Source organism: Phacochoerus africanus, chromosome X (assembly GCF_016906955.1).
Source record: "Phacochoerus africanus isolate WHEZ1 chromosome X, ROS_Pafr_v1, whole genome shotgun sequence".
Lineage (NCBI taxonomy): Eukaryota > Metazoa > Chordata > Mammalia > Artiodactyla > Suidae > Phacochoerus > Phacochoerus africanus.
Genome location: NC_062560.1, coordinates 33,941,667 through 34,013,755, shown reverse-complemented (window position 1 = coordinate 34,013,755; position 72,089 = coordinate 33,941,667). Strand labels below are relative to the sequence as shown.

At 40.8% G+C, this 72,089-nt stretch overlaps 1 protein-coding gene and 1 pseudogene across 1 annotated transcript; both read right to left on the bottom strand.

The window, feature by feature from the left end:
- Nucleotides 1–23,322: 23,322 nt before the first annotated feature.
- On the bottom strand, nt 23,323–24,462 carry LOC125117994 (melanoma-associated antigen B16-like; annotated as a pseudogene).
- A 25,625-nt stretch (nt 24,463–50,087) lies between these two features.
- On the bottom strand, nt 50,088–51,103 carry LOC125117993 (melanoma-associated antigen B16-like). Its single transcript, XM_047764174.1, has one exon. It carries the CDS (start codon nt 51,087–51,089, stop codon nt 50,088–50,090), a length of 1,002 nt encoding a protein of 333 aa, XP_047620130.1. The 5' UTR covers nt 51,090–51,103.
- Nucleotides 51,104–72,089: the final 20,986 nt, after the last annotated feature.

Below are 72,089 nucleotides of genomic sequence, written 5' to 3'. Positions count from 1 at the left end.
GCCAGAATATACAATGGAGAAAGGACAGCTTCTTCAATAAGTGGTTCTGGGAGAACTGGACAGCCACATGGAAAAGAAGGAAATTAGAACACTCCCTAACACCATACACAAAAATACACTCAAAATGGACGAAAGACCTAGATATAAGACCAGACACTATACAACTCTTAGAGGAAAACACAGGCCAAACACTCTCCCACATAAACAACAGCAACATCTTCTCAGATCCACCTCTTAGAGTAATGACAGCAAAAGCAAAAATAAACAAATGGGACCTAATCAAACGTCAAAGTTTCTGCACAGCAAAGGAAACCCTAAACAACACGAAAAGACAACCCACAGAATGGGAGAAAATCTTTGCAAGTGAATCAACTGACAGGGGATTAATCTCCAAAATTTATACACACCTTCTGTATCTTAATATCAAGAAAACAAACAACCCCATCAAAAAATGGGCAGGAGGTCTAAACAGACAATTCTCCAAAGAAGACATACAGATGGCCAAAAAACACATGAAAAGATGTTCAATATCCCTCCTTATTAGAGAATTGCCAATCAAAACCACAGTGAGGTACCACCTTACACCAGCCAGAATGGCCATCATCCAAAGTCTACAAACAGTAAGTGCTGGAGAGGGTGTGGAGAAAAAGGAACCCTAGTGCACTGTTGATGGGATTGGACATTGGTGCAAGCACTGTGGAAAACAGGATGGCGAGTCCTCAGAAAACTAAAAACAGAACTACCATTTGATCCAGCAATCCCACTCCTGGGCATCTATCCAGAGAAAACCATGACTTGAAAAGACACACGTACTCCAGTGTTCACTGTAGCGCTATTTGCGATAGCCAAGACATGGAAACAACCTAAATGTCCACTGACAGAGGAGTGGATCAAGAAGAGGTGGTACATATAGACAATGGAATATTACTCAGCCATTAAAAGGAATGAAATACCAGCATTTTTAGCAACTTGGTTGGACCTAGAAATATCATGCTAAGTGAAGTCAGCCATAAAATGAGACACCAACATCAAATGCTTTCACTGACATGTGGAATCTGAGAAAAGGACAGACTGAACTTCTTTGCAGAACAGATGCTGACTCATAGACATTGAAAATCTTATGGTCTCTCGAGGAGACTGTTTGGGGGTGGGGGGATATGCCTGGGCTGTGGGATGGAAATCCTGTGAAATTGGATTGTGATGATCATTATACAACTACAGATAAAATAAATTCATTTGAGTAAAAAAAAAATTTTAGTCAACAGAATCCAACAACATATCAATAAGATCATATACCATGACCAGGTAGGGTTCATCCCAGGTTCACAAGGATTGTTTAACACATGCAAATCTGTTGAAGACCAGCTCTGGCGGCCAGGGCATGTACACTTTCCCAAAGAAGATGGACAGACGTCGGCTTTTGCATTGGAGACAGCCTCTTTGTCCCTTCTTTCAGGGTGATGGACTGCTCAAACTTTATTGGCAACAGTGGTTGATTTTATAGACAGTTTTTCACTACAGATTACATTACAGCATTAAAAGTACATTGGTTAACTATTACATGGTATAGCAGCTATGCATCCTGTTTTAAGATTGCTATCTTAACTAAGCATAGTGAGTACTCTGAAGAGGCCATGAAACACAAGAATTTAGCATTTACAAACTTTGTAGACTGGTGCTTATCTTCAAAGCGTTATGGCAGGGAGACAGTGTAAGTAAATATAAACCAACTTAATTAAACTAGCTATCACTAAAAAGCTTTTAAAATCAAAGACAAAACTCACAGCTAGGTTTTTTGGATAAAATATGGCTAACTTCTATGGACCTCATTAAAACCCTAACTCTAAAGTTTACTATATAACTAGTTAATAGATAAACACTATGTTTTAACTAAGTTGGATTAAAATAGGGGAAAGTCTTTCAGGATGAAATTCTTATTATATTATTGTTGTAACTTTGTTAAATCACAAATCACCACAGGAAAATAATAATGGGAAATAAGAATAATAAGTAAATAATCAGGAAAGACTGCGGAAAACTGCATAACAAATAAAACAGCAGGAAAGACTAGGTCACCCAAGAAACAATCCATGTTCTCCAGCGCAAACATGAAAATTGTTTCCCCGGGAAAGCTCCAATTCTTCCCCATCAACATCAAAGTGAGAGCTGTGTAACCTGAGGCCTGCCCTCGGCTTGTACCATGCAAGCAGGCTTTCATCCTGACCAGAGGCCCACCTTCAGCATGCACCTTTCAGGTGAGCTTTTTTTCCTGACCAAAAGCCCACCTTCAGCTTGTACTGTTCAGGTGAGCTCCCTTTCTTGGTTAAGAACCTGCCTTCAGGTTTTTCTGCCATCAGGCAAGGTCCTTTTTTTGAGTCCCTGCATTTTCTCGGCTCCCTGCAGAAATCAGTCAACATCATACACCACATTAACAAAAGAAAAGTCAAAAACCATATGATCATCTCAATAGATGCAGAAAAAGCATTTGATGAAGTCCAACATCCATTCATGATCAAGACTCTCTCCAAAGTGGGTATAGAGGGAACATTCCTGAACATAATCAAAGCCAATTATGACAAACCCACAGCAAATATTATACTCAATGGAGAAAAACTGAAAGCCTTCTCACTCAAATCTGGAAGAAGACAGGGATGCCCACTCTCACCACTGCTCTTCAACATACTTTTGGAAGTCCTAGCCATAGCGATTAGACAAACAAAAGAAATAAAAGGCATCCATATAGGAAGAGAAGAGATCAAACTGTCACTATATACAGATGACATGATACTATACATAGAAAACCCTAAGGACTCAACCGCAAAACTACTTGAACTGATTAATAAATTCAGCAAAGTAGCAGGATATAAGATTAACATTCAGAGTATCAGTCGCATTTCTGTATACCAGCAATGAAATATTAGAAAAAGAATACAAAAATACAATACCTTTTAAAATTGCACCTCACAAAATCAAATACCTCGGAATACACCTGACCAAGGAGGTAAAGGACTTATAAGCCACGAACTAGAAAACTTTAATCAAAAATATTAAAGAAGATGTAAAGAAATGGAAAGATATTCCATGTTACTGGATTGGAAAAATCAATATTGTAAAAATGGCCATACTACCCAAAGCAATCTACAGATTCAATGCAATCCCTATCAAATTACCCAGGACATTTTTCACACAAGTAGAACAAACAATCCAAACATTTATATGGAACCACAAAAGACCCAGAATCGCCAAAGCAATCCTGAGAAACAACAAACAAGCAGGAGGCATAACTCTCCCAGACTTCAGGCAATATTACAGAGCCAAAGTCATCAAAACAGTGTGGTACTGGTATCAAAACAGACACAGAGACCAATGGAACAGAATAGAGAACCCAGAAATAAACCCTGACACCTAGGGTCAATTCATCTTTGACAAGGGAGGCAAGAACATAAATTGGGAAAAAGACAGTCTTTTCAGCAAGCATTGCTGGGAAACCTGGACAGCTGCACACAAAGCAATGAAACTAGAACACACCCTCACACCATGCACAAAAACAAACTCAAAATGGCTTAAAGACTTAAGTGTAAGACAAGACACCATCAAACTCCTGGAAGAGAACATAGGCAAAACACTCTCAGATATCAACCTCATGAATATTTTCTCAGGTCAGTCGCCAAAAGCAACAGAAATAAGAGCAAACATAAACCAAAGGGACCTAATCAAACTGAAAAGCTTTTGCACAGCAAAGGAAACCAAAAAGAAAACAAAAAGACAACTTACAGAAGGGGAGAAAATAGTTTCAAATGATGCAACGGACTCTAGAATATAAAAGCAACTTATACAACTAAACAGCATATAAGCCAACAACCCAGTGGAAAAATGGGCAGAAGCCCTGAATAGACTGTTCCCCAGTGAAGATATACAAATGGCCAACAAACACATGAAGAAATGCTCAACATCGCTGATGATAAGAGAAATGCAAATCAAAACTACCATGTGATATCACCTCACACCAGTCAGAATGGCCATCATTAATAAATCCACAAATAACAAGTGCTAGAGGGGCTGTGGAGAAAAGGGAACCCTCCTGCACTGGTGGTGGGAATGTAAACTGGTACAGCCACTATGGAGAACAGTTTGGAGATACCTTAGAAATCTATACATAGAACTTCCATATGATCCCGCAATCCCACTCTTGGGCATCTATCTGGACAAAACTCTACTTAAAAGAGACACATGCACCCTCATGTTCATTGTAGCACTATTCACAATAGCCAGGACATGGAAACAACATAAATGTCCATCAACAGAGGATTGGATTAGGAAGATGTGGTACATATACACAATGGAATACTACTTGGCCATGAAAAAGAATGACACAATACCATTTGTAGCAAAATGGGTGGAACCAGAGTCTCTCATACTGAGTGAAATAAGCCAGAAAGAGAAAGACAAATGCCATATGATTTCACTTATTACTGGAATCTAATGTACAGCAGAAAATGAACATTTCCACAGAAAAGAAAATCATGGACCTGGAGAATAGACTTGTGGCCGCCCGGAGGGAGAGAGAGGGAGTGGGAGGGATTGGGAGCTTAGGGTTATCGGATACAACTTGGCATGGATTTACAATGAGATCCTGCTGAGTAGCATTGAGAACTATGTCTAGATACTTATATTGTAAAGAACGAAGGGTGGAAAGAAAAATGTATACATGTAAGTGTATCTTGGCCCACGTGCTGTACAGCGGAAAAATAAATAAAATAAAATAAAATAAAATAAAATAAAATAAAAGAAGCAGAAAACATGGTGTATGGGATATAATTTTCCTGGATGTTTTTTTAGGGCTGCACCCATGACCTATGGATGTTCCCAGGCTAGGGGTCAAATTGGAGCTGTAGCTGCCAGCTTACACCACAGTCATAGCAACACTAGATTCGAGCTGCATCTGTGACCTACACCACAGTTCACAGCAATGCTGGATCCTTAACCCACTGAGCAAGGTCAGGGATTGAACTTGCATCCTCATGGATACTAGTTGTGTTTGTAACCACTGAGCCACAATGGGAACTTCCTCTCTTGGATAGATATTGAAATCACAGAGAATGACGGTGAGATGGGGGTAAAGAGGAATACTATGCTCAATGTGCCAGAACCTTTAAAATTAGAGAAATTTATAACAAAAGTCACTAAACAATAGAGTTAAGGAAAGATAAAGGGTAGAAATATCAATGGCTACAACTTGGATTGAGTCATTTGTAATCTTTACTAAAAGTGAAGATTCTTATGATGATACTCAAGACTTTGGTAGAAGGATTTATTTGCAATTTTTTTCCAACAATAACCTAGAGGAGAGTGGCCAAGATGGTGGAGTAAAAAGACACTGAGCTCACCTCCTCTAATGAGAATACCAACATCACAACTATCCGCCAAACAACCGTTGATAAAAAATAGAACCTACCAGAAAAGATCTTCTACAGCTAAAGACATAAAGAAGGAACCACAAGGAGACCAGTAGGAGAGGTAGACTCATTATATAATCAAAACTCATACCCCCCAGGTGGGTGATTCAGACTGGAAAATAATTATATTGCAGAAGTTCTCCCACAGGAGCAATAGTACTAAGTCCCACATGAGATACCCCAGCCCAGGAGCCTGGCACCAGGAAGATGAGCCCCCAGAATATTTGACTTTCAAGGCCAGTGGGGATTAATTATAGGAGTCCCAGAGAATTGAGGAAAACAGACACTTCACTCTTAAAGGATGCACACAAATTCCCATGCACACTAGGACACAGGGCAAAACAAGTAATTTGATAGGAGCCTGAGCCAGACCTACCTGCTGGTGTTGGAGAGTCTCTGGAGAGATGGCAGGCAAGCGGTGGCTGTGCCTCACCCTGGGGACATAGACACTGGTGGCAGACATATTGGGGAACACTGTTGATGGCTCACATCTTGGCTTACTAGCTCTAAGACCTAGCCCCCAAAGCCTACAGGCAACAGTGCTGGGAAGCCTCAGGGCAAACAACTAACTCAGTGGGGATACAGCCACATCCATCAGCAGACAGGCTACCAAAAGAGTAAAGTACTCACAGCTATCTCTGGGCATACCCCTAGATTTAGTTCAGCCAACCAGAGGGGCAAAACCCACTCCATCCTCCAGTGGAAAGGCACCAGCCCATCCCACCTGGAAGCCAGAACAAGCCTCTAAACCAGCCTCATCAACCAGGGGGCAGAGAGGAGAAACAATCAAACTACAATTCTTCAAGGCAGGCCAAACCCTGCCCTGGGACCAGCTGGGCCTGTCATGGCCCACTAGCAGTCCAAGACAACCTTTGGGACACCCTGGATACCATACCCAACTGTTTTATGAAACAATACCTCTGTCCACTGTCAAAAATCTGAAATGAGCCCTGGAATTCCTGGGATCTGCAGTCAGACTCTAGCAATCAGTTCTGCCTGCCACTAACCCCAGGATTTGGATTCACTTGCAAGTGGGTAGCAACAGCCCTAGACACTGACTCCACCCACTGGGAAGCCAGCACTAGCCTTGAGGGTCCCTTGGATTTTGCAACCAGCCACCTCATGCTCAGGCCTGAATAACCAGTAGCCAGTAGCATCCACACAAGGTAGGGCCAGGCAACAAATCAGGCTAGGGGCCTACCATACCACCCACATACTTAGCCTGCCAAAACAGAAGGGCCCACATGGCCCTCTTAGAGTGAACACCTAGAGCATATAGCTTGGGTGATGAGAGAGGAGTGCACTACTGGACACATAGGATACATCCTACAGAGGTCCACTTCTCCAAGGGAGAGAAATATAACTAACCTACCACACAAAAATGCAAATAACAACTTAGACAAAATGATGTAGCAGAAGAATACATTCCAGATGGAGAACAAGATAGAACCACGAAGAACTAAGTGAAGTGGAGATAGGCAATCTACTCGAACAAGTGTTCAGAGTAATAATCATAAAAATGATCAAAGAACTCAGGAGAGGAATGGATCCACAGAAAGAGAAGTTAGAAGTTTTTAACAAAGAGTTAGGAAAGATAAACAACCAACCAGATGAAGAATACAATAAACAAAATGAAAAACAGACTAGAAGGATCAATAGTAGACTAAATGATACGGAATGATTTATCAGTGAGCTGCAAGACAGAGTAGTGGAAATCACTGCTGCTGAGCAGAAAAAAGAAAAAGGAATGAAAAGAAATGAGGAAAGAATAATAGACCTCTGGGACAACATCAAGGGCACTAATATTTGCTTTATAGGGGTCCCAGAGGGAAAAGAGAGAGAGAAAGAGGGCCTAAGAAAATATTTGAAGAGGTTAAAGCCAAAAACTTCCCTAATTTGGTAAAGGAAATACTCACTCACATCCAGGAAGTGCAGAGGGTCCCATACAGGAATAACTCAAAGAGGAACACGCTAAGATATATTGTTATCAAAAGGACAAAAATTAACTATAAAGAGGAAAGAGTAAAATTAGCAAGAGAAAAGCAACAAATAATGTTCTAAGGAATTCCCATAAGGCTATGAGCTCATTTTTCAGCACAAATTCTACAGGCCAGAAGGCAGTGGCACAATATGTTTAAAGTGATGAAAGGGAAAAATCTACGACCAAGAGTATTCTACCCGGCAAGGCTCTCATTCAGATTTGATGGAGAAATAAAGGTTTACAAACAATCAAAAGCTAAAATAATTCAGTAACAGCAAACCAGCTCTAAAACAAGTTTTAAAGGAACCAGGTGAAAAAGAAAAGGCCACAATTAGAACAAGAACCTTATGAAATGGGAAAGCTCACTGATAAAGGTAAACATACAGAAAAGGTATGAAATCATCCACAAACAAAGCCAGTAAGAAAGTTAAAAAACAAAGGTAGTAAAATCATCTGTGTCCACACTAAGCAGTTAAGGGATACACAAAACAATTAGATGTAAAATATGATATCAAAAACAGTAATCATGAGGGAAGAGAGGAAAGCATAAATGCAGGTTATTTAAAGTGCATTTGCAATTCAGAGATCAGCAACTTAGAACAATCATGGATACACACATAGACTGCTATACAAAAATATCAAGGTAAGTACAAACCAAAAAAGCTATAATAGGTAAACACAAAAAAAGTAAAAGGAATCCTAACACAACACCAAAGATAGCCATCAAATTATAAGAGAAAAAAAGAAGAGGTTCGGGGAAATCCTGCAAAAACAAATACAAAATAGTTGATAAAATGTCAATAACAACATACATATCAATAATTATCTTAAATGTAAACAAACTAAATGCTCCAACCAAAAGACATACACTGGCTTAATGATAAAGTTGCATGATCAAAAATTAATATGCAGAAGTTTATATGGAATCACAAAAGACTCTGAATAGCCAAGACAATCTTGAGAAAGAAGAATGGAGTTGGAGGAATCATGCTCCCTGACTTCAGACTATACTACAAATCAACAGTCACCAAAACAGTATGGGACTGACACAAAAACAGACACAGAGATCAACTGAAAAGGAAAGCCCACACATAAACCCACATACTTATGGTCAGTTAATCTACAACAAAGGAAGCAAAAATATACAATGGAGAAAAGACAGTCTTTTCAATAAGCTATCTGGGAAAAGCTACATGTAAAAGAATAAAATTAGAACATTTTCTAATACTATATGAAAAATAAACTCAAAATGGATTACAAACCTAAATCTAAGACCAGATACTATAAAACTCCTAGAGGAAAACATGGACAGGACACTCTTTGACATAAATCACAGCAGTATTTTTTGGATCCATCTCCTAGAGTAATGGAAACAAAAGCAAAAATAAACAAGAAGAACCTAATTATACTTAAAAACTTTTGCACAGCAAAGAAAACCTAAATGAAATGGAAAGATAGCCTATAGAATGGGAGAAAATATTTGCAAATGATGCAACTTAACAGGGATTAATTTCTAAAATGTATAAACAGCTCATATATCTCAGTATTAAAAAAATACAACCCAGGAGTTCCCATCGTGGCACAGTGGTCAACAAATCTGACTAGAAACCATGAGGTTGCAGGTTCAATCCCTGGCCTTGCTCAGTAGGTTAAGGATCCGGTGTTGCCATGAGCTGTGGTGTAGGTCGCAGACGCGGCTCGGATTCCACGTTGCTGTGGCTCTGGCATAGGCTGGTGGCTACAGCTCCGATTGGACCCCTAGCCTGGGAACCTCCATATGCCGTAGGAGTGGCCCAAGAAATGGCAAAAAGGCAAAAAAAAAAATACAACACAATAAAAAATGGGCAGAAGATCTAAATAGGTATTTCCCCAAGGAAGACATACAGATGGCCAAAAGGCACATGAAAATTGCTCAACATTGCTACTTATTAGGAAAAAGCAAATCAGAACCACGATATGGTTTCACCTCACACTAGTGATAATGGCCATCATCAAAATGTCTATCTACAAATAATAAATGCTGGAGAGGGTGTGGAGAAAAGGTAACCTTCCTACACTGCTGGTGAGAATGTGAACTAGTGTAGCCATTATGGAGAACAATATGGATGTTCCTTAAAAATCTAAAAATAGTTACCATATGATCTAGCAATCCCACTCCTGGTCATACATATAGAGAAAACTCTAATTTGAAAAGAGACATGTACTCCAATGTTTATAGCAGCACTAGTCATAATAGCCAAGACATGGAAGCAACCTAAATGTCCACTGACACTTGAATGGATAAAGAAGATATGGCAGACACACACATACACACACACAAATGGAATATTAGCCACAAAGAAGAATGAAATAATGCCATTTGCAGCAACATGAATAGACCTAGAGATTATCATACTAAAGACAAGTAAGCCAAAGACATATATCATATAATATCCCTTATATGTAGACTATGAAAAATGATTCAAATGAATGTATTTATAAAACAGAAATTGCCTCAGAGACACAGAAAACAAACTTAAGGATATCAAAGAAGGAAGGGAGGAGAGGGATAAATTTGGAATTTGGGATTAACAGATACTTACTACTATATATATAATAGGTAAAAAGTAAGGACATACCCCATAGCACATGGGACTATATTCAATATCTTATAATGATCTATAATACAAGAAAAATCTTAAAAAGAATTACATATATCTGAATGACTTTGCAGTATACCTGAAACAGTTTAGCTCAACCACACTTCAATGTAAAAAAATAAAAATTAAAACACAAAACCAATAATCTAGGTAATTCTGATGTAGGGTAGATTGTTCTCAGAACATACAAAATGAATCTCTAGAAGAAGGGGAATTATATACTGGGTAGTGAAAAGGATGATTCTACTTTCCAATTGTCTTGTCTTAATTCATCTGTATTCAGGAGAAGTATGGGGGAAATGGTGGTTTTGGCAGAGACCTGGACTTCAGTATAGTTTTTAAAAAATTGTTTCCTGGATTTCAAAAAGATATGTTTCCAATAAACATCAATTGTAGTAATTCAGACTATTACCCTGAAAGTTTTTATTTACTTCTTTGTTTATGTTTCTCACTTTCTCTGCAATGAGGACAGTAACATCCTTGGTGGTGGTAAGGGTGAACTGTCCATTGTGAAATTGTTGTCTTAGGCTCAAAACATTAAAGCTCACTTCACCCTCTTCCCCAACTGCTGATTTGTGCTGAGAATTTTTCATGTCCCAATTTGATCCCCGGATACACTGGGTGTAGTTTACCTCAGTACTTACGTCTTCTTTTGTAAGACATATCATTTTTATCCAATCAAATTTCTAAGCTATATTGTTCAAGTCTGTGTATCTCAAGGGTACAGATAGTTTTTAACATTATAGACAGTAAGTATAGGATGTAGAGAAAATGTATTTTATTTCTGTAGAGTTGGAGCTTTATGACAAAATTTTGCTGATGTTTGCAATCCTGGAATAAAAGTAAGCCTTGGGGAGTTAGGGAGAACTCCAGAGAGATGTAGCTAAATCCAGAGGTATGTGTTTGCATTACAACAGAAAATGCGACCTTGGAGACATCTCTATACTGTACAGTTTGGGGACATCAGGGCTTATCTGGCCCTTACAAAAATGTATTTTTATTCCAAAAGGTTAGAGAGCTAGAGTTTTTTTCCATCCCATCTCCATAGAACGAATGTTTTTCGCCCTTATTTCAGGAGGTGAGAAGGCTCTTGCTCCCTATGTAAAGAGAAAAAATCCATTTTCCCCATTCCCTACTTATTATGACTTCAACGTTTATAAGACATTTGACCTGGCTTTCATCATGTAACCTGAGGAGTAAGAATCAGGGTGTGACAACATGGCAGTAATTATTTACATTTAATTGAATTTGTATTTTAAGTGAAGGATAAATCCGTGTCTGATCCAGAACAAATCATGTGAGTATTTAGGATGAAATTAATAAATAAGATTATTAAAAACACAATATTGAGTTCTATTCTCATTACATATACGTGTGTGTGTGTACATGACTGACAGTTTTTAACAGTGCCACAAATTGACTATTATGAAAATTCTTTGTGACAGTGTATTTAGCATGGACATACAAGTGAGTGCCTTTATTTTTTATTTTTTTTATTTATTTATTTTTTTGTTGTTGTTGTTGCCATCCCTTGGGCCGCTCCCGCGGCATATGGAGGTTCCCAGGCCAGGGGTCCCATCGGAGCTGCAGCCACCGGCCCACGCCAGAGCCACAGCAACGCGGGATCCGAGCCGCGTCTGCAACCTACACCATAGCTCACGGCAACGCCGGATCGTTAACCCACTGAGCAAGGGCAGGGACCGAACCCGCAACCTCATGGTTCCTAGTCGGATTCGTTAACCACTGCGCCACGACGGGAACTCCAAGTGAGTGCCTTTATAACATGCATTCTAGAAACATTTTATGAATGTTCTGTGTTATTTTACCCCTTTCTATTATTGTTTTATGTATTTTAACATATGACTTGAAAAATAATTTTCAGGCGATATTTTTACAGAGTAGACATGGAACTATTACTCTGTATAAATCTACTACATTTTGAAAAATAGGTAGAAGTATGCACACTCAAGTGTGCACAGTTAGAAAAAAGTCCTAATGAGAGATCCAGGCTTCATAAACCAGAAGAATGAATGTTGATTACTTTATTAACATTACCCATGATCTAAGACTAAATTTAAAAAGAAGAAGGGCATTCATATAGATACTGTAATACCATTTTCCATTCTAGCAGCGTAAAGAAAGTTTTTCATTATGGTTGGTTTTAAATTAAGAACACACACATGTGCAGTGATCTCAACAGGAACAGCACATTTCCTTGCATTTGGGCCTCCTTGTTAAAATTCTATTTGGTCTTTTACATCAAGTCCACAAGAGCAGTCACTAAAAATGTTTTTCAGAAGTTCTCACTGTGGCTCAGTGGGTTAAGGACCCAACCTTGCCTCTCTGAGGATGTGAGTTCCATCCCTGTCCTTGCCCAGTGGGTTAAAGATCTGGCTTTGCCACGAGCAGCAGCATAGGTTGCAGATGCTGCTAGGGTCTGGTGTTGCTGTGACTCTGGCATAGGTTCTGATTCAACCCCTAACCACTGAACTTCCATATGCTCCTCCTCTCCTCCCTCACTCCCCAAAAAAATGTTTTTCATGCTCACTACATTTTTTCTTTTTTTTATGGCTGCACCCATGGTATATGGAAGTTCCGGGCCAGAGAATGAATCCAAGCCACAGCTGCAGCCGAAGGCACAGCTACAGGAATGCTGGATCCTTTAACCCACTGCATAGAGCCGAGGATCGAACCTACACCACAGTGACCCAAGCTGCTACGACCAGATTTTTAACCCATGGCACCATGTTGGGAAATCCACGCTTACCACTTTTTGAGCCCTTTATTTCATTGAGGGGAATTTAGTGATATATAAATGGTTCCTGCCTTTCAGGTATATACAAACTAATTGGGAGATAAGCAGAAGACAGGAGTAGAATTCAGATAAGGGAAGACATTAATGTGATCTCTCAGCCAAGGACTTTTGATGAAGCAGGAATTATTTTGGTCCTTTAAGAATGTATTGGATCTGAATCAGAAGTAGAGAGAGAGGAAGACTTTGTTAGGAAGAAATAGCATGAATAGAATATATAGTATGAACAAACAACATATATTTAGGAAGTTGTGTGAACAGGTTATTGTAGTTAAAATTTGGGGTTAGAAAATTAGATATAGTCATATAGTTGGGAGACTGAGGAGTATCAATGTAAAAAGTTAGGAGTTTGCTTTTGGGGAAGGATGGAAATAGAGACATTTAATCTTATACAACAGCAGAAGGGATTAAAAGGAGAAGCACTGGAGACAAAGCAGAGACCAATCAGAATGTTCTTTCAAATCTTAAAGGAGGAAAATAGTAACTATCTCTACTCAGATCATTATGATTGGGACTGAAAGGAAGAGCTTATGTAGGAGAGATCATGAGGTTTGCCAGCTATGTTCACTAGTGACCAGCCACAAAAGGAGGGCCCAGGAGAAGGACCACTACAAGTAATTCTGGGTTTTCTAATTTGTGATCCAGAGAGACTGATGGTGACAGTGACAAAATATGGCTTGATATAAAGCAGTCCCATACATCTGCTAGAGAAAAGATGGTTTGTAAATATATACCTTTCTCCTTGTAATGTAAGCATGTTAAAGTCACTTTGTGCAAGGATTGTTTTTTACATTTTTTTTCATATTGTTACACTTGTAAAGTTAAAAACTATATCAATATCAATCAAGCTATTTGGAAGAAGAGCAATGTTATAATTCCCTTCAACACTAGTTATTGACCCTTCTCTGGGAATGGATAAGCTAAGCAAGGTATACAGACATGGTTCAACCACACTCATATCTTTGAAAGACCTTACAGACTGATAGTGACAGGTACGTTAAAAAGGGCTGATGCAAGGCAGACAATGAGGGCCACAATGGACATAGAAACAATGTTTTATGGGACTCACAGTGGCTGGAGGTCGCTCTGATAAGGAAACTACGAAAAGTTTCATGGGCCAGTGTTTAAAATGGCCTTTGGGAATAGCATCAATAATAACATAATACCTTTGTATGGTGACAAATGGTAACTAGGGTTATCATGGTAATCATTTTGAAATGTACAGAAATACCGAATCACTATGTTGTGTACTAAGAACTCACATAGTGTTGCAGGTAAGTTATACTTCCAAAACAAACTCAATGAAAAAAAAAAAAAAAAGATTAGATTTGTGGTTGCCAGAGGCAAGAGATGGGGATGAAGGTGGTCAAAAGCTGCAAACTTAAACAGCCACAAGGTAAATAAGTACTACAGATATGTTAAACATTATAAATATAATTAACTCTGCTATATGTTGTATATGAAAGTTGTTTAGGAAGTAAATTCTTAGAGTTTTCATTACAAGAACATTTTTTTAAATTTTGTATCTATAAGAGGTGATAGATGTTCACTAAACTTACCGTGGTAATCATTTCATGATGTATTTAAGTCAAATCATTATGCTGTACATCTTAAATCTATACAGCCTGTATGCCAATTATATCTTAATAAAACTGGAATTAAAAAAAAAAGATGGCCCTCGAAAATTTCATAGGTGTTAAAAAGAAGCTTAAAATATCTTTGGTTATCTTTCATCATACATTGTGATTTATCTTTGCTTTTACTTTTCTCAGAAATCTTCACTCATATGTATATTGTGCAGTCCAAAAATACTGTACAGTAGGTAAACTGCAGAAGAGATATCTAAGATTTGATGAATGGAGAAAATGACAGCTAACTTCGCAGATAATTACCAGGTTTCTACCAGTCAGTTCTAATGCCCACTTTCAATCAGCCCCAATTTTCCCACTATGTTAATAAAGTAAGTTTAAATTGGCACTCTTAAATTAACTTTCCATCTGTGAATTAACACTGATATTTAACACTTGTCCACATTTGTACACTGTGCAATTCAGCAGTGTGCCTATTTATTGATTGATTTTGCTTTTTTAGGGCCACAGCAGTGGCATATGGAGTTCCCAGGCTAGGGGTCCAATTGGAGCTACAACTGCTGGCCTACACCACAGGATCCAAGCCACGTCTGCGACCTACACCACAGCAATGCCGGATCCTTAACCCACTGAGTGAGACCAGGGATCGAACCTGCAACCTCATGGTTCCTAGTTGGATTCATTTCCACTGCACCATGATGGTAACTCCAATATTTGATTTTTTAAACCTATGAGTGACTACTGAGCCATCAACTCTATCATGGTCAATGTACAGTGAGCTCTCTGCACTTTCATGAAATGAAGATCTGCTACATCTTAATGACAGATAGTCAAGTTACCAACTGAAAATCATCTAGGCCTGCCTTGGAAATGCTAATGGTGCAAGAGCCAAAGAGACCAAAAATGTCATTTGGAAGTAATATATTTGACTGTGATATTTGGTAGCAATTAATGTAAAACGGCATTATCTTCTCCGATAATTCACTAATTCATATGTCCTTATACACTCTTCTTTAGAAGAAGTGAAGGCTATACCCATTCATGTTTTGTCAATGGTAGTAAAGCTTACCAATGAAGGGGCGTAGGGAGAGAGAAAGGGCTTGCGAGAAGGAAATAAGAGAGGTGACTGACCTCAGTAACATAGTTTTTTTCAGTATAATAACTTTTTCTGTCATTATTTTTCCTGAAAAAAAGTACTTCCCTCAAAAATTCCTATCTAATCTGCCTGAATTCTTGCTCTTGTCCTGTTACTCTTGGTTCAGAAAGTCTCTGATGCTGTCATCCAAGCCTTATCACTCACTTCTTGTCTTTTCCTATGCATGATCCAAATGGCACTTCTTTTCCTCAACAAACACTAGGCTTACCTATCTCTTCACTTTATACCACATTCCTTTTTCTGATAGAATACATCTTTCCCCTTGCCCCAAACACAACGCATTCAAATCTCTAGCATTCTCCAATGCCCACCTCAAATGCCATTCCCTCCTTTGGCTTCTACTTGAATAACTTGTCATTATTTTTACCTAATAACACAATAGTATGCCTACTTGTTATTGTTCATTTACTTAATTACGTATTTCTTTAAAGCAAGGGATGGTGTCTTAGTCACTTTAATCACTGTTTACAGTGTACAGTATTCCCTCTGACATCTGACTGGTTTTTATGTGGTCTTTGAGATTCTGAGGTCAATGTTATTTTTAGAATACTTTAATTCATGTTTTAACTCTTCTAATTTGTCTTTTTTTTTTTTTCATCTTTGGCCACTCCATGGCATATGGAGTTCCAGGGCCAGGGATCAGATCCGAGCTGCAGTTGTGACCTAAGCTGCAGCAGTGGAAATGCTGGATCCTTAACCGACTGTGCAGGCCAGGGATCAAACCTGCATCCCAGCACTCCCAACAGGCTGCTCATCCCATTGTGCCACAGCAGGAACTCCTAATATGTCTTATAACATTTAGACTGAGATCTTTTGATTCATCTCAATATCCTGTTTGCTGTGTCTACATTTCACTGTCATTGCCAATCAGTGACATTTTAAAATATGATTTATATATTATGTCCCAACTCTTGTAATATATTTTAATTCGTCTGTGTATCCTCTTAGTTTATATTTTCTTCTTTGAAATTAGGACATTTGAGTCATATGTGACTCAAATCCAATCACATATGACATTTGAGTCATATGTGACTCAAATCCAATCCTGATGGTCATATCTTTGATCTCCCTCTAGAATATAGAAAAGCTTCAAAAAGTAGCCACTATAAATGAAAATGTATTTCAATAGGTGTGTGCCACTAATGGAAACATAAAATGTTAGTCCCTGAAAAAAAGTTATGTTGTTCAGTGGTTTTCTGGTATTGTTTTCTAAAAACTGAACTGTTGTAATTTTTTTTCTTTAAAACAAAATTTACACAGAAGTCCAGTAGTTAAAATAAAAACACCTCTTATTGCAAAAGAGTAATGGAGACTCCAAATTTTTCCTCCTTCTGTTGAACAGTTTCCCTTTTTCCCATCCACCTCTCACTACCACTCTATGAAGTAATAAACTTGACGGAACAGATGTGTTCATTTTTGTGCCATTAGACATAATTAGACTGAGTGGCTTCCTTAGTTTTCCAGAGCTGTTTATAAGAGTTCCAGAGATATCAACTAATAATAGTTCCCATTGAGTCTAGTATGATTTTCAAAATTTCCCTCCTAAAATGTAAATTAAATCATGTTGCAGATAAATGTGAGAATTAACATTATCTGCTATCTAAATGAAAGCTAGAAACAAAAAGAAAAAAATTGTCCCTATATTAAATGATATTTACAGTTATTTTAGTAGCCTGTGATGGATGTAGGCTCAAACACTGCCTTGGTATTGGGAACAATTACAGCAGGATAGTATATGATGCTTCTTGCATCACACTCTTCTCATCTCCATTACCCTCCTTCAGTTCAAAATGGAAGGGTACAGCCTCCACAGGTTCTGAATCCAGTCTGCAAATCTCTGTAGCTTAGGTAAACTATCCTCCAGGAAGTATTTGTTGGAAATGTTGGCCACTAATCATAGTCAGAAGATACCCACTCTCTGGTGTGCCACAGACTTAGAAAACAAAAGAAAATTCTTTGTTGGGAACACCATCAGGATAATTTTAAGAGACATGTCTACACCTAGTCCTTTATCTGATGAGCAAATGAAGAAACTAGTACTAGAGTATCCCCCTTCAAATTTCCTCTTCCTTGCGGTTGCATGTCACCTTCCACTGCTCATTGGTATTTCTGGCCTGTTTCAACTATCTAGCCTCACTCATTAACATTCATGTAGCCCCAACCTCAATGGACAGGGCCCACTCTACACAGAGGACAAAATACTTATTGCCAGCAGGAATTAAGGAAGATCTCAGCCCTAATACACTGGCAAAAGTTCACTGGACCATCAGAGTGGTCAAGACAAGTGGTCTTCCCAGAATCTACCAGTAATAGTACCAGATGATGCAGGACAAACAGCTATGCTGAGCCTAACAGAAGATGGATGAATTCACGGAATGGTGAATAATTCTGGTCCTTTCATCCAGTAGACCTCCCCACTCAGACAGCCATACCATTTCCAGCTTTTAGTGGTATCCCAGAGATTTTTCAGTCTATTCATGGGAGTTGTCCTGGACTCTCTAGTCAGATTCACCACTTTCTTTCTTCTGGATCTTTCTTGAGTCTACAGCTCGATTCAGAATTTGACTATCAGCTTACTTTGAGCTCTCTGGACTTGGATCTATATGTTATTTTTTTTTCTTTTCTTTCTTTTTTTTTTGTCTTTTTGCTATTTCTTTAGGCCGCTCCTGTGGCATATGGAGGTTCTCAGGCTAGGGGTCGAATCAGAGCTGTAGCCACTGGCCTACGCCAGAGCCACAGCAATGCAGGATCCGAGCCGTGTCTGCAACCTACAGCCCAGCTCACTGCAACGCCAGATCGTTAACCCACTGAGCAAGGGCAGGGACCGAACCCGCAACCTCATGGTTCCTAGTCGGATTCGTTAACCACTGCGCCACGACAGGAACTCCTATATGTTATTTCTTTCATGGACCCTGGGCATTGCTCTTTCCATGGATCCTCATACCTCACTAAGTGTAAGGGTCCTGTCTGGCCCCATTCCCTATCAACTGGTCATTTTGACCAAATCCTTGCTTCTCAAATTAAGCACATTTGATTTATAACATAATTTAGGTATGAGTATTTATGGTATTCATATGCATTAATTTGTGAGACTAAGAATTGGTAGATTATTGAGGGATGAAATTTTGGCAATATTAATAAAATTTAGTCTCCACACACTTTCCACATTAACCCAATTTCCACCTTGCTATCAGAATAGTAGACGTTAGCCCAAAAGTCATGTTCAAAATATTTTAGTTCTCTAAATCACGGCAACAGATGGAAACAAATTGTATGTCCGTCAGGAGATAGTTTAATTATGGAAACACATGCCATGGGAGCAGTTACAATAATAAAGAAGACATATATGTGTTGTCATAGAAAGATCCTACATTCATGTTATAGTGGGAAAGACATGATAATATGTGTATCATTACCCATTACATTTTAAAATCACAGTATAGTTTTATAATCTGTGTATAAAAAAGCCTAGAATTAGCTTTAAAATAATAAACTAGATTTTTAATTGTGGCTACCTCTGAAAATGTGACTGAATTATGAAGGAATATTCATTGTAAAGATGGAGATGGTGATTTGTCTGTATTTAGATTTTTTGCACCAAGAATATGTATATGATTAGCTGTCATTAAAATATTTAAATTAGCCTAATAGAAATAGTAGTTGTGCATGAGTCAGATAAAATTTCTGCTAGCTGATGGAAAAGACAATAGCTGAAATCTGAATGGCTCGATATAACAAAACTAATTTTTGTGCACATAAACCTGATTGATTTGGCAGGGAATCTTTGCTACCAGGTAAACCAAAGATTTAGGCTGCCTCCATCTTGTACTTCCACATCTCAATATAAAGTCCGCATGTCTGCTGCTGAATGGAAGAGAAAACATTTTGGTGGCATATTGGCTCTCAAATGCTTTGGTCTATAAGTAATAAACATTGCTTCTGCTCACATCTCAGCAACAAGGGCTAGTCACAGGATCCTTTCCAAGAAGAAGTAAACCGGGCAATGTAACCTTCCATGAACCCAGGAAGGAGGAGAAGACAAGTTGTGGATGAGGGCTGTAGTCTCTCCAATAAGCTGTTACATAGTGTGTGCCCAGTAGAGAGCAACTACTAGAATTTGTTATGTGTACAACCCTCTTCATTTCCTGATGGAGTTTCTGAGGAAGACAAACCTCCCTTGCGATTCTCCAACTTTATGAGATCTATATAACAGGTGCTTTCAAACACAAGGTCACATTTATTTTTCAAAAAGACTTTGTAAATCTCTGCAGGAAGGGTTTGCTATACTTCACTCAAAAATACCATTCTGCATTGTCTTTTTTAATAACCATTACGATCATAGTATACTGAGAATTTTCTCCTTTTGTTGGATTGACAAAACTTTAACTTAGGGTTCTCTACTATCTGCTATGTGACTGAAAATGCCTAGACATCTGCAGATGCAGTTATACACATTGAAAATCAAGATTCTGTGTCCATTATCTATTCAACTTCTGCGTATGTACATACGTATGCCTTGTGTGCATACATATGTATGTATCTATCATCCAAATATAATACCGGTGAACCACATTCTACCTCCTAGAATGTGTTACCAGAGCTTACAGGAATTTAGACATTGTAGATGTTTGCTTACTTACTCATTTCAACTGTCTTTTCTCATTTATCATTTATCAGAGGCCCTTGTTTTTTACTGCCAAGTTAAGCTCATTTATCAATTCATGTGTCCAGTAATCCCTCAACCCTCTCAACCCCTCAGCCTTCATTTTGCCTTACATGCAAATTTAGCTTAAAATGAACTCTCACAGAAAAAAAAATGAGGTTTTTCTTTTCTATTTTCCAGTAAGAAATCCCATTAAAATTCTACTAAAAATATTAAAATCCCATCTCTTGGGGATATAGCACTCCAACTAGCAGATTCTTTGCCATATCACTTAACAGATCGTTTGTAAATTAGTTTGAGAATGTAATGAAGATGCCTAGTGGTAACGACCAGATCTAAATTTTACTGTCAAAATGACCTTATGCATGGATTAGGATATTGCTATCAGAGGGGTGAAGAATGGGACTGCCAAAGAGTTGGAATACTCTAAGTCAGGGGAAAGGCAGGTGATTTGGGGCTCGTCCACTGGGACCAGGTGTAGACTGTACAGCAGGATGCAGTGAAGAGTTGGTCAGCAGGTTCATGTTCCAGTTTGGACAGGAGGGCACATTGGGGAAGATGCATGGGGAGGGTACTAATTATAATTAGCTAATTAGCTAATTAATTAGCACATGTAGGGGAAGAAAAATAATTTTCCCTTTACCTTTCTAGGTTCTTGGCTGAGACTCCCTGGTAATAAAAAGAAGACTAACAGGGGAAAACCAAACTTAATTACATACACATGTAGTTACAGGAGCCCCACAAAGATATGAGACCCAAAGAAGTGACTAGAGCAGGAAGCTTTGGTAACTTTTAGATAAAGGAAAAATAAATTTGTGGAGAAATAACAAGGCAGAGGAGTTTGGGCTAGGGGTAATAAATGGTGAAGGAGTAGCAAGGTGTGTTTATACAGCCTTCTTGGCCCTAAGTTCCCTATCTCTGCTGCTAAGGATGCCTTCTGCTCTCTTGCTTTCAGGGGGACAGAAGAGGGTCAGAGCATCCGTCTTGCACCAACAGTTTCTCAAATACCTTTAATTCAAAATAATCAATATTCCAAAGTGGCATATTCCAGAGTGACATATTCTGAATCTCTACACATAAAAGAGCTGACAAAATGCCAGCCCCTGGACATTCAGCACTCAAGGAACCCCAGGGTTAAGGGCAATAGCTTCCTAGATGGATGAAGCCCATAGACAACCCCCAAATTTTATTTATCACTTGTACCTTTCTTCTTTACAGGTCCTTTTTATCCCAAGAGGCATTATGGAGTAGTGAGAAATGACTCGAGACAAAAGATGGGTCCCAGGATGAACTTATGGAACAGGGTGAGCTCTAGAAAATTTCAGACCAGAAGACTAGCCTCTGCTCTGTCACATACCAGACCTGTGAATTCAGGCACTTTCCCAAGCTTTATGAATCTGAGACTCTTCATATGAGAAGTGAGTCTGACAAGCCCTGTTATATTGGGCTGTTGCAGAATACAACATATGTAAAGCACCTGGCACAATATTTGGCATACCACAGGTCTTTAATGAATGGCAGTTATTACTGTGATTATTTTGAACAGACTCTACTGCCCTCATGTACGTGATTTTTAAATATCCACTATGTCTCAGAGAATATAAAGTACTATAGCATATGGAGTATCAGATCAGCCAAAACATTGCTTAGCAAGTAATCCTGATTAAATGCATCCCCTCTGAAGTTGCATTAATAATAGGGAAGGAAATTTCTTTTCCAGCCAGACTCAACTTGAAATTCCTAGATGTACGACAAGCAACAATTCTTCTCCTCTTTAGCTTCTGTTCCATTCAAACCACTCCATTTTCATTCATTTCATGACTATCAAAAATATAAGCATTTTCTTAGACTATTCACACTTACACAGAAAATAATCTATTTTAAATATCCCTTAAATGGAGTAGTCTCTGGCTCTCCTAGCCCAGGACAACAAATGCCAACCCAATGGTTTCTGGGCATTTCACCTCGAGAAAGTATCACTGTTCTCTCTCAAAAACTCCTTGACAATATGCCTAAGATTTGGTTTGTGAGTTATGTTCAATGGCACGAGGACAATTACAGACAAACTTTCATTCCTGCCCCAGTGGAGATGTCTTTTTAAGTCATGAACCCAAAGTAACTAACTGCAAAGTTTTCCACTCCAATTTTTGAGTCTCAGCTCTGAGACATGCCATCTAAAGATCTGATCCTTGATTACCACCCGTCAGCTTCATCTTGCCAAATATCCAAATTTAACTTAGAATGAGCATAGAAGAATTTCATCTTTCCCAAATTCTAAATTTTTATGTCCCAGGGCATTTATGCTTGACAGCCCCCTATGGAACACCTGCAAACTCCTTTCACTTGCCTGTTAGATACTATTGATATCCCACCATTATTATTATTGGATTGTCAGTCCTGTAAGTAAAAATTATAAGAACAAGTTCCAGGTCTTATATATCCTATAATCTTCAGGACTAACATAGTGATTTCTAAAGAGCGAATGTTCAATGAAGGTTGTGGAATAAAAAAAGTGAGAATGGAATCTAATTTATTGAAATTTATTTCTTATACATTCATAAATGGTTAAGTAAACTTAAGCATATATCATTTAATTTTATAAACTAAAAATGAGGGCCATAGACTGAAAATCTTTAATATGTTCTCTATTTCTTGAACCCAACTATATTAAAGCTGATTTTTTTCACATTTCTAGTAAATGGCTATAGATATGCCATGTTATCTTATTCAAGATGACAAAAAAAAGATGGTTTCACAATTTGTTTTACAAAATTCGTACTATTAAAACTCATTAGAGGATTCAATATATGACCAATAGCGTGCATAAACCTGAATATTTTGAAGGCAATTTATATTAAAAGGAATATGTGAATAATACATCAAATAAAATTTCAAGTTACATATTATATAAAATAGGAAAACACAGGCATATATATTATCTTCCTTTCAGCCCTATTTCAGACCTTAATTCTAAAAACACTAACTGTCTCTTTCAACAATGCATGAAGAAACTATCCCTGACTCCCCTAGGTATGAGAGAAGCTCCTAGCCTTTGCACTAGAACTTGCACTGGCAACGGAAGGAGAGACAGCTCTGCCTGAAGTTCTGGCTTAGGCTCTCTCTTCTTCATCTTGCAAAGCCTCCTCATACTGAGATGGGAAAGAACTTGGGTCAATCCCATGAACCTTGGCCATAAACTCCAGGACCTTCATCTTGGTGGTTTCAGCATGGGCTCTGGGGCCCCACAGGAACTCAAACTGGGCAGGATCAGTGTTGGCCACCTGACGGTACTCCAGGTATTTTTCTTTCACAAAATCTTCAGTGATGAGCTTCCTGGGCTCCCCAAGGATGAAGTGCTTCCTTCCAGAATATACCCCAATCACACACAAAACTTCCCAGACTTCATCTTCAGTGGCACAGTTGCCCTTCATGAAGATCACACCAAGGATAAGTATGAGGATGCCAGTCTTGGGCATGCCCACTTCACCATGCAGCATCCCATCATAGGTGAGGCCCAATTTGATGAGGAGGTCATAGCGGTGGTTGGCGGGATCCACTTTCTGCAGATCAAGGCCAAAGATGATCTCCATGTGCTCAGAGGCTCTCATGAGGATCTCAGGGAAGTGGGCTTGGCAATTGTCGACAATCTTCAACATCTCTTCCTCGGTTATTGGCTCTTTCATCTGATACTTGAGCAGTAGGAAAATCATCAACATAACCACTTTATTATCTATATCATCTATGAGCACATTCTCGGTGTCTGGTGCAGCTTGTGAGGTGCCTGGACTATCCCCTTCTTGGCTCATGGATCCCTCATCCAATTCGGTGGATGAGGTTGCTGTGCTGGCAGATGAGCAGAAACTCTGGGGACCCTTAGGAATGCTGAGTATACCAGCATCAGGATCCTCCTTCAAATTGCCAAGCATTAGAGGATGAGACGAGAAATGGGTCTCCTCCAGAGCCTTGGATACCTGTGCAACCTCCAGACCATGGGTCTTACTGTGGGTCTGAGGGCACTGATCATATGAGTATTGTAGATTTTTTTTTTTCTGATCCCAAGGCATGATGACCCTTGTGGCAGTAGACAGCAGATAGGAAGGAGGGTAAATGTAATCACCACCTAAGAGAATGAAGCCACATGTGAGTGACTTAGCTAGTAAGGTCATTTGTGGAGGCTTTGGTAACAGCCACCACCAATGGACTTTTCCTGATAACAGTGGTATAAGTCTCACATGTCTCTGGACTCCCTAGTTGCTATGTCCCCCAAGAACATGAAAGAGAAAATCTCAATGTTCCTCAGGGTAGAGCCAGCCATGATAGGCTGAGAATTCTCAGGGGTCACAGTAGACAGGTATAGCAGACTCTGGAGATCCATTTCTATTCCTCACCACCCTGAGTTCACTGAGACAGCAGTGAGGAAATACCTCAGCCTGACGGCTCTGCCCAGGGCCTCACAGGGCTGACTACAGGGCTAAGCTGAGTTATGTCTGGCCCGTGTCTTCTGGGATATGTGGTTCTCTCAGCTTCCATTTAAAGTCTTTACTTTGACTACTACATAGGTCTCAGTCCCCACCTTCTGATACCAAATACTATTCCTGACAGAAAGAGGCCCATTCTTGCTGAGATGACAGAGAAAGAAGGAATGAGAAATCTCATCCATCCACCATAACTAGGCTTACACGTGGTTAGAGTAAGGGCTACATACTTCATGGCCCACCCTTTACGGGATGGAAAAGCCCCTCAAACCTCTTTCAGGGACCTTACTTTGATCTTAACAGGACTTAGGCCTTGTCATTTGCTCACCTAAGGTGCTATAGGGCCTGTATATCCAAATAGTTTGCTCACTGAAACCCCACGTGAGGGGAGCAATATTTCATCAGGTGCTCCTTGCCTGACACATCTGAACTGACAGAAGGAGCACACCTCAGTTAGGTTCCCTCTGTCCTAGCTTGGCTGATTCCCCAGGTCTTAATTCTGTAACTTAACCTAGCCTCCTGGAACCCCATGTACACTTTTCCTTTTGTTATTTTGACAACTCAGACAAACACACTCACTCTCTGAGCCCCAGAAAGGTCAAGGGAAATTGTGAGAATTCTAACCACTCCTGCCTGCCTCAGGCGTCTAAGGGCTAAAGATGAAGGCAGAGTGGAGCTCACAGAAATGCCACCTGCACTAGAATATGTGTCTCCATAGGCCTCACTCAAGGTCTACACCCGAGTTCCTGGCACTGGATGAGATTCTCTTCCGCTGATAATCTGTTGTTCACTCCTATTATTAAAGACACACCTCCCAGTGATCACTAAAGAGGAACTGAGGGTACTTTTTAACTGGATATCCCTGCCTACAGTCTCCTAGGACTAACATGTGTGGACATTGTGGGGCCACCTGTGTTCTGGGGTGGGTGGTGCCTTCAGTCATGACTATCATGTCCACTGACATCTACTGCCTGAGGCCTCACTCCAAGCAAGGCCCCATCTCTGTGAGACCCCAAAAATGGAAGTGAGAAGAACCTCATGACAAGACATGGAGAGCTGACAAGAGGGGTAGATGCTGTGTACACGTGTACACCCTCCGTCCTGGGGTCAGAGGATCACTAAGGATTCAGTCGGGGTCCTCATCAGGACCCCTGAAGGGCCTGAAGTGCCTTCCTTGGTGACATGACACCATCTGTCTCAGACTAAGCCCTCCCCTCCCTTAGACTCCAACGGCCAGGATCATCAGCAGCACTTCCGGCTTCCCTTGTCCAGGAGCCTCTCAGGGATGATCACCCAGCCGAGGCTCAGTGAGTCGCCACCGTTCTGGGGTGTGTGTGTGGGGGGGGGGGGTTCCCCTCAGGACTCACTTGGGGGCCTTTTCTTGAGGACCGGCAGGTCAGGGACTTTGAGCCCTGTACACAAAGGCCATCACCTCAGTCAGATCGCCAAAGAGGAGGTGGTAGGTCAGCCTCAACATTCCCAAGCCTCCCCCGGGTTGGGGTGGGGCTCTGAACAGGTGGGCGCCCTCCTTTCCTGGGCTCGAAGTCCCCTCAGGCCTCATCTAGAGTCTTACCTGACACGTGGTAGCACCTGAGACGCCTTCTGCTACTGAGATAATTCTGTGCCTCAGATCGAAGTCCTCACAGCCTCAGCTTTCTGAAGGCGGAAGTTAGGAGGCGTGACATCCGGTGACGTCACGGACGCCACAGATGTCACGGGACCACCAGCAGGGTCAGTGCTGTGCACCAATCTCTGCTTTAGAGTCGAGGTGGCTGCGGGTTCTGCTTGCAGTGTTCATGTTGGCTTGTGCCAGGCCCTGGATGCCTCCCTCTGTTAAGCTGAGGTCTTCACCCTCATGCCAAGGTCCTCCTGTTGTGGAGACCCCTGAAGCTGAACCCTGAAGCATCTGGAGGGAATTTCTCAGCCAGACAGTCCTACCCGAGACTTTAGGGTGAAAACCAGCCACTAGTCCATCTCTGTGTGACCTTCCTTTATTCTTTGGTGTTGCCCTTCCTCTGTCTTCATACAAAGCATTCTCTTTTTTTGGCTTCATAACTTAAGGCTTTCAGGGAAATGCTGCATCCCAGCAAAAGACTTGATGAGTTTATTTATTGCAATCCTTATAGTGCTTGCAGTGGGGTGTGTCCGAACCCTAATGGGAAATGAGGAAGTTGAAGCAGACAGACAGACAGGGGTGAGGACAGGGGGAGGGGCTGTCAGAGAAAACTCACAATCACCTATTCCCTCTCTTCACTAAGTATACTTAGCTTCTCATACAAATTCTGTTCTATAAAGTTTACTATCTTAAGGAGGAGCTGAGATGATGATTTTCAGTCCCTGATTTTTTTAGGTTATTGGATATTACATATCAGAAATCCTAAGCATATGATGAATATTATCTTTTTACTTTTCATACTTCTCATTTATTTTGTTACTCTTATTGTTCTGCCTATGTTTTCTCATGGACTACGGAATAGTGGAGTGGACTGGGCTCAAATACTATTTTTGGGGGTCTCCTCATACCTATTTTTTTGGTATCAAAGAAAACTTGCTTGCTAAATTTTAGAATTTCAGATTCTGTGTGGTTAGGAAAAGTTTACACATAACACGCTGATTAGTTTCTCTCTGATTATATGGTACAGCTGGTCTCTAAATCTGATCTAATCTAGCTGTTTTGGCCTATAGTTTCAGTTTATAATTGTCTATTACAATTATCTATTTCTGATGGCCCTCCTTTGCAATTTATATTTTGATTAAAAAAACATATCACTTGAGTATTCAAAATCAAAGGTCTGATATATAATAAATGACTTTTTCATAGACATTCTCAGACATAAAGTATGGTATACTAATCAGTACAAGGAACCCTGTTCACTAGACATTCAGCATAACAATCATCCACAGCTATAAACAGAAGCCTGATCAGATTAGTACCTTTTTGGTTAATATGTTTTTTTTCTTTAGCAAGATCACTCCAGAGGTGATGCTTTACATTTCTATCGGGAAACATCCAATGTCTCTTTATGTTCCTGTTTGGTGATCTTCACACTCTGATAATTATGATCATTTTCCATTTTCCACTATGGGCTATAGAATGAAAATTCTCTTGTCCCCTCCCTTCTTTTTATTACCTGAAATCTTCTACAGATGGAAATCTCTCCTTGTCTACCGTTAGTTTATCCTGAGGTACTGTTAGTACATGTTTCTAGTCTTCTCTTTTAAGACCTAAATATCTGTACCTATATTTTATCTAATATTTAATTACTATGACTTATTTACATTTTTCTTTTGTAATTGATAACACTTATAAAATTATCTGTCATATAGATCTCATGTAACAGAAGAAATAGCATAAAGGACCTTAATACATTCTATCAACTAGAGACCCAGCAGTACTTATCATTGAAGATGTCAATAAATCTGGAGGAGAAAGAATGAAAAGTTTAGGGACATATATCTGGTAACAGAAGGAACTGAGATGATATGAGTAAGTGAGCAAAAGAAATAGCACATCCTCTTCCCCAAGTTCTACATACGGTATTCCTTCTTAGGTATTCACTTTCAAAAAGTGGAAACTGGGACTGATACTGTATTAAAAGAATGCTGAGCCAATGATCTGTTCATTTTCCTCGCATTACATCATCTTCCATGCTGATGGGAGTTGCTGTGCACCTCCAAGAGTTATCACCTGGACTGTATTAATCCAGAGAAGAGTCATCAGGGAAAATCATGTCGATTATGGGATACTCTGAGAACCAAGAGGATATTAATGACTTGGATGTGGTGCCATGCCAGCGTGTTCAGATGTGATGGGAATAATGGACAAGCAGGTTTAATGAACCAAGAAAAAGGGAGTCTTCATCCAGAAGGGAAGTTGTCACCATGCTCCACAAAAGAGGGACTCCAAGAAATAGGTTCACACAGTCCTGAGCTGAGGAGGAACTTGAAGAGGATCAGTACCATGTTTGTCATCATGTCAATCATGGGTACTTACTAGTCCAGAGCAAGTCACGAAACCATCCCTGCTCCACGTACTTCATTCCAGCTGCCCTCATCTTTGATAGTCAAGGAACAACTCCTACTTACTCAAAAGTTATATGTACCTATTTCTGTTTGTCACAAGGTAACCAATATAGATTTGAAACATGAAATATAGGAATAAAGAGAGAAAAAAAGCAGGAGTTAATTTCTGGGAAAATATGGTAGATTCTTTTTCATGCTTTAGTTTTTTATTGCTATGTGGCAAATTACTGCAAACATACCAGTTAAAAAAAAAACACATGCAAATTTATTATCTTGTTTTTGTGTATCAGGAGTCAAGTATAGCTCAAATGCCTTCTCTGCTTAAGGTTGTTTCTTGGTTGAAATTATGACATTTACTGAGCTGTGTCTAGCATGAAGTCTTAACTGGAGAAAAAGCCACTGCCAAGCTCATTCAGTTTGGTGCCAGAATTCATTTCCTTTGCCTATAGAACTAAGAGCTTAATTTTTTCCTCCTAACTCTACAAATCAGTTTTTGTTTTTTCGTGGTTTTTTTGTTTTTTTTTTTTTTTTTTTTTTTTTTTTTGTCTTTTTAGGGCCACACCCATGGCATATGGAAATCCCCAGGCTAGGTGTCGAATTTGCTGACCTACGCCACAGCCACAGCAACGCCAGATCCAAGCCATGTCTGCAACGTACACCACAGCTCAAAGCAATGCCAGATCCTTAACCCACTGAGTGAGGCCAGGGATCCAACCTACAATCTCATGGTTCCTAGTCAGATTCGTTTCCACTGCGCCACTACGGGAACTCCTACAAATCAGTTTTAATGGTTTCTAAAGGTAACTTGTAGTTCCAAGGTGGGTGACACTTTCCATAAGTGTGTGTGTATATATATATTGGCTATGCCTGCATCATGTGGAAATTCCCAAGCCAAGAATCAAACCCATGGCACAGCAGTGATCCAAACTGCTTCAGTGAAAATATCTGATCCTTAGCCTGCTGAGCCACAAGGGAACTCCTCCCTAAGTATGTTTTTAACATAGCAAGTTACTTCTTCAATTCCACCAGGAGAATGAAAATAAGTTTTTTTGTTTGTTTGTCTTTTGTCCTTTTAGGGCCACACCAGTGGCACATGGAGGTTCCCAGGCTCAGGGTCTAATAGGAGCTGTTTCTGCCGGCCTACGCCACAGCCACAGCAATGCCAGATCCAAGCCACATCTGCGACCTACACCACAGCTCATGGCAACGCTGGATCCTTAACCCATCCTTAACCCACTCAGCGAGGCCAGGGATTGAACCCGCAGCCTCATGGTTCCTAGTCAGATTCATTTTCACTGCGCCACAACAGGAACTCCAAGAATAAGTCGTCTAAGAAGATAGAGCCGTATTGTCTGTAATCAAGTGAATAATGTCCCAGATTCTTTGACATCAAATTTAATGTAATCATAGGTGTTACATATCATCATTTTTGCCATAATCTATTAATTAGGACCAAGTCACAGGCCTTGCCCACATTCAAGAGTATTATACAGAGGCATGAACACTAACAGGATCATTGTGACTCCTTTACACTCTATCACAACTTATGCTCTGACCTCAAATATCCAAGTCTCTTCCTCATGCAAAATACATTTACCTTCTCCCAAGATCCCCTAAAGTCCGAATCGACCAAAGTAGCAATTCAAAATCTAAATATCATCATCTAAATAAGACTCATGTGCAAATAAGACTCTTAGCACATAGTTAAGCATACCAAATGGGGCACAAGACCTCTGTCTTCGTGGACCTGTGAAATAAATGGAACAAACTGTGTGGCCCTAAGACACCCAATATATAATACTGGGAAAAGCATAGGGCAATGACTGTAGACATTCTTATTTTATAATAAGGAAAAAGGAAGGTGTAAAAAAACATCCTCTGTCCCATAATACTGTGAAATCCTATTTGACAAATGTGAATTCCTTGAATAGATTTTAATGCATTTTAGGGGAGCAAAATTTGCCACCCCCAAATTTTTCTCTTTGGCATGAGGATTGATTTAGGTTCATTATTTTTTAAGAGACAGAAAACTCAGGAAGTGTTTCTTTTTGCCTCTCCCTTGGCTGCCTAAAGAATTCAAATAAAGGGTCTGTTCCCAGAATAGAGCCATCCCCAGAGATATCTGCAAAGACTGTGGCCTAAATGGGGTGGGCTAAAGCAAGCAGGGCCCAGAGATCAGAGTTTATGCTGTGCCCAAACGTCTCTGGTGGACCAGCAAACTTTTGCTTACCAAATATTTACTACTCCATCTCCATGTGAATTGCCTTCCTCTTCTTTGAAGCCACTAACTTCTACCTCCGGCATCTTTTTTATCTTTAACTTGGAGGTGGTATTTAAGGTGTAGGTTTCAGTCATATTGGGGTTTACTCAGTTCTCCTGTGTCTATTTCCAGTGATGTTATTTACATGTTATTATACTTTTGTTTGATTCTCTCCTGTTAATTTGTCTTATTCCAGCTTCATTCTTAGACCAGCCAGAGAACATAGAAGGCTAGATAGAAGACATTTTTTTCCCTCCCTAACAGCCTTCATATATTCCAAAGGCCACTCTCTGGGTTCTCCATTTCTCTTTTAGAGTCACCCTTCCTTTATTATGAAAAGTAGCATGTGTTATAACTGAATATGTAAAACAATAACTTTGCAAACTGTGATCAAATGCATTGAGACAAGGGCCTGAAACACCTACTTTACTTCTGCCACTTAATAGTTCCTCTCTAGTTTATTCAGGATTCAAGAGTAAATGCTAAGACCCATTTTGCACGGCAGGCTTTAGTCTCTCAACTGTGAGACACCATCTGAGGGCTCTATTCTCTGCCCAACACTTCAGCACATTGGGTTTGTCCACTCCAAAGCTAAATCTAAACTTCTTTCTCACAGAAGAGTTTGCTTGAAGGGCTTGCTGAAGCCTCTGTACAAAAGACCATACCTTCGGACATTTACAAATGACTGTTCTCACTTGAACTCATGCCTCATGTTAGGAAAAAAAACTTTCCTCTACCCTTGCAGGTTCTTCTGTCTAATCTAAGGATTAAATTAACATAAGACAGATTAATAAAAGAAAATCAAAGTTTAATAACTTTTATACACTGGATAGACCCAAGACAACAGAATAACTACCTTAAGTACCATCTTCAGCTAAGGACAAAAGGAGACATTGGGGGTAGTGGTTTAGGGATTCAAAGGGAAGGAAAGCAATTCACATGGAGATGGAAAAGCAAATGTTTAATAAACAGATGTTTGCTGGGCCCTGCAGAAACAATGGAACACAGAGGGTCTCTGGGCCCTACTGAGTCTTCCCCCTCCATCACATCTAGCCCACAGAGGTTTTTTTTGTTTTGTTTTGTTTTGTTTTTTGCTTTTTAGGTTAGCACGTGCGGCATGCGGAATTTTCCAGGCTAGGGCAGGCTAGGGGTCCAATAGGAACTACAGCAGCTGGCCTACACCACAGCCACAGCAATGCCAGATCTGAGCCGCGTCGGCGAGCTATACCACAGCTCACAGCAACACCCGATCCTTAACCCCGTGAGTGAGGCCAGGGATTGAACCTGCATCCTCATGGATACTAGTCAGATTCATTTCTCCTGCACCACAATGGGAACTCCCCAGCCCATAGTCTTGGTAGAGATCTCTGGCAATAGCTCTACTCCAGAAACAGGCCCTTTGTCTAAATTCTTTAGGCATCTATGAGAGTGATAAAAAGAAAGACTTTGGGAGTCTTCTGTTTCTTGAAAATAACCAACCTAAATTAATTCTGCCAGCAGGAAGCTTATAAAGCAGCCCTGATGAGGACCTTTCAGGGAGAGTCTGTATTCTAGAATGTGAGCTTACACCTTTTTATTCTTTGATCAAGGAATAAAGCTTTTCTTTGTTTCTGAACTGAACTCCATCTCCTCTATTGGAGTAACTAACACTGGTCCTCCTGATAAGGGAGGACCCTTATTGGGGCCGGATTCAAAAGGGTCAGTAACAAATTTTGGGATGGGCTGGACCATAGCCTTTTTGCCTACACCCATCCACTAGGTTCCAGACTCATCCCATCTCCAGCAGGAGGACAGGAGGATAGCAGAGGCTTTGGGAGGTTTGAGTGAGGATGAATGGGTGTGATCTTTGACTACATTCTGATTGGGTAAAAAGGAGGCAAGCTTTGGCTGAATTCAAAGCAACTCTGCCCAGCAAGCCGATACCCAGGTGTGCTGTGCACACAGTATGGTCCCCAGCTTAATGGGGACTGTGCCCCCCTTGAGGAGATCATACTGTGGCATCACTGGGAATCAGAGACAAAAACTCATGCATGTCTGCCCACTGCCTCTGGCTGGCCTTGCCGAGGTACCTACCAGACACTTGGGAAGAGTGGGGACCTGTGGACAAGAGGGAGCTATGGCAGCCTTGCCCACTGTCTCACCGGAAGTGCTGCCCTCTGCACTCCCGTCAGACACAGTAGTGGCTGCGACGCGGCTTTCTGCCCTCCATGCCAACCTCCAAGGGTCAACAGTAGCGTTCTCTGTAGTCACTTTCTGTGCGGTCAAGGAAAGTGGCCAGTCCTGGGAGCCCAGATGTGAGACCGGGAAAACACCCAGCTAATAAGGACCACTGGACAAAATGGAATGAGGACACTTGGTCAGAGTTCAGGAAGAGGCACCAGGATGCCCAAGCCTGAAAGGGTCCCAAGGTCAGCACACGACCAGGGACTTGACCTCTTCTGGTCAGCGCTAGTTTCTCTGAAGTGGGCTGGGGAGCGCTGTGAGCTGCTCACCAGACCAGGCACCCCATTATCAGGAAGCCCTGTGAGCTGCTGGCAAGAACAGGCAACGCCCAAGGCCTGACCTCTCCTCCCTCTTCTGCTTGGGAGGTGAACCTTCAGTGATTCGTGACAGAAGTTCCATGGGCTCTCCTCCCAGTATCAGCACAGAATACCAGCTGCCCCAGTGATCTGGTAAGTGCCTGTGGGAATCCCTTGTGCTTTTACCCTCATCCAGCGTGAAGTCCCACAAACCCTTCCTCTTGGGCCAAAAGGCGGAAAGAGAAGAGCCCGGCCTCACACAGCTGAGCCACTCCCCAGGGGACCAAGTTGATCAGGAACTAAGTGGCTAAGCTGCTCTGGCCTGGAGGTGTCCTGTCCAATCCCTGTGGGACATTCTGACTGAGGAGGGACTATCACATGCGCAGGCCACTACACATTCAAGGGGGACGCCCAGTTACATCAGAGTCCATGCTATTTGGATGCCTCCTATTTTGGTCATTTTTGTGGAATCCATCAACAATTTGGGGCTGGTTCTGAATTTCCTGAACTGGACATCTTATTTGGGTCAAATCTTGCAGAATTTCTCTGCCAACAAATCACTCCAACTGCCTCCTCAGTATTTGGAAAGAAACACAAAATAGAACATCTAAGGTGTGGGGAAACACACGTCCAGCATACCTAAGGACAGCCCATCAGGTTGCATCCTGCAGAACTGGAATTGTTTTGTATATCACTTCCTGACCCCAAAACAGTTAATCTTCCTATGTAATACAGCCCTGGTCCAATACCAGGTGAGAGCTGGGGAAAGACCCATCAGTGGCTCTCTAAATTACAACACCATTTTAGAATTGGACCTAGTATGTCCGAGACAAAAGAATTGGGATGAAATCCCCACTGTCCAGTTTATGGCCTTAAAGCAGAACAAGTGCCTTCAAAAGAGATGTGGATTCTCCCCCACTGAGGTAATACCAGTCCTTGATCCTCCCCCTGAGGACCTCCTTGATCTCCTCCCTAACCCTCCTTCTACTGCTCCCTCCCTATCCCCTTCCTTCATATATCCAAATATGGGCCACAGGACTGAGGGTCCCCTTCATACCAGCCCTGCCCCCTAGAACCAGTGCAGCAAGTGCACAAAGTGAGGCAATTACCAGCAGAGTCCAAGAACCCTCCAGGGAAAGTCCTCACTTTCAGGCACGTCCTCAAGGGAGAAGGAGGACTCATCCAAGTATATGTCCCATTTATTACTTTTTGCTTTTTTCTTATTGAAGTATAGTAGATTTACAATGTGTCAGGTATACAGTAAAGTGAATGAGTTGTACATGTATATATTCTTTTTGAGATTCTTTTTCATTATAAGTTATTACAAGATATTGAGTATAGTTCCTTGTGCTCTACAATGGATCACTTTTTTATCTATTTTATATGTTGTATCTATTAAACCCAAATTTCCATTTTATCCCTCCTCTCTGCCTTTCCCCTTTGATAACCACAAGTTTGTTTTCTATGTTTGTAAGTCTGTTTTGTAAAAAAGTTCATTTCTATCATTTTTTAAAAATTTTATATGATTTTTTTTTCTGACTTACTTCACTCAGTATGATAATCTCTAGGTCCATCCATGTTGCTGCAAATAGCACTGTTTCATTATTTGTTATGGCTGAGTAATATTCCATTGTCTATGTGTAATTAACCTATGTATAAATGTCAACGTACACATCAACATATGTATAATGTATATCATCTATATTAACATATGTATATATGTTAATTTCCTTCAGTTTCTTAGTGCATACAGCACTTAAAAATACCTGAGAAGAAAGTTTTTATCTAGACAGGACACAGTGTTTTCATTTATCTAACAAGGCTGAAGAACCCAAAGGTCTACAATTTCTGGAGGGACAAGGCAAAGAGAAAAGAAAAATGTTTTAATTTTACCTAGAGATGTAAATTACCAAATAGTTGTAATTTATTAAGTGACTTGAAGGGAAGAGTGTTCTATATATCTGAAAAATAAAGATTAAAAGCCAGTAATATGTCAGACCAAAAGTCATAAAAATTATAATCATACTTAGCAATTTTTTTAATCCCATATAATTAATTTTTGTTTTGTTAGAATCCAGTTTTTCCATTAGTTCTTTTGACCTTGCCTGATGATTGAGGATGATAGTGACAGTGATAATTTTGAGAAGTTTGTGAAATATTTAAGGCTTGTATGATTTGTCCAGTGAAACAAGTGCCTTGATTGTTGGAGATTATAGAAAGCGTACCTCAAATGGAAAACACATTTTTTAATCTTTTTCTTTTTCATTGTGAGGGCATCAGCCCTATAGCTAAGGAAAGCTTTAACCCATCAAATAAAATCTATGTTTGCCAGGGGACTGGGAAAAGCCAAGCAGCCATCTTGGATTTCACATAGCCCTGACTCTTCGATTCACAGCTATTGTTTACCCATCTTAAATTCCCTAATTTAGGAGTAGACTACTGTCATGTTATAAAGACATCAGGATGGCAAAAGTCTGACAATGAAAGCTGCAAAAATTTTAAAACGCTTGGTCAAATAGAATCATAGATCATTGTGAAATAACACTTATTCACTTAACCAAAGTAATAAAAGATCTTATAAGCAAACCGAAATCACTGAAACGCAATAAATTCACACAATCTATTAAACAAAGGCAGCATTTTAAGGAAACCTTGTTTTCTTAACAGAGACCAAATCCAATTCTTACTTCAGCCCATTCCCAACAAAATCCTTGTACCTAACCAATTATCTCTTCTCTTTTCCACAAAACTTCTACAACTTTTGTAGCCATATTAGTCTGTCCTTTATTTTTCCATCCAAAACAATCCAGCTGTGAGACAGATTTACTTTTTTTTCTTAAAAAAAATCAATGCCATTCTCCATACCTTTTATCTAAAACATGCATCCTACTTTCCTTAGCAACCATGGACTGTCTTTTACACCAGCATTCTGCAGACTGGCACCAAACATATTTATCCATAGTCACAAATACCTTTAGTTTCTCTGTTTATTCACTGATGTCCAGTATCTTTTTATTGGATTATAATTGAAAGTGATCCAATTCTAGAGAATGTACCTCAAAGAGTGTCATTTAGGAAAGAAATTTAAGTTTCCTATAGCAAGCATGTGTACACACAAGAATGCAAAGAACAAAATCTGATTCCTGCAGGAGAAAAACAAAAGGGTGAAGTTCAACATTTCTTCTAACAACAACCAGTATGTAAAAGGAAAGATATAGAATCATAACTGCGCTTGTCATGGCAATTTACCTGGCAAATGCAAAACGAAAAATAAGAGTTGGAATAAGTTAAATTTACTTGAGTTTAAAGCCTCTTTCTACTTTTTTTTTTTTTTCCTTCTTAGCTAATTAACCCAAGGCCAAAGTCTCCGGTTAAGCGTACTTTGTTTACATTTCAAGGACCTGCTAAGAGTTATTGGTTGGAGTAAGTGAAGCTCAGTCCCCGCCCCCCCCCCCCCAGAGTTGGGGGAAGTTAGAAGGGGATTATTTAGAGTGTTAGGAGAGTTTTTGACTCCTCAGGTATTTGATAATAGGAGCCACAGAGAGCGACTGACTGATAAAGGGCCAAAAAGGCCTGAACATAGGGAGCCTCAGTTTGCTTTCCCATCTTGTGGCAAAAAAGATCCAATAGTAAGATAGTGGACCTGTTTTTAGGTCATCTTTTTATCCCCCAAATTATATAAAGGCCAGGCAGTGTTAAGAATACGTTTGAAGTTTTTTTCTTTTTCAGCCCATCTATCTTAAAAAAATGTCCAGTCCTTAAGGATACATTCCAGAGGTGTTTCTTTTGGTTTAGAAGGAGAGCCTCCTATGTTGAGTAACCTGCAAAGGAGAATAAATATTCCTCCTAGAAATGATGTTCCAGCATCCCAGAAGCATTACCTAGAAGGCCCATGAAGGGTAATTAGGGCAATCCCTGAATTTCCTTCCAGATTCTGGTTGCAGATGAGATTTGGAGTGTCCTCTATTCTCCCATTAGAACTTGACCAGATGTCTCTGGTTGCCCTTGTCCTTGATGCCTTGTGTGAGGTGCCCTCCCTTTCTGCCTGAGGAGGGCATTTGGGCCAATGCAGAGCCACTGCCATGATGTTCTTGTGGGGGGATCTGCTGTCTATAATAATAGTGCATAGGTTGCCAAGGCAAGGAGAGAAAGGGGAACTCCTGGAGGAAGTGGAGTTGGCTACAAAAGAAAATGCCACAGGGGTCAGGACCTAAGGACTAGGAAGGGGGAGTAATCCCATAGGGGATTTGGGGCATAAAGTCAGAGAGTAAATAGCAGAAGAACCAAATCTGTAACTCTGTTTGCCAGATAAGGTAAAGTTGAAAGGGACGTAAGGATATTATCCGACACTGAAAACAATGAATTTGGTAGTGGCAAGACAGCAGTTAAGTCTAGAAAGTCTATTCCCAAGGGGTAACTAAATTATTAGATCAGAAAGCAAACTTGCTAAGCAGGTGAACTAGGAGAAAAAGTTGCAGAGGACTGGTGCACGCTGGAGGGATGGAGTGCAGCAGTGGGGACTGCTCTAGGAAAAAGACTCTGTTCTAAGGCAGTGAGGGTGGGGAGTGGTACATGTGGGCCATTACCAAGTGGGAAGTTGTAAGAAGAGCCCGTGGGGTCCTGGGGTGTTAACTTTGTCCCCACAAAACAGTGTGGCGTGTAGAAAATTGTAATTTCCTGGAGGCTGCATGCACTAAGCTGATTCCCAGCTGGATCCAAGCTATGCTGAAGAAGGCACTTGGGCACACGGCAAGCTGGGGGTTGTAGTTTAGGCAGAGAACAAGTGCCCTCAAGTTCATCTGATAGCAGGGAAAAGAAGGAGAAAGAAGACCTCCTGGGCCTCTTCATGGTTGGAAATCATGTTTCCACCAGGTCCCAAGGACAGCGTCAGCTGCCACCCGAGTGTTATCTGAATCTGCACAGCCTGGGGAATAACCCCAGCTTAAACTTTAAGAAGAGCCATAAAACAGTGACTAGACTGAGATTATGCCCTATGGGTCTTAGGAAGCAAAGCAGAGACTGAGAGCAAGGAGTACTCAAGACAGCAGGAGAAAGAATCAGAGAAAAGCCAGGAGGAGGTCTCAAGTCACAGGCAGCTGGGCGAGACCTGCAGTTTACCTTGAAATTCCTGGGTTTTCAGCAATCTACCTTAAAATTCTCCAGTTTTGGCACCAAATGATCTTGGAAAGACAGCAGTGAGTAATGGCTTGGAGCAAGATCTTAATTTTCTGCTCAGGAACTGAACCTGGGCAGCCTGAATGAAAACCAGGAGTCCTAGCCACTAGATTACCAAGAGGCTAAAAGCAGAATTGCCCTGATTCTTGCCACCTGTTTAAAGCAAGAATGTTTCAAGGAGGCAAACACTGTGAAAACAGATATAAAGTTTATTGTAAGTCACAGTACATGTGGGAAAGCACACAGAGAAGTTTATTTAGTCAGAAGCAAATCAATAATACCCACAGTAAAGAGGAGGGCGGGTGTGGGCATCCCCCTGAGTGAGGAGTATGCCAGAGAGCTGACTGAAATCACCTATACAGGACACTTCTTCCTGGTCTTTGTTTACCTTTATCCAATTATACTGCTATAATTCTCACACCTGTATGGACACAGGACCCTCCCCAATATGCCTGCGCATCTTTTGGCAAAGATGGATTCCAGAGCAAAGGATCCTGGGACGGTATCAGGACTTCTTATGGACTGGTGCCCCCTCCCTTGTCTGACCTCTAGAAGTCTTACTGCACATGTGTAATTGGGGAGGTCTCCCTGACCCCAGGAGTGACTGAAGTGGTCAACTTATCTCTCTACTCCAGCTGAGCTCAGCTCCTTCAAGTAACTTTTTCCTTGAAGTGTCAAAGAGAAACAGTGTCCAATTTACTTGGCCTTACAAATCCCAGCTGTTCTCAGCACTGAGGCCCATCTACCTCCTACCTCAATAAGAGTTATATAATTATGGGGATATCAGGGAAGGCTCAAGAAGGACATTCACAGAGAAATTAAAATGTAAATTGGATGCACTCATGCTTACCCATTCCTTCCTGTATGTCCCTCAACACCCTATACCTCTGCTAGAAAAAATATCTTACATAAATTGAGGGCTACTATCCTCCTAATGGAAGACAAATTGGAGACTGTGGTCCCCTTAGACAAAGAGTACATGATGATAATGGTAATGGCTGAGGACAAACCTCCCTGGACAGAGAAAGTTGAACTCCCTAAATGTAAATCCTGAGGTTTTGGCCCCAGAGACAGGTGAAATGAGCTGTAGGAGCCAGTCCCATGATAGTTCTTTTAAAATCCAGACATACATGGCCTAATAGGAAACAGCACCTTCTCTGTCAAGAGGACTTATCAGGCACTGTCCTTGTGATACAGGCCGAATTGACCAGAGTCTTACTAGACATGCCAGTCAGCCTCTAATACCCTCATTCTCTCCATAAAGGAACCCAATGGGGAATACAGGATGGTACAGAACAGCAGGGCAGCCAATAAAGCAACTGAGAATTATACAAATGGTAGTCCCTAAACCCTACTGGCCACTTACTATCCACCGGGACCTGATACTCTGTCTTACATTTAAAAGATGCTTTCTGTATTCCATTAGTCCCAGAGTCACAATAATTTTTTCCTTCTGAGTGGCAGGACCCAAACACACAACAAAAACAACATTGCTGAACAGTCCTGCCCCAAGGGTTCAAAAATTCCCCACCGTCTTTGGGGCAAACTTACCTGAACACCTAAAAAAACCTACTTCTGGAGGATAGAACCCTCCACAATCTTCTGATCATCAGCCCTACTAAGGAGGCCTCTGACAAAAATACTGTAACCACCCTGAACCACATAGCCGATAAAGGTATCCAAGAAAAAGCCTCAAATAACACAAACTGGGGTGAACCACCTAGCCTTCTTTCTCACAGATGGTCAGATGAGCCTACCCCAGGAAAGGTAGGAAGCCATTTGCCACCTCACCCCCTCCTAAAAACAGAAAACAGCTTAGGGGCTTCCTGGAGATGGCTGAATGCCCTCCCTCCACCTCCCCCCACCCCCCATCTAGATCTCTAATTGTGGCCTAATAGGCCTCTATATGAAGACTTGAAAGGAAGATGATACTTTTGAATAGAATTCAGAATAAAAAGGGGCCTTTCAAGAATTGAAAAAGCAGTTACTTCAGGTCCCTGTCCTGGCCTTCCATATTTAGCGAAACTCCTTGATCTTTTCATTCATGAGAAGACAGTAATTGCCCTTGGGATTAGGTTAAAAAAATGGGACCCCTTAATTAGGTGGTAGCTTATTTCTCTAAACATTTCGATCAAACCACTAAGGGGTAGCCTCCTTGCCTACAGCAATAGCAGCTACAACTCTGCTAAAGGAAGCTGAAAAGTTAACATTTGGTCAGCCAATCACTATATAGACCCATACCAGGTTCAGGTTTTATTTATTAAGTTCTAAGGGAACAGAATGGCTATCCCCCAAAAGGCCAATTCAAGTTCAGGCTATGGTTTTAGACAACCCAGTGGCTATCATAAAAATCTGTCACATGCTAAATCCTGCCACCTTGCTACCCACAGAAATGGGGGTCCTGGAGCATGACTGTATAGAAACGACAAACACGATCTATTCCAGTCTCCCTGACCTAGGAAGTGAGCCTCTCCCAAATATTTAAGAGGAATGTTTCATAGAAGGGAGCAGTTTTATGAGAGAAGGAAAAAGCCTGGTCTGGCGGGATACGCAGTGACTCCCAGACTCAAGTCATAGGGCATGAAGCCTACCCCAAGAGACTTCTGCCCAAAAGATGGAGCTGATAGCCCTCACCTGATCCTTTTAGAGCTCACAAGGAAATCAAGTACAAGCCTGTGTCCTTATATTTTGAAGTAAAAGACCTTTCCTTTAGCCTCTGAGGCCTCCCCTCAGTTTCAAAAGGTTGATTCAAGTGTTGATGATTAGGAAATATTGTTACAGTGAAAAACTAGTTAAAGCGGTTCCCCTTATGCTATGCCATGTTTGCACTCACTCACTCTAACCTGCTTCCCACACAGGATTATTCCCTTGCTTGATTACCTTTCACAGCTGATTTCTTTTGTTTACAATCCCATCTCACACCTGGTAGTTTTTCTCCCTTGAAACACTCCCTAACATTCCCTTTCCTTTGATGAGCAATCTTCATTCAGAGAGAAGGTCAGGGTGCAATAACCTCAAAGAGTGCCAGAAACTGTCACTGGACCACCTGACCCCAGCCTTGACGACTTCGAAATGATCTATGGAGGGAGAAGAATGCAGGAACCCCAGTCCTTATCAACAGCCCTGTGTTTCAAGCTAAAGCTATAAGATCCCTTGCTATTGCCTCTCAGGGGACGACAGTTTTGAGGGAATTAACCTGCTGTGGACTCCTTTTCCTGACAAAGCAATAAAACTGCTCTTTCAGCTTCACCCAAAACTCTGTCTCTGAGACTTAACTGGTGCTGGTATAGAGAAGCTGGGTTTCAGCTATAGGGACAGGAAAGATAAAAGTTTACCCAGATTCCCAGTATGCATATGCCTTCCTACAGGTACAGGGGCTATTTGAAAGGAAAGCCATATGCTCGCTGCAGAGAATAAACAGGTCAAACATGGCTTAAGCATATTGAAGCTCTGAAAAGTAGTACAGATTCAAAAAAAGGTGGGAGTGACTCATTGATGCAGTCGCTAAAGGGGAATGCAGAGGTAATAAAGAGAAACAGGCAGGTGAAATACCAAAAGGGCAGCCCTAGAACCAATAACTTTGCAACTACTCCTTATAACTCAAAGGCCAGATCCATCCAATTATTTCCCAATCTACACAAAGGAAGAAATAGACAAAGCCTCCAAACAGGGCTTCAATATAGATCTGGGAGGCCACAGGTGGCTAGTTAATGAACATAGGCAATACCTCCTTCTCTAGACTGGAGCTTGTTAAGACATCAGGGAGGCTTATCAAGGAATGCACTATGGGAGGAAGCCCTATATAACTGGTTAGTTGAGGTCACAGTATCTCCTGGCATGACATGTATAATCAGTTGGATAGTTGATACATGCCCTATCTGCACAATGAACCACCCCAACATTTGACCTCTCAGAGGTCCTCATATAAGGCCCATTCAGACCAGAGGGATGCATCTAGAGAAGACTGGCGTATTCAGTGTCAGGACAAGAGTACCAGACTGGTTCTGGTAGATACATTTTCTAGGTGGATAGAAGCATTCCTTGCTAGAACTGAAACAACAGCTGAAGTGACTAAAGCATTACTAAAAGAAATAACCCCCAGGTTTGGGATGCCAGTATCCCTACAAAGCAACAATGATCCAGAATGTGACTCAAGTGATGAAAGGGATAACAATTACCCTAGGCATTAAATGGACCTTGCACTCAGGCTGGAAACTTCAATCATCAGGGAAATTAGAGATACAAGTCAACAGCACCCCGAGTCCCAGACTCCAGAGAGACAACGTGGGGCAATGACCCTCAATACCACTCATGTGAACCTCTCTGTGACCTGAAGTTTCTCTTCTGAAAAACAACCAAAATGTGACCAGGGATATTGAGGCCACAGCAGCGAGCCTTGCCATCAGGGCACACTTTTGCCTATAGGCAAAAGACTTACTTTATATTCATTTTTAGGAAAAAGTCGACACATGAGCATTATTCTCTTGCTAATAATTGAGCCATGTATAAGAAATTGTTTGCTGTCCTTAGTCTCCAGAAGTTCAGACAAATGGTGGTCACTTAGGGATGTGGATTTGTCACCATTAGGCCTGGTGACAAACTCTGCTCCTCTACCTGTGGTTTTGACGCTGGCGCCCAAACTCAGCAGGAAGTCGACACAAGACAGACCTATGCCCCTCCGTGCCCCTCAGCCCCCCTGGAGAATGAGGAGCAGGACGAAAGGCAGAGGAAGGATTTGGCACCAGCAAAGCTCCTTAACAATTCCCAGGAAAAAGAATCTGGGTAATAAAATAAAGTCTAACCTTTTTTTTTTTTTTTTTTGCCTTGGTGCTTCATCCACTTTCGCTTGCTCATAGGGTGCCGCGTGCAGAGCTCCCAGTCTGCAGGGACTTGTGCAGACACTTCGAGTCAAGATGGCGGCTGGCTTTATACAGAAACATATTCACTGCACCTGGAGCGTGAGCAACACGCCTGCGCCAGCCCCTGAGAACTCCACCCCCTCCCTGCTGATGAGATCTCTGTAAAGCAGCCTCCCCCAAGGCCTGGTCTGTCAGGGAGAGGTGAGTTCTCTAGAGCCACGATCAGTACCTCTCCATTCTTTGATCAAAGCATAAAGCTTTCCTTTGCTTCTGAACAGAACTTCTTCTCATTTTATTGGCTCAAATGATACCCTTGCTGGGGCTCCACTTGAAAGGGTCAGTAACATCTCTGGATAACCAATTGGAAGTTCCTAAAAAATTTAACTCAGGAGTTCCCATCGTGGCTTAGTGGTTAATGAACCTGACTACAAACCATGAGGTTGTGGGTTCAATCCCTGGCCTCGCTCAGTGGGTTAAGGATCCAGTGTTGCTGCGAGCTGTGGTGTAGGTTGCAGATGCGGCTCGGATCTCGCGTTGCTGTAGTTGTGGTTGGGGGCTACAGCTCCAATAGACCCCTAGCCTGGAACCTCCATATGCCGTGGGTGCAGCCCTAGAAAAGACAAACAGACCAAAAAAAAAAAAAAAAAAGTTAACTTGCACTTATGTTGAACAGGCCCCCGTGATGTATTTTAATACGGAAACGAAAACTTACTCTCATGCACACACAAAAACGCATCCAAATATTTGTAGAAGCTTTATTTGTAATAGCCAAAAATTTGAAGCAAACTAAATATCTTTCAATGAGGAATAAAACATTGTGATCCATACCATAGAATACTACATCACAATAAGAAGAGACAAAAGTACATGTTACAACTGGAATCAATTTCAAGAAATAATGCTCTAATAATCTCAACTTTACTTAGGACTCATGAAACTTCTGATTCTAGTGAAGACGTTTCTTGGACCAGACTTATCCTTTTACCTGAAACAATTTTAAAAAAACAGATAAAGTATGATAATAATATTCTATATATTGGACTTTAGACCATAAAAGATAGTGATGACCACTGAGAGAGGAAAGAAAGGGTATGAACTTATAATTTCCCCAGCTTACTGCCTGGACCCAAGCAGAGCATGGAGACTCTCTGTGTTGATGAGATGAAGCTGAGGGTCTGGGGCAGATCGAGCAGTTAAGAGTTCCTAAGAGAAAGTAGTGAAGAGGGGAGAGCTGCCCAGAGAAAGAACTGTGGAGCCCACACAGGGCTGACGGTATTTCCCGTTAAAGTGATAAACCATATCATTCATGGGGCCTCAATGAGAGTACTCAGGAGAGATTTATCTCAGTAGTGAGGTGAAGGAAGCCATGCTATGTGCTGCTCTGATCCCAACTAGTAAAGATTTAAAACAAGAAAAGAAACGATTATTTTGTTTCCAAGTAACTTAATAGAATTACAGAAGAGAGATTAAGAATATTGTTGCACTGAAATTAAAAGGTATGTTTTTGTTCTGCACAAGTGTCAACAAGGTAAAATCATAACTTCACAATGTCTGATATCCAATATAATATTATCAGGCATGCAAAGAAACAGGACTATATGACCAATAACTAGGAGAAGTCTAATTAATAAAAATTGACCTGGAAATGATATAAAGAGTAGATAAGGACATCGAAAAAGTTATTATAAGTATATTCCAAGAAACAGGTAGACTGAATTAACTGGTTAGAGACAGAAGATATAAAAAGGCCCACAATGAAACTGAAGAGATGAAAAATACAATGTCTGAGATAAAAATAAGCACTGGCTAGGAATAATGAAAGAATAAAAAAGTTTAGTGAACCATGCATGTGAAAAATATCGCCATGTATTTTTATGGTACACCTGTTATGGAAAAGAAAAAACTAGAATCAACTTTACATTTCTATATACCACATGTTTCTTGTATTCACTATTGAATAAAGCAAAGAATATTTGAGTTTTAAAGGGAGGTAATTGTGATTCTCAATACTGTTAAAATTTCTTGCAAAATGAATATATACACAGTTACCTCAGTGATTAAAATATTTAAATAAGCCTAACACCAGAAAGGGTAGCTGTGACTTAGCCAGAAAAAGTAACTGCTAATTGACATAAAAGACAAAACCTTAAATATGAACGTCATAACACAATAAAATTTTATGTCTACTTGTGGATTGGCCAACATTCTGTGCTAACATGTGACACAGGGGTCCAGGCTGTTTGCTTCTTATATGTCCACCCTATAAACCCATTATTTCCATGTTTACTGATGAATGCAGGAAAAGAAAAACAAACACAGAAGGTAGTAAACCACATAGCAAATGCTTTGGCCTGGAAATGACCAATACTGCTTCTGCTCACAGATCAATCACAAGGACTAGTCACATGATCTTTCTACCTGCAAATGCACTTGGTCATATAGTCTCCCCATGAGCCCCAGAGGAGAGGAAGACAAGATGTGAATGAGCATTTTCTCTCCCCTAGAAACTGTTACATAGTAGGTTCTCAATAGACTACAACTAGTACATTTTATGACAGCCGCCCTCTTTATTTCCTGGTAAAGTGTCTGAAGGGTCCTAATTTCCTTGTGTTTCTCCAACTTTTTGGAGGTCTTGGTACGGGTATATGACAGTTGTTCCCAAAGGCTCCGGTCAAATTTTCAAAAGGATTCTGTAAAATACCAGAAAGATTTTGCCTTCTCCACTCAATAGTACCTTTCTTCACTGACCTAAACTATAACTTCTAAAATTTTAATAGTATGAGAATTTTTTTCTTCCTGTTGCTGTCTGGTCAATTTTTTGCCACCTTCTGGATGACTAAACACACCCAAATACTTGAACTGGTATCATTAGGTACAAAGAAGAACCAGGATTTTCTTTTGGATCAGATGGTTAGACAAGAGGCAGTAAAAGGACAATGAATTATTGTCACCTCTGCTAACCAAAAGCACTGTGTCTGTCAGCAAACAATTTTTCACCTTCTGGAAGGACTCCAGGGCTTTAAGGAAGTTAATCCTCAATAGATGCTTGCTTTGCAATGATTTCCATGGTCTTTGATCTCTTCCAGAAGGGAAATTTCCCCCTCTGTACCTCTTGAGTTCTTGTGGCTAGACTAATACTACAGCTGACACAAAATGGATTAAGAGGAGGAAAAGAAGCAGGCTTAATTCATGTGCACGGAGGTCTCATAGAAATGGGACTTAAGAAGTGGCCAGGCACCTTTTATACTTTGTATGCTTTACAGACACAGAAACAATATGTTTGAGGAATTGTCAGGACAAAGAATCTTAGGCTTTGGATGCTTAATTATTGAAGAAACTTAACAGAGTTGAGGCTTTAGGTTGTAAATTAAACAGGTAACAAGGTTTGTTTATACAGGCCTCTCAGCCTGTTTTCCCTGTCTCTGGCAATGAGGATGCCCTCTTACCTCCAGATGCAAGGAGTGTCACCTTTCACGTGAGAGATTTATTTCCTACTTTCAGAAAGTCAGAGAGGAGGGGAAATGTCCTTCAAACTATGGTTGTTTCTAAAGTAATTTGAATTCAAAATAATATGTCATTGGGATACATTTTGGGGCAGGCTGCCCTGTCCCCCAGTAATCTGTTTTCAACTCTTATTTATGAGGGAAGCTTTTATTATCCGTATAGGTAAGCTCATAGGTGTGTGTCTGTGTGTGTGTGTGTGTGCGTGCAGTGGCCAGCCTCAAAAAATTGCCCTAATTAAAATTATATTTGCAAATATCAAGGGGATTTCAAAACCTCCTCTGCAACTTCAGGGTTGTATCCCTCAAGTTAGCAGATTTTATGACAAATTGGACTATATTCACCAGCTCTTTGGAAAATGTTTTGAGAACATGGAGGAGATGCCCAGTGGGTGGCCAGGTCTAAATTTCAATGTCAAGTTACCTTTTATGGGGAAGAGGATGTTGCCAGCACAAGGGTACAGGTGAGGGAGGGGACCATCAGGAAGTTGGCATGCTCCAAGTCAGGGGCAGGCAGGTGAATTTTGTCCTGTTTTTTCCACTGGGAGCAGGTGTAGCTTTCAGAGGAGGACTGAAGAACTGGCCAGCAGGTCAGGTGCCAGCATGGACAAGAAGGCTCAGTGGAAGAGACCCAGGGGAAGGGCACTGTGTTTGTTGCAGGGAGAGCAGAAGCTGATACAAATGCCAGCCTCTAGGCAGTCAGGTCTCATATAGCCCTGGGGCTGGGGTAGAAGACCCTAGGTAAGTGAAGCCCACAGATAATCCCCAAACTGTGTTTCTTGTTACAACCTTTATTCTTTAAACCTGATTTAAGTTCCAGGTTGCTATATTCTTCTTTCCATATCCTGAGAGGCATTCAGGAGTAGCAAGAAGAGAGGTAAGAGATAGCAGGTCTGATTCAAGCTGGCAAGAGTGGAACTGAGTGGTTCCAGATGAATTCAGAGAAGAGGCCTAGTGACAGCTCTGTCACAGACTAGACATGTGAAATCAGGGACAATCACAAGCTCGTTGAGCCTGAGGATCTTCACATGTGATTTTGGTTTGTTAAGTCCTGTTTTCTAGGGCTCTTGGAATGTGCACATAGTATATAAAGCACATGGAACAGTGCCATTTCTTAGAGCTTTAGTGCATGAATTACTGCTATGATTACTTCAATCTCAAATTCTACCCCCCTCACTTGTTTGCCTATGTGTATAATGTACATTTTCTCTGAAAATATAAAATGCTATAGGACATAATATACCAAATCAAAGAAAAATGTTCCATAGAAATTAAGCTTTGTAGAACTTTACTCTGAGTTTATGTTCTTTAATGGATGCATGAATGTCAGCTGGATATAATTCAAATTTCCTAAAATTTGTGTCAATGACCAACCCCTCACCTCCCTCCCACCTCTTCATCCATCCAACACTCTCCTCACTTTTTCATTCATTTCACCCCCTACCAAAAAATTAGTCCTTGCACATGGTTTGCCAAATTACACTGAAGATAGCTTAATTGAACTTTCCTATGAATGAAGTGAGTGTGGCTCTCCTAGGGCATGGCAGAGTGCCAGCCTTGTGGCTTCTGGGTGACAAATCTCAAGGGATTATCATCTATTTCTCAGAAACTCTTCAGTGATATATATAAATAAAATATTTAGTTTGTGCATGTATTCAATTCTGCTGGAATATTAGTGCAGGTCACGTTCCACTTCTGTTCCAGGTGAGAATTTCTATTGTTTATTTGTGACCGACAAGTAACAGCTAACAGCAGTTTGCCACTCTAGACATTTGGGTTTCAACTTTGAGACATATCATCTGAGGGTCTACACTCTGCTCACAAGGCCCTCGGCCTCATCTGGCCTACCATCCAGTTTAATGTGAAATAAATTCCCACTGGCGTTCCCATCATGGCGCAGTAGAAATGAATCCAACTAGGAACAATGAGGTTGCAGGTTCAATCCTTGGCCTTGCTCAGTGGGTTAAGGATCTGGCGTTGCTGTGGCTGTGGTATAGGCTAGCAGCTGTAGCTCCTATTGGACCCCTAGCCTGGGAACCTCCATGTGCTGTGGGTGAGGCCCTAAAAAGACCAAAAAAAAAAAAAAAAAAAGCAATTAACTCCCATTGAAGGACTTGAAGTTTCCTAAAGACCCAAATTGAAATGCTTAACTGCACCAACACTTTGACAGTCTATAGGACTGTCCACTTACTCACTCTTTCATTTTACTTGTTCTTTAGGTATTAGACGTTTCTACTATTGTCCTTAAAAGATTACTGCTTCTCTATGTTAAAACACTAGGGGCTGATCCTGAGTTGTTAATCCTAAAATTTCCCAGTATTAGCACTGTGCTTTCCAAAGAGCTGGGGTTCAGTAAGCTCCTATTGAACTCCCGTTCAATAAATGACCCATTCAGCTTAAGGTATAATTTTTTAAAATTTCTTTTAAGTTTTTGAAAAGGCCAAACAAATCCATGTACATATCATTTAATTTTAGAGAACAAGAGCTAAAAGAGATAAGGAAGCCAAGATTTCAATATCTTTAAGATTTTAATTGCTGTTTTTCTCTAGTCATCTCAACTATCTTAAAATCATCTTCTTTCACATTTGCAAGAAAATGTCTATAGCAATGCCACGTCCTCTTGTTCTGGAAGACAAAATAAGATGAATGGTTTCACAGTCTATTTTATGAAACAATAAAGCTCTTATTAGTAAACCTCATGACAGCATTACATGTGTGACCAGTATCATTCATAAACTTGAAGGTGCTGTTGCTAAAGTATGTTTAAGAAACAATTTTCAAATAATTACATATATGAAGAAATAACAGATTAAAATTTTAAGATGTCCATACAAGATAGGAACATATAGGCTTACATATAGTCTTACTTTCAGCCTCACCTCAGATTTAAACTCTATAAACATTAAATTTACTTTCCAACAATGCATGAAGAAACTACCCCTGACTCCCCTAGGTGTGAGAGAAGCTACTGGCCTTGATATTAGAACTTGGGGTAGCCATGGAAGGAGAGTCGTCTGGCTGAACTTGCTTGGGCTCTCTCTTCTTCATCTTGCAAAGCCTCCTCATACTGAGATGGGAAAGAACTTGGGTCAATCCCATGAACCTTGGCCAGAAACTCCAGGAGCTTCATCTTGGTGGTTTCAGCATGGGCTCTGGGGCCCCACAGGAACTCAAACTGGGCAGGATCAGTGTTGGCCACCTGACGGTACTCCAGGTATTTTTCTTTCACAAAATCTTCAGTGATGAGCTTCCTGGGCTCCCCAAACATAAAGTGCTTCCTTCCAGAATATACCCCAATCACACACAAAACTTCCCAGACTTCGTCTTCAGTGGCACAGTTGCCCTTCATGAAGATCAGACCCAGGATAAGTAGGAGGAAGCCAGTCTTGGGCACGCCCACTTCACCATGCAGCATCCCATCATAGGTGAGGCCCAATTTGATGAGGAGGTCATAGCGGTGGTTGGCGGGATCCACTTTCTGCAGATCAAGGCCAAAGATGATCTCCATGCGCTCAGAGGCTCTCATGAGGATCTCAGGGAAGTGGGCTTGGCAATTGTCGACAATCTTCAACATCTCTTCCTCAGTTATTGGCTCTTTCATCTGATACTTGAGCAGTAGGAAACTCACCAACATAGCCACTTTATTATCTAGAGCATCAATGGACACATTCTCGGTGTCTGGTGCAGCTTGTGAGGTGCCTGGACTATCCTCTTCTCGGCTCACGGAGCCCTCATCCAATTCGGTGGATGAGGTTGCTGTGCTGGCAACAGCAGATGAGCAGAAACCCTGGGGACCCTCAGACGTACTGGGTTTACCAACATCAGGATCCTCCTTCAAACTGCCAGGCATTACAGAATGGGAGGAGAGATGGGTCTCCTCGAGAGCCTGGGAGACCTGTGTGACCTCCAGGTCCGGGGTCTCACTGCAGGCTTGAAGGCATTGATCCTGTGGGCATCCCAGACCCTTCTGATGCTGAGACATGTTGACTCTGGTGGGTGGCAGTTGCCAGAAGTGTGGACAGGAGGCTGGGCAATGGGAAATAACCACCTAAGGGAAATAAAGGTGTACGTGAGTGACCTTAGCAGGTAAGCTCAATCATAGCGGTTCTGATAAAAGCTGCCTCCAAAGGACTTTTCCTGACAATAGCGCTACAGGGCCTCACAGCTCTTCTGGTTTCCTGGCCGCTGTGCCCCCAGAGGTCTTCCAGCCGCCTCTGCCCAGAGCCTCTCGGGGATGACCGTCTGGTCGAGTCCCTGTGAGTGGCTACTTTTCTGGGGATTTGGGGGTTTCCCCTCAAGACTCACTCAGGAGCCTTTGCTTGAGGACCAGCAGTTTGAGGTCTCTCCGCCCTGTACACAGAAGCCATCACCTCAATCAGTCTCCAAAGAGGAAGCGTGTGGTAGGTCAGCTTGAAACTGCCAGCGCCTCTTGGAGATGGGGTGGGGCTCTGATCAGGTGGGCGCCCTCCTTTCTCAGGCACATGGTCTCCTGAGTCCACATCTACTATCTCACCTGACAACTGGTGGTACCTGGGGCTCTTCCCACTGCCAAACTGATTCCGCGTCTCGGATCAAAGCCCTCACAGACTTGCGGTCTGAAAGTGCATGTTAGGGGGCGTGACATCTGGTGACGTCACAGATGCCCTGGGGCCACCAGCAGGGGCTGGTGCTACGCACTGTGCTCTGTTTCAGAGCAGAGATGGCTGCAGGTCCTGCTCGCAGTGCTCATGTTGGCCTCTGCCAGGCCCTGGATGCCTCTCTCTGTTAAGCTGAGGTCTTTACCCTCGTGCCAGGGTCCTCCTGTCACTGAGAACTCTGAAGAATAACAAGCTTGGGCCTTTTAGGGCTTAAATTGGGCCCCTATATGGCATGGCCCTGTCCCATCTCTGTGTTACCCAACTTTATTCCTAGTCCTCATTCATGGAATTGTATTTTTGGCTTCTTTTTCATTAGTTAAGGCTTCCTGGGAATTGTAGCATCCTAAGGAAACCGTGATGGTTTTATTTACTGCAACACTTGTAGAGTTTGGAAGGGGTTATGTTACAGCCTTAATGGAAAATGGAATTGGGGAAACTGGAGCACAAGATAGGCAGGGACCAGGATAGGGAATGGGCTGTCAGAGAAAAATCCCAGTCATCTATTCCTTCTTTTCTCTTGTCAGACTTAGACTCTTATTTACATTCCCTTCTAATAATTATAATTATTATATATAATTATATACATAATAATTATTTTCCTTAGGAAGAAACCAAAATGAATGATTTTTGAAAGCCCCTGACTTTCTGAGGTTGTTGGACATTGTACATGCATAAATCTCATGCAGATGCTGAATATTGTCTATTTGAATTTTTCATACTTCTCTTTTATATTGCTGTTCTTATCACTATAGCTTTTTTTTTTCCAGTCCAGTTTGGAACAGCACAGTTGGCTTGACTCAAATATTCTTTCCTTAAATCTCCTCACCTGTCTGGTTTTCCTGTCATGGGGAACTTGCTTATTAAATGTGTGGAGTAGTTTCAAATGTTTGTGAGAAGTTTACACCCTGACTAGTTTTTCCATGATTATATGGGGAAACTGGCCTCCAATAAAATGTAAAAAAATGATCAGCCATATCCATGATTACATTACATTTGATGTCAAAGAGGATGGCTCAGCAGTAACAAATCTGACTAGTATCCATGAGGATGTGGGTTTGATTCCTGGGCTCATTCAATGGGTTAAGGATCCGGCATTGCTGTGAGCTGTGGTGTAGGTCACAGATGTGGCTGAGATCTGGCATTTCTGTGGCTGTGGCATAGGCCTGCAGCTGCAGCTGAAATTTGACCCATAGCCTGGGAACTTCCATTTGTTGCAGGTGCAGCTGACATTTGACCCATAGCCTGGGAACTTCCATTTGTTGCAGGTGTGGCCCTAAAAAGCACGCACGTGCACACACAGACACACACAGACACACACACACACACAGATCAGGAGACTTGAACAGACATTTTTCCAAAGAAGAAATGCAGATGGTTAACAGGCACATACAAAGATGCTCTGTTATCCCTATTTTTCAGGGAAATGCAACTCAAAACCACAATAAGTTACCCCAAATCCTGAGTCTACTATAGCAAGAATTCAAATTTAAATCCCATCATCCTTAAGGTTCATATGCAGATGAGGCTCTTAGAAAGTATGCAGCTAGTACGGCAACAGGGGCACAATTCTTTCCTCTTTGTAGACCTGTCAAATAAAAGAAACAGACTACCAGGCCCCAACACAGCATGTAATGACGGAACAGGATTAAGACAGCACCTACAGTCATTCCTCTTCAATAATAAGAGAAGTGGAAAATATAAAACAGCTCCTGACCCACAGCGTTGTGAAACTCTGTTTAGCAAATGGTGTGAATTCACTGATTAGATTATAATGCCTTCAAAGAATTTTCCAAAGGCTATTTTCTGGGTTCTCAGTACCACCTCGGAGTTATCCTTGCTATATTATGGAAGGGAGCACATGTTTACAAGTGAGTATGCGAAACAATTATTTTGCAAACTGTGACCAAATGCATTCAGAAAAAAAGCCCCAAACTTCTACCTTATGTCTATCCGTTTAAATTTCCTCTCTAGTTTACACAGGATACAAGAGTAAATGCTAAAACCCATTTTGCAGTCCAGGCTTTAGTCTCTCAACTGTGAGACACCATCTGAAGGATTTGTTCTCTACTGAATACTCCATCACCTTTGAATTGTGCACTCCGAAGTTAAGCTTAAAATTCACTCCCTCGGAAGGACATGCAGCTTACTGAATCCACAATAGGCCATGTCTTAGAACATTAGTAAGTGACCATTATCACTTGGATTCCTATCTCCTCACTCCTTTTTAACTGCCTCTCTATTTATCATACTACCTCACTTACGTCCAACTTCTAGACACAAAAATCTGAGCATCCCAAGTAAAAGCACAGTATCTTCAAAAGAGCAGATGCTCAATGTTTTGGAAACAAATAAGCCAATGAGCCAAGCATCTAATTGGTTACGATTTAATTTCTCCTAAATTCTTTACTAGCCAAGCAAATATTAGTAGATGTCTTTTATTTTACAAAAGGACACAGTAAAAAGTATTTGGAAACACAAGAAATGATCATCTTTTAATTTTTTCCTTTTTACGACCACACCTGTGGCATATGGAAGGTCCCAGATTAGGGGTCAAATGGGAGCTTCAGCTGCCACCCTACACCACAGCCATGGCAACACCAGATCTGAGCTTCATCTTGGACCTATGCCACAGCTTGTGGCAATGCCAGACCCTTAACCCACTGAATGAGGCCAGGGATCGAACCTACACCTCACATAGACAATGTCAGGTTCTTAACCCACTGAGCCATACAGCAGGAACCCTAATCATCTTTCAATTTATTGCTAACATTTTTTTTTTGTCTTTTTGCCATTTATTGGGCCACTCTCGTGGCATATGGAGTTCCCAGGCTAGAGGTTGAATCGGAGCTGTAGCCACCGGCCTACGCCAGAGCCACAGCAACGTGGGATCCAAGCCTCGTCTTCAACCTACACCACAGCTCACGGCAACGCCGGATCTTTAACCCACTGAGCAAGGCCAGGGATTGAACCCACAACCTCATGGTTCTTAGTCGGATTCATTAACCACTGTGCCACGACGGGAACTCCTATTGCTAACATTTTTGAGGCAATTTTACTACTGAATTCTTTCATATTTCCAAGGAAACATGAATTGAATACCGAGTTACAAAGTTCTAAATTGCAAACATTGTTTTATAGAGTTGCAAAACTCCTACTCTTACTTGAGACAAAGCAGTAAAAATGTAACCAAAATTATTCATAAACATACATACAAGCTATTTAAACCCTCTATTGAAAGGGATAGTATCTGAAAGATAACTAAAAAAGAAGGAAGAAAAAAAAGGGAGGGAGGGACAGCTGGCAAAAGAAAAGAAGGAATAAAAGGGTAAGAGTGGGAGAAAGGGAGGAAAGGAAAGAAGAAAATGAGGAAGTAAGAAAAGGAAAAGATAGAAGGGGAGGAAAAAGATGTAAATAGAGAAGGAAGAAAGGAAGGTAAGAAGGGAGGGAAGGAGGTGGAAGGAAGGGAGGGGACAATTCAAGTTACCGTATAAAGAAGGAACACAGCCCTACATTGGACCTCAACTACTTAGAACATTGACTTTAGCATTTAAACACCAAGTGAAAAGTCTGCCTCAGGAGAAGCTGTCAAAGTTGGCCCTGTAATGTACCCTAGCTATGGCAGTAGAACGGCTCATGGCTGCAATTCTGGCTTGAAATTTCTCTTCCTCATCTTAGAACCTCTTCATACCAGGAAAGGAGAGCAGTGGAGACTGTAACATAGGCTCTGGTGAAATTCCAAGACTTTCGTTGCATTGGTTTCAGCATAAGCTGTTGGACTCCGTATGTATGCACAGCATGCAGGATCACTGCTGAGAATCTATCAGTACATCATCAATATTTTCTTCCATCATCTCTCTTTTGATGAGCTTCATGGGTTATGGGTGGATAAGGTGATTCCTCTCAGCATATAGCCTCATCACCTTCTCACTTCCCAGATTTCCTCCTCAGTGGTTCAGTAACCCTTCCTGATGATTATAAAGGCTGAGTGGTCAGCCTGGGGCATGTCGTTGTTATTACTCCCTTTCCCATCAACGGTGCGATCCAGTTTGCTGACAAGGGTATGAAAGCTCTCGGTGGAGTCAGCCTCCTTCAAGTCAATGACAAAACCAGCTCCATCTACTCAGAAACTCTCCTGATTTCAGGGCAGTAGTCCTCATTCTTTTTGTTGACATTTATCAGTATGGATGCCTCTATCACGGGCTCTTTTGTTTTATACTTCAGCTATTGAAATGACATTCAAAAGAAACCCACTTAATTATAGGGTTTCTTTCCATAGAGGCACTCATTGTCAGGAAAGCTTTTGAAATGCTTGTTTTCCCTTTCTGGCTCTGTTGGCACCTTGTTTGTTTTTCATGATACAGCTGCAGCAGTAGTGATGGTGGATGGGATTCTCCAAGATCTCTGGGGAATTGTAGGTGTCCCTAACATAAGCAAGTCTGGGGAAGACCCTTGACAAGAAGAGAGAAGGAGTAGGACTCTTCTCCAGATGCAAAGTAGCATCAAAACCTGCTAGATCCTGCATCTCACCTCAGACATACATAGACACAGCAGCCTACAGCCTCTCCAGACTGACAGCAAGGGCATATCATTGCTCCTCACTACGCAAGTTCTGGAGCATGTGGTCCTTTTAGATATCTCTCATGGTGATCTCTGTCTATACTTGGAATTCCGGCCCATTGATTATAAGTTCTGTGAATAATATTTCCTCCCCCGGATGCTCTGAGATTTTTGCCTAACCCTCATGCAGAACGAGTTAGGGTCCCAAGCACAGTGGAAAAGCTGTAACACAAGGCAGGGGCCCTAAGACCAAGGGCAGGCTGTCAGAAAAAAAAAACCAAGATGACCTATTCCTGCTTTTACCCTGGAGAATTACTATCTTGAAGACCTTCTTTCTTGAGGATGCATTTACTACATGGAAAAGTCAGATACACAGAATTTTGTGAGCCCATAAATTTTTGATATTATCTAATACTGCATTGTCTAGCATAGTAACTTTTTAAATTAATATTATTCATAATAAGAATGTATAAATATATAAACACACCTGTATACACACACACGTATGTAAAAATACCTAGTGTTACTATATACGATTCTTTCCGATATTCTCTGTCCTATTTCTAGTCTTTATATTCTAGTCCATTCTTTATATTTTATTAAAATAATAATAATAGGATTTTCCCCTGTGGGTTAAGAATCCAACTGCAGTGGCTCGGTTCACTGCAGAAGTGCAGGTTTGATCCCCAGGCCAGTGCAGCAGGTTAAGGATCTGGCATTGCTGCAACTGTGGCATAGGTTGCAGCTGTGGCTTGGATTCAACCCTGGCCTGTGAATTTCCATATGCTGCAGGTATAGCCATAATAATAATAATTATAATAATAGTAATAATAATAATAATCAAAGGTCAGTTCTCACAAAGAGACTTCAGGAGGTTATTACGGCCTCTGGAGTCATACTGCCTTAAGCAACTCAAATTTTATACTTTCCTGATATGATGCTACTGATACTTGATGGCAGCTGTGGTTCAAAGTGCCACCTCTGACTTTTTTTTGCTTTTTAGGGCTGTATCCCCAGCATATGGAAGTTCCCAGGCTAGGGGTCAAATCAGAGCTACAATTGCCAGCCCACACCACAGCCACAGCAACGCAAGATCTGAGCTGTGTCTGCAACCTACACCACAGCTCATGGCAATGCCGGATCCTTAATTCACTGAGCAAGGCCAGGGATTGAACCTGGATCCTCATGGATCCTAGTTGGGTTCATTACTGCTGAGCCATCATGGGAACTCACCACCTCTGACTCTTGTAGCAAAACAAGAGAAATCCATTGTACCAAGACACATTTGGAATATCTAAAGAGGAACTTAAAAATGTTCCCTTCAGGAATTCTCCTTGTGGCTTAGTGGGTTAAGGACCCAAGGTTGCCTCTGTGAGGATGCAATTTCGATCCCTGGCCTCACTCAGTGGGTTAAGGATCCAACATTGCACCAAGTTCAGTGGGGTAAGGCTCTCAGATGCAGCTCAATTGGTGTTGCTGTGGCAATGGCATAGGCCTCAGCTGCAGTTCTGATTCAGCTCCTACCTGGAGAACTTCCATATGCTGTAGGTGTGGCTATAAAAAGAAAAAAATATGTTCCCTCCAAACTATTTCATCATCTGTCTTGTACTGTGAAAAGTATTTATACTTGACTTTAATCCATCAAATCAAACAATTAGGTCTATGTTAGACTTAATGAACATTGAAATATTTTTTGCTCTGTGAACAACGCAGATAAGAAAAGGAAATTACAATATACAGACTGGGAGAAAATATTTGCAAATAATATATCTGAAAAAGGACTTGTTCCCTAAATAAAAAAGAACTCTTTAAATCCAACAGTAATAAACAGTGTCCAATTAGAAAGTTGGCATAAGGCCTAAACACATGCTTTACCAAAGAGGACATGTGGATACCAGATAAGCAGATGAAAACTTGCAAACCTGTTAAACATTATTATGCTTTAAGGAAACACAAATTTAAACCACTGTGAGATAACAGTGCATGTCTATGGGAATGGTCCAAAAATACTAAAAATATCCTGTCTTGGTGAGGATGTGGAGCAACTGGATCTCTCATACATTGATTGTGGGAATGGGAAATAGCGCAAGTTCTCTGGAAACCATCCAAAAGTTTCTAATAATATTAACTTACATTTATATTTGAAAAGGCGCCTAGAGCATGTTTTCATGGAGAAATGAAAATTAATGCTCACACAAAAATCCTCATCTTAATGTTTATAGAAGCTGTATTTATAACAGCCAAAAAGTGGAAGCAAACCAAATGCCCTTTTATTGGGTATGGATAAGACTGTGACCCATATGATGAAACTATATCACAATAAAAAAGAAGAAAGTTAACATGTTACCACTTGTGTCAATTTCAAGGTTATAATGATGAGTGGGAAAAAAAGAGTCAATTTTAAAGGTAAACCTTATAATTTCTTTCATATAAAATTTTCAGTAGGAAAAAATTATGTACGGATATGGTGTTTGTGGGTTTGTTTTAGTCTTTCAATCCTAGGTTTTTTTTGTCTTTTTGCCATTTCTTGGGCCGCTCCCGCGGCATATGGAGGTTCCCAGGCTAGGGGTCTAATCGGAGCTGTAGCGGCCAGCCTACACCAGAGCCATAGCAATGCGGGATCCGAGCCATGTCTGCAGCCTACACCACAGCTCACGGCAACGCCAGATCCTTAACCCACTCAGCAAGGCCAGGGACCAAACCCTCAACCTCATGGTTCCTAGTCGGATTCGTTAACCACTGAGCCACGATGGGAACTCCTCAATCCTAATTTTATTTGAATGTATTTGAAATGTTGGTTTGTTCTTTTCAGACAGTAGCATGTTATAATTATTTAGATTTCACTTATGGCTTATACAATTTATACTTGTGGTGAAGATGAAGTAACTGAAAAAAAAAAAAAAGGAGTTCTCATTGCATCTCAATGGATTAAGAATCTGACTGTAGCAGCTTGGGTTGCTGCAGATGCATGGGTTGGATCTCTGGCCCAGTGTGGTGGGTTGAGGATCTGGTGTTGCCATGGCTGTGGCATAGGTCACAGCTGCGGCTTGGACTCAGACCCTGGCCCAGGAACTTTTATATGCCATGGGTGCAGTGACTTAAAAAAACTGGCATAACCGTGATTGGATTTATCAAATTGTCAGAAATAACTAAAAAAAAAAGATAAAATATATGAGGATATATTGGATCAATATATTGGACAACAGTCCATAAAAGACAATGATCACTGAGAGATGAAAAATAAAGGATGTGAGCCTGTAATTTTCCCAGCTTGATGTCTGGAGCCCAGGTGAAACCTGGGGTCTCTGTGATTTGATGGTATGAAGCTGAGAGTCTGGGGTGGACTAGTCAGAATTCACCCAAGTCAGAGCTCTGGTTGGGAGAGGAGAAAGCTGCACGGACAAAGAACTGTGGGGCCCACACAGGGCTGGGGGTACTTCCTGTCAGAGGGATAAATCATATCATTCATGGGGCCTCAGTGAGAGTACTCAGGAGTGTTTTGTCTCGGTAGTAAGGTGAAGTAAGCCACAGTTCATGCTGCTCTGGTCCCAAGGAATAAAGATTTAAAGCAAAACAAAACAAAACAAAAAAAAAGATTATTTTGTTTCTAAGTAAAACTTGATGGCATTATAGAACAGAGCTTGAGTATATTGATGTATTGAAATTTAAAGTAAATATGTATTTCACCTAATAGCCAAAGCCATCTTCTTTTTTTTTTTGGAGGTTCCCAGGCTAGTGGTCCAATTGGAGCTGTAGCCACCGGCCTATGCCAGAACCACAGCAACGTGGGATCCAAGCCACATCTGCAAACTACACCACAGCTCATGGCAACGTCGGATCCTTAACCCACTGAGCAAGGCCAGGGATTGAACCTGCGTCCTCATGGATGCTAGTGGGGTTTGCTAACCACTAAGCCACGATAGGAACTCCATTTTTTTTTTTTCATAGCCAACTTGAAAAAGAATAATGCTGGAGGTAACATGCTGCCCTATTTCAAACTATACCATAATGCTACAGTAATCTAAACACTGTGCCACTGCACAAAAACAGACCCATAGATCAATGGAACAAAACAGCCTTGAAGTAAACTCACACATATGTTCAATTAACCTATGACAAAGGAAGCAAGAGTGTATTATGGAGAAAAGACACCATTTTTAATAAATGCTGTTGGGAAAACTTGACAGCTACATGCAAAACATGAGACTGGATCACTTTTTCATGCCATATACAAAAGTAATAGAAAAATGGATCAAAGATTTATTTATTTATTTATTTATTGTCTTTTTGCTATTTCTTGGGCCGCTCCCACGGCATATGGAGGTTCCCAGGCTAGGGGTCGAATCGGAGCTGTAGCCGCCTGCCTACACCAGAGCCATAGCAACGCGGGATCCGAGCCGCATCTGCAACCTATACTGCAGCTCATGGCAACGCCGGATCATTAACCTACAGAGCAAGGGCAGGGACCGAACCCGCAACCTCATGGTTCCTAGTCAGATTCGTTAACCACTGTGCCACGATGGGAACTCCAGGATCAAAGATTTAAATGTAAGACCTGAAGCCATAAAACTCCTAGAAAGAAAAGTGGGATACTCTTTGACATCAGTCTTAACAATACTTTTTAGGATCTGTCTCCCTCAGGCAAGGGAAACAAAAACAAGTAACAACAACCCATCGGACTATGTCAAACTGGAAAAGGTCTTGCACAGCAAAGGAAACCATCAACAAAATGAAAAGGCAGCCTACTGAATGGTAGAAGATATTTGCAATTGATATATCTGATAAGGATTTAGCATCCAAAATATACAAAGAATTCATACAACTCAACATTCGAAAACCAAACAATCCAATTAAAAGAAGACCTAAATAGACATTTTTTTCCAAAAAAGATATACAAATGGCTAACAGGCACATGCACAGATGCTCAATATCCCAATTTATAAGGGAAATGCAACTCAAAACCACAAAGAGAAACCACCTCCCACCTGTCAGAATGGCTATCATCAAAAAGACAGCAAATTATAAGTGTTGCTGAGGATGTGGAAAAAAGGAAAGGTTCATAACCTGTTGTTGGAATTGTAAATTGGAACAGCTACCACAGAAAACATTATGGGGGGTTCCTCAAAAAATTGAAAATAGAACAACCATATATTCTAACTATTTCACTTATGGTTATTTACCTGAAGAAAAGAAAAAACAATCATTCTAAAAGATACATCACCCCAATGTTTACTGCAGCATTATTTGCAATAGCCAACGTATGGGAGCAAGCTAAGGACCCATCAATTGATAAATGGTTAAAATGATGTGGTATATATATGTACACAATGAAATATTAGCCATTAAAAAATGAAATCTTGCCATTTGAGACAACATGGATGGATCTAAAGGGTATTATGCCAAGTGAAACAGTGAGACAGAGGAAAATAAATATCACAGGATCTCACATATATTTGGACTCTAAAAAACAAACAAAAACAGATTGACAGATACAGAGAACAAAAGGATGGTTGCCAAAGTGGAGGGGGTGAGAGTTAGGCAAAATAAGTAAAGAAGATTAAGAGATACAAACTCCCAATTATAAAATAAGTAGACATGGTGATGTAACATAAAGCATAAGAAATATGGTTAACACTATTATATAATAACTTTTTGTGGGACAGATGCTTACTTATTTTACCATGGTGATTATTTTGTAATGCATGTAAAGGTTGAAACACTATATAGTTCATCTGAAACTAATATTATATCAACTATATTTCAATTGAAAAATTTCAAAAAATTGTATTTCTTATATAAAAGTGTGAATGAGGTAAGACTACAATTTCATGATCTCTAGCATTCAATCAAATATTACCAGGCAGGAAGAATATAAAGCCAATATTAGGAGAAACTTAATCAAAAATTGACCTGGAAGCCATACAGATGATAGAATGAGTAGATAAGGACAAAAAACAAAACAAAGTTACTATAGCTGTATTTCATTTGCTCATAAAACAAAAAGAAAGATTACATTGGCTAGAGAAATAGAAGACATAAAAAGACCCAAAATCAACCAGAAGAGATGAAAACTATAATGTCTGACATAAAAACATACATTTGATTGGAATATTAATAAAATCAAAAGGTTAGTGAATCCATGAATATGAAGAATATTACTACATATATTTCCTTTCTATTATATTTGTTTATTGAGTTCTCAATACTGAAATTAAATATCGGTTAACAGTGTTATACATATTAGAATAGAGGGGGAGGGAGTGGGAGGGATCGGGAACTTGGGCTTATCAGACACAACTTAGAATAGATTTACAAGGAGATCCTGCTGAATAGCATTGAGAACTTTGTCTAGATACTCATGTTGCAACAGAAGAAAGGCTGGGAGAAAAATGTAATTGTAATGTATACATGTAAGGATAACCTGACCCCCTTGCTGTACAGTGGGGAAAAAAAAAAAAAAAAAGAGTTATTTTTACTGAACAGAGAAATTATTGAAAACTCAAGTTTTTTCAAGCAGGCATTTCTTGATGTTCCTGTTATTGAATGACTTAAGTTCCACTGGTGTATTTTTTTTTTTCTTTTGAGGGCCACACTTGTGGCATATGGAACTTCCCAGGCTAGGGGTCTGATTGGAGCTACGGCTGTTGGCCTATGCCACAGCCATAGCAATGCCAGATCCAAGCCACGTCTGTGACCTACACCACAGCTCATGGCAACGCCAGATCCTTAACCCACTGAGCGAGGTCAGGGATAGAACCCACAACCTCATGGTTCCTAGTCGGATTCGATTCCACTGCACCACGACTGGAACTCCTCCACTGGTGTATTTTTTTTTTTTTTTGGTCTTTTTGCTATTTCTTGGGCCGCTCCCGCGGCACATGGAGGCTCCCAGGCTAGGGGTCGAATCAGAGCTGTAGCCACCGGCCTACGACAGAGCCACAGCAACGCTGGATCCGAGCTGCGTCTGCAACCTACACCACAGCTCACGGCAATGCCAGATCATTAACCCACTGAGCAAGGGCAGGGACCGAACGCGCAACCTCATGGTTCCTATTAGGATTTGTTAACCACTGCGCCACGACGGGAACTCCCCACTGGTGTATTTTTAACTTACTAAAGTAATTTGTGTATTTGCTTCACAACGTATTTTTATACCCCATTTATGTATGGGAAAACAAAATCTAGAATCAGCTTTAAAATAATATATCAGTTGTTAATTGTGCTCACCTTTGAGGAACAGGCAGAATTTTTGATTTGTAAAAGAGGACAATTGTGATTTCTCAGTATTGCTAGAATTCCTTGCAACAACAAAATATGCAGAGATACCATAATAGTTAAGATATATGAATAAGCCTAATACCAGAAAGAGTAGCTGTGATTTAGTCAGAAAACATGATGGCTAAATGATGTAACAGATAAAACCTGAAGTATGAACAGCTTGATACAATGCAAGTTTATTTCTTCACTTTTTTTTGCCATGGATTGGCAAACATTCTGTGCTGTCAGTGACATGGGGGTCTAGGCTACTTGCCTCTTGTAGGTCCACCCCATGAACCCATTATTTCCATGTTTACTGATGCATGCAAGGAAAAAAAAAAAACCATGGAATGTGGTAAACTGGATAGCAAAAGCTTTGGCCTGTAAAAGACAAATATTGCTTCTGCTCACAGATCAATGGCAAGGACTAGTCACATCATCTTTCTAACTACAAGTGCACTTGGTCATATAGCCTCCCCACGAGTGGGGGAGGAAAGATGAGGATGAGCATTTGGAATCTCGCCCATTGTTTGTAACATAGTAGGTGCTCAACACACTGTGACTATCACAATTTTTATTACATCTACTCTCATTATTTTCTGGTGAGGTTTCTCAGGAGGGAAATTTCTTTGCAATTCTCTTTTTGAGATCCTAGTGTGGAACCACATCAAATTTTCAAAAGGATCCGATAAAATATCAACAGGAAGATTCTGCCTTCTCCACTGAGCAGGACCTTTCTGCACTGGCCTATGGGTAACTTCTAAAATCTTAACGAGATGAAAATTTTCTTCCTTTTATTGGTACCTGGCCAAAATCTGTGAATTTATGCCATATTCACAACTGAATATGCCTGAAGACTTGTTCAGGTACACTAAGTAAAGGAAAAACCAGGATTTTGTCCTGGGTCAAGTAGACAAGATGCATGGAAGCATGATAAATTACTTACATATTTGCTAAAGACAGTATGCCTGTCAATAAGTTATTTTTTTCCTTCAGAAAACACTCAAGGGGTTTTAGGAAATGATCCTCAGTAGATATTTGATACGTAGGGATTTTTATGGTTGTTGATCTGTCCTCCACTCCTAAATAATGAGGGAAATTTTGTTTATTAACCACAGAGGTAGTATATGTGTTCAGCGGCCAGTTTTAAAGAAGCTAGTTAAAATTATCTTGAAAACATCAAGGTGGTTCCCGCCACCACCCTATCCAACTTCAGTGTTATTTCCCCCAAAATTGAAGACTCTTTCACAAATAAGTATATTCATCAACTGCTTGGGAAGACATTTTGAGAATGAGGCAAAAATGCCCAGTGGGTGGCCAGGTCTAAATTTCAATGTCAAGTTACCTTTTATGGGGAAGAGGATGTTGCCAGCACAAGGGTACAGGTGAGGGAGGGGACCATCAGGAAGTTGGCATGCTCCAAGTCAGGGGCAGGCAGGTGAATTTTGTCCTGTTTTTTCCACTGGGAGCAGGTGTAGCTTTCAGAGGAGGACTGAAGAACTGGCCAGCAGGTCAGGTGCCAGCATGGACAAGAAGGCTCAGTGGAAGAGACCCAGGGGAAGGGCACTGTGTTTGTTGCAGGGAGAGCAGAAGCTGATACAAATGCCAGCCTCTAGGCAGTCAGGTCTCATATAGCCCTGGGGCTGGGGTAGAAGACCCTAGGTAAGTGAAGCCCACAGATAATCCCCAAACTGTGTTTCTTGTTACAACCTTTATTCTTTAAACCTGATTTAAGTTCCAGGTTGCTATATTCTTCTTTCCATATCCTGAGAGGCATTCAGGAGTAGCAAGAAGAGAGGTAAGAGATAGCAGGTCTGATTCAAGCTGGCAAGAGTGGAACTGAGTGGTTCCAGATGAATTCAGAGAAGAGGCCTAGTGACAGCTCTGTCACAGACTAGACATGTGAAATCAGGGACAATCACAAGCTCTTTGAGCCTGAGGATCTTCACATGTGATTTTGGTTTTATCAGTTCTATCTTGTAAGACTTTCATATATGTGAAGTATACAAAACACATGGCACAGAGCAGGGAATGTCATGGTGCTTTGATGAGTGAGAGTTACTGCTGTGACCATACTGATTACAAATACTCCCACCACCACCCAACTGTGTGTGTATGTGTGTTTTATAAATCTAGTCTTTCTCAGAAAATATAAAGTGCTATAGGGAATGGTACATCAAATCAGACAAAAATGCTTTTCAGCAAGTAAAACATTATAAAAATTTCCCCTCAGATTTTATGTTCTTTAATTTGGGTGTAGGAATGTCTTCCCAACTGGATGTAATTCAAATTTCCTATAATTTATGTCAAGGATGAACTCCTCTACTCCCTCCCAGTTGTCATTTGTGGGGGTTCAGAAGTCCTCCCTTCTCTATGTGCATTACCTTCCAAAACCACAGTGGATGAGGAAACCACAGAGTACCAAAATATATATACAATGTGTCTTTCCATTCATGCCTATGATAAAGTTGAATTTATATGCTAGGCACAATAAGAGAATACCCAAAATGCTAACATCATTACTCTTGTACATTGGGCCATTATTAAGTAATAAGGATTACCTGGTCATAAGCACTGTGAAACTTCAATAGTTGATGTGATAACTGAGACAATACTAAGTTACTATCAGGAGGGATATGCTAGGCAAAGGAAATCATGTCCCAGAAGGAATGGAGCAGGACACAATGAGATTTAAATACAGTGCTCAGAATTATATGCAGTCCAAATTGTGTGATTATGTGTTTCTTAAATATTCCATTTCATATTTTCAGACCATAGTTGACTGCAAGTAACTGAAACATCAAAAAGTACAACCAGGAATTCCCACTGTGGCACAGTGGGTTAAGAATCAGACTTAAGTGGCTTGGGTCACTGCAAAGGGGCATGTTTGATCCCAGGCCTAGCATGGTGAGTTTTTAAAGGATCTGGCATTGGCACAGCTACAGTGTTGGTTGCAGCTGTGGCTCAGATTCAGTTCCTGGCCTGGGAAATTTCATATGCTGCAGGTGTCACCAAAAAAATTTTTTTTAAAAAGTACAACCAGATGCAGAATCAGGATGACAGAGGAGGGGGACATAGAGCTCAGTTTTCCAACAAAAACATAAAAAAAAAAATCTACATGTAGAATGATTCTCACAGAACATCTACTGAAGCTGGCAGGAGACCTCAGACATTCAAAAAGGGCAAGAAATCCTCCATGTAACTGGGTAGGACAAAAGGAAAAAGAGAGAGAGAGAGAAGAGGGAAGGAAGAAAAAGGAATCAGGACTGGACCAGCACTTCTGAGAGAGAACTGTGAAAGAAGAAAGGAATCTGCACCCTGGAAGGTCACCTAACTGATGGGGAGATAAGCCAGGATGGAAGGGGAAACTCAAAGCCTCAGAAAAAGTGCAGCAGCTAGTATGAGGAAGGCAAAGCTGAGAACTGCACAGATGATTGGCACCACTGCCCAGCACACCAAAGCCTGAGACACTAGGGCAGGGACTGGGTGCTGAGGCTCAGTCAGGCTTTGGAGGTCAGTCCCAGGGAGATGACTGGAGTTTGGTGTGTGGAAATATCCTGAGAGGGCTAGATAGTGGTGTTCATAGTGGAGGGAGTTAGATAGGAGGCCTGGGCCTACCAGAGAAGCAAGGCACCATTGTTGAGAAGTGCAGAGGGTGGAGGAAGCAAGACTACCATAGGAACTTCTTTCTCTGCGCATGTCGGCTCTCAGGTGGCAGGGAACCTCTTGCATAGGCTATGGGTATGGGTACAAGGCTCCATAGCCATCTCAGACTCCAGAGGTAGGTGTGGCCTGCCACTGCTTGCTACCCTCACCAGGAATTTAAGTACTGACCTTGTTGTAGAGGGCCCTGTGACTGAGTACAGCCAATTGCCCCCACCTCCTTGGGAACATACATGCCCCACTGTTGCAGCTGCCAAGGCCCCATGACTAGGTGCTCCCTCAACCTCTTTGGGGGTCATTGCCACTGCCAGGGGCCCTGAAACCAGGCGCAGCCCACTACATACACCTCTGCATGTTTACTGCCACTACCAAGTGCCTGGTAACTAAGTGCTACCTGCAGACACTGGTAATTGCCCCACCTACCTGAAGCAGCATGAGCCATAAAACTACACACCCCCTATGAAGGGAATAATGGCCTACACACATTGAAGAAAGAGATAGTAGGCATCCAAACCAAAAGCAGCCCTCATGTCTAAAAAAGAATAAACCCACACAAGCTACCTAGGGATGTCCCCACATATAAATAGCCCTTCAAGACTACATTAGATACTTGTTTTCCCTAAACTCACAGAGTAAGAAAAAATATAAATAAAATGAAGAAGCTGAGGAACCACTCCCAGTTAGAAGAACAGAATAATTCCCTGGAAGGTACAAACAATGAACCAGACTTCTGCAGTCTAACAGACACCAAGTTCAAAAAGGATATAATGAAATTACTGAAGCAATTAAGAAAGGCTATCAATAGTAACACAGATTACTTAAAAAAAGGAACTAGAAATTATAAAGGAGGAGCCAAGAAAATTTAGAAAATTCATTGCCAAGACAGACGCTGAGCTAAAGGCAAAGAATAGCAGAATGAATAATGCAGATGAACGAATAAGTGACTTGGAAGATAGAATAATGGAAATCTTCCAATCCAGACAGCAGACAGAAAGCAAATTAAAAAAAAAAAATGGAAGCAATATAACAGATCTATTGGACAGTATAAAGCTTGCCAATCTACACATAATATGGATCCCAGAAAGAGAAGAAAGAAAAAAGGGGATCGAAACTGTATTTGAAGAAATTATGCCTGAAAATTTCCCAAATCTAAAGAAGGAAACAGATATTGAGATAGAGGAAGCATAGAGGGTCCTAAACAAAATGAAACCAAACAGACCTATACCAAGATATATGACTTAAAAATGTCAAAAATTAAAGATAAGGGTAGGATTCTAAAGGTGGCAAGAGAAAAACAAAGAGGTGATTACAAGGGAACCCCCATAAGGCAACTAACTGATTTCAGAAACACTGCAGACCAGAAGGGAGAGGCGATATATTTAAAGTCCTAAAAAGGAAAAATCTGCAACCTACAATACTCTACCCAGGAAGACGATCATTTAAAATAGGAGAAATAAAGAATATCTCAGAGGGAGTTCTCATTGTGGTGCAGCTGAAATGAATCTGATGAGTACCCTTGAGGATGTGGGTTAAATCCCTTGCCTCGCTCAGTGGGTCAGGAATCTGGTGTTGCTCTGAGCTCTGGTGTAGGTCATAGATGCACTTTGGATCCCATGTTGCTATGGTTGTGGCCACAACTATAGTTCTGATATGACCCCTAGCCTTGGAACTTTCATATGCAGTGGGTGTGGCTCTAAAAAAGGCAAACAAACAAACAAACAAAAAACCCAACCAACAAACAAAACACACAAACGAAAAAGAATTTCTTAGAGAAGCAAAACTAAACAAATGCAGCAATACAACCTATGCTAAAAGAAATATTGAAATGGCTCCTCTAAATAGGAAAGAAGTAAAAATGTATTACGATGGAGAAAATCATAATTGGAAAGTGCTCACTTAAATAAGTCAGTGAACAGATCAAAACCAAAAAAAAAAAATTGTGAAAGCACTGATAAACACAAAGAATAGCAAAAGAATAAATGTGAAGATGTAAAAAATAAATCAAAATCCCAAAATCTGGGCAAGGGAGGTCCCATTGTGGCACAGAGGAAATGAATCCAATTAGTATCTGTGAGGATGCGGGTTTGATCTCTGGCCTTGCTCAGTGGGTCTGAGATCTGGGGTTTCCATGAGCTCTGGTGTAGGTCACAGACATGGCTTGGATCCCATGTAGCCGTGGCTGTGGCTGTGATCCACAGCTGTAGCTCTGGTTTGACCCCTAGCCTTGGAAGTTGTGTGTGCTGAGGGTGTAGGCCTAAACAACAATAAAATAAAATAAAAAATTAAATTAAATTTAAAAATGTGGGGAAGGAGAGTAAGAAAATGTCCACTATTTTATTTTATTTTTCAGGGCAGCACCTGTGGCATATGGAAGTTCCCGGGCTGGAGGTTGAATCAGAGCTGTAGCTGCCAGCCTACACTACAGCCACAACAACACCAGATCTGAGCTGCATCTGTGACCTACACCACAGCTCATGGCAACACTGGATCCTTAACCTACTGAGCGAGGCCAGGGATCGAACCCGCATCCTCATGGATCCTAGTCAGGTTTGTTACTTCTGAGCCATGATGGGAACTCCCTCCACTCTTTTTTTAGAATGTGTTAGAGCTTATATGGCTATGAGTCTAAAGCAAGGAGATATAGGAAGGGGTTAAGATACTTGGAAAACAGGGCAACCACAAATCAAAAACCAATAAAAGATTCACCAAAACCAAAAAGAAGACACAAGCATAAAATAAAAGGAAACCAGCAAACGACAAAAAAGAAAAACAAAGGAGAAACATAGAATCAAATGGAAAATAAGATTTAAAATGGTAATAAATACATAAGTATCAGTAATTACCTTAAATGTCACTGGACTGAATGTTCAAATCAAAAGACAGAGTGGCAGACTAGATAAAAAAACAAAAGCCTACAATATGCTTCCTTCAAGAGACTCACGTTAGGGCAAAGGACAAACATAGATTGAAAGTGAGGGAATGGAAAAAGATATTTCACGCAAACAGAAGTGACAAAAAAAACCAGATGTCTCAATACTCATATCAGATAAAATATACGTTAAAAGAAAGGCCCTAAAATAAGACAAAGAAGGACACTATATGATGATAAAATGATCAATTCAAGAAGAGGATATTATACTCATGAACATATATGCCCCTAATAGAGGAGTACCCAAATACATAAAACAAATACTAACAGGTAGAAAGGAAGAAATTGATGGGAATACAATAAGATTAGGGGCTTTAACATCTTGCTTATATCAATGGGCAGATCTTCTCACAGAAAATCAGTAAAACAAAAAGATCCTATATGGCACAATAGAACTATTAGACTTAATTGATATTTTCAGGACATTACATCCAAAAAAACCCCAACAGAATATACATTCAAGTGCACATGGAACATACTCTAGTACTGACAACATACTAGGGTATAAAATTAACCTTTGCAAATTTAAGAGTAGAGAAATTACTTCAAGCATCTTCTCTGACCAAAATAGCATGAAACTGGCTATCAACCAGAGGGAAAGAAATGAGGAAAAAACCTACTAAATGGAGATTAAATAAGAAACTACTAAGAAACCAATGGGTCAACGAGGAATCAAAAAGGAAATTAAAAAATACCTTGAGGAGTTCCTTTTATGGCTCAGCAGCAACAAACCTGACTAGTATCCATGAGGATACAGGTTTGATCCCTGGCCTCCCTCAGTGAGTTAAGGATCTGGCATGGCTATTATCTGAGATGTAGGTCACAGACACAGCTCAAACCTGCACTGCTGTGGTTACGGTGTAGGCTGGCATTTGCAGCTCTGATTTGACCCCTAGCCAGGGAACTTCCATATGCTGTGGGTGCAGCCCTTAAACAAACAAACAAAAAAAGTAGCTTGAGACAAATGACAATGAAAATACAACCATATGAAATCTATTTAATTCCATGAAAGAAGTTATTAGAGATACTTGAACTCAAAAAAAAAGAAAAGAAAAATTTCAAATCAACAACCTAACCTACTACCTAAAAGAATTAGATAAAGAAGAACAAGCAAAACAAAGTTAGCAGAAGGAAGGAAATAACAAAAATCAGAGAGGACATAAATAAAATAGAGTTTAAAAAAAACAGAAAAAAAATCAACAAACCCAAGAACTCTTTCTTTGAAAGGGTAAACAAATTTGACAAACCTCTGGGGGAGGCTCCCCAAGAAGAGAGAGAAGAAAAAAAAAAGAAATGAAAAAGGCATTGATGTGAGTTGCGATGTAGGTCACAGATGCAGCTCGGATCCCATGTTGCTGTGGCTGTGGCATAAGCTGGAAGCTGCAGCTCTGATTTGACCCCTATCCTGGGAACTTCCATGTGCCAAAGGTGCTAAAAAGCAAAAAAAAAAAAAAAAAAAAACTACTTAGCACAAATCCATAGTCAATATAATACTCAAGAGAAAAAGCTGAAAGCCTTCCTGCTAAAATGTGGAGCAAGACAAGGATGCCCACTTCCAGAACTTTTATTCAATATAGTATTGATAGTCCTGACCATGGCCATCAGACAAGAAAAAGAAATTAAAGTTATCCAAATTGGAAGGGAAGAGGTAAAACTGTTACTATATGCTGATGACATGATACTATATAGAAAACCCTAAGGGCTCCATATAAAAACTACTCAATCTAATAAACAAATTCAACAAAGTACCAGGATAAAAGATTAACATTCAGATATTGATTGCACTTTTGTATATTAACAATGAAATACCTGAAAAGGAATGTAAAAAAAAATACCCTTTTACTTTTTAAATTTTTTTTTGTCTTTTTAGGGCTGCACCCACAGCATATGGAGGTTCCCTGCCTAGGGGTCCAATTGGAGCTGTACCCGCTGGCCTACA

Bases quoted from the DNA above. Each gene is read 5' to 3' on its own strand.
- LOC125117993 (XM_047764174.1), bottom strand. From the start codon at position 51,089: ATGTCTCAGCATCAGAAGGGTCTGGGATGCCCACAGGATCAATGCCTT.